Source organism: Sparus aurata, chromosome 22 (assembly GCF_900880675.1).
Source record: "Sparus aurata chromosome 22, fSpaAur1.1, whole genome shotgun sequence".
Taxonomy (NCBI): Eukaryota; Metazoa; Chordata; class Actinopteri; order Spariformes; family Sparidae; genus Sparus; species Sparus aurata.
This window is the reverse complement of record NC_044208.1, coordinates 11,693,359-11,763,406: the sequence shown is the minus strand read 5'-3', so window position 1 is coordinate 11,763,406 and position 70,048 is coordinate 11,693,359. Positions and strand designations below refer to the sequence as shown.

The window sequence follows — 70,048 nt, the reverse complement described above, 5'->3', positions numbered from 1 at the left end:
GCCATTCTTGGAATGCAGAGTCAAGTAAAGGCAGCGGGAAGAGATGGTTTGAGAGTGTAGGTTAAAACCAAAGTGATTTCTGAACTTAGCCCACACTCTCAATGTGTGCCTGGTAACCGGGTTATTGACTTATTTAAGTGGTGGAAGTGGGAGTGGAGAGCCAAGCAGTGCTGGAATGTAGAGGTCCCGACCGGAACCCAACTCCATAGCAACCCATGATGGGCAGTCGACTTGATTTTGAAAGTGCGACCAGAGTGAAATGCAGCATATATTAGCTGCCCAGTAGTAAAAGCGATAATTAGGAAATGCCATGCCTCCGTCATTTTTAGATTTTTGAAGGTGAACTTTACTTAGCCGAGGTCACTAGCCCTTTCATATTTAGGAAGATATGACAGAGTCAAAAAAAGGCTTTGGGGATAAAGATTGGTATGGAGTAGGGATGGGTACCGATACCCGGTACCATAATGGCACCGGTGCTGACAGAAACGGTAGTAACCAGACCGAAAAGCAACGCAGATTTCGGTGCTTCATTTCGGTGCCACTGTACCTTTAATTACACCCCCCCCCCCCCCGCGCGCCGCTATTCCCGTTCCGGCGCTACACGTTACGTCAGTTCTGCGCCTGCTTTGAGTGAAGTGAATCTACAATGCCGAAGGCAAAACGTTCGCGAGTTTGGCTCTACTTCGCGTCAAAAGATGCAGACTCGGCTACCTGTAACAAGTGCTTGAGGACAGTTTTGTGCAAGGGAGGTAACACCTCGAATTTGACGAAGCATTTGACAACGCATAGCATCTTTCTAAAAGCCGAGCAATGCGCCGTCTTTCATCGCCTGCGAGATCCGGCACCGAGCACATCTGCTGCCGCCAACGGAGCTAGCATCCTTGCTGAAGAGAGTCCCAGCCCTGCCAATGTCGAGGACACCACAGTTGACAAGCACAGCAGCCTTTCTTCATGCGGTGAGTAACTCAATGTGTAATTTAAGTCAAGTTGGTAACACTAGAACGGCCAACACGGACATTTTGACCATTTTCAAATGTATATGTGCAATAACTTTGTTGAATGAAAAAATGCAATACTGCCGTTACATGACGTTTCCTAAAATAATCTGAATTTTAATTTGGAATAGTTTTTATATAAATTACACAAAAGACAAAGAAAATATGATATGTTTTACCTATTTCGGCCATAAGCAGTCATATTGACCACACGTAATTTCGCGGGGTTTCATTGTTGCATTTTTCGCGCGGTTTGCTACTTTCTTTGTCTCTCTTGTTGTCTCTAACTTTGTCATGACAGTTTTCTCATGCAGTAGTCTTCTTGTTGTTTGATGGCAGTGACTCCCTTCACCCTGGCCAAGAAGGTTCAATTGACCAAAGAAAAGGTGGAGGAAATTCACAGGGCAGTCACAAAATTTGTGGTGAAAGACCTCCATCCTTTTTCAACAGTGGAGTCACCATCATTCAGGTGAAAAAATGAGTGAAATCATTGCAATGAAGTAAAAATAGTATATGTTGTGTTGACTGTACTTACATGCTATCAAGACAAATTATATTTATTTTTTCAACACAGGGAGATGACCACTGCCCTTAATCCAAGATACCAACCCCCATCCAGGGATGAGCTATCTAATACATTTATACCTGCATGGTATTCTGTAGAGAGAAGCAATGTTATTAAGAAGTTGGCACAGGTTAACAAGGTTGCTATCACCTGTGACGGATGGACCAGTGTTGCACAGGACCACTTCCTCATGGTCACTGTCCACTACATCTACCAAGGCAAAATGGAGATGAATGTGCTGAGCACTGAAGTGGTATATGACTCACAGACAGGACCAGTTGTGGCCAAAGAAATAGCCAGCGTTGTGGATCAGTTTCACTTACGCGAGAAAATAATTGCTGCCACTGTGGACAACGCTAGGTTACAACCCTAGAGGTCATGTGTCTATTTGTCTGTTTTTAATATCCCTCTTTTACCTGTGAGTATGAGAGTGTGTGTGAGATTGGTTGCAGGTGTGTCTGGTTGTAGGTTGCCCCATGGAGCTGATTGGCTGCTTTCCTGGAGCCATGGGTTTAAAGGCCGGCTCCTCTCCAGTTCCTGTGGGCTCTCCTCTGCTGTTCCAGACTACCAGCATTTGTGTGATTGTGGAACAACTATGTTTGAATAAAAACTTTGTTAAAAACGTTTGCTGCTGGTGGTGCTGGGGAACAGGAAGAGGGGAGTCTCATTTTCTTGTTACGCCAGGGTTTCCCCTAGGCCCTGGCCGTAACAATTGGGGGCTCGTCCGGGATCTGAATGTCCATGAGGTGAGGTAGATGTGGTTTGGTTTGGTTTAGTTTGTTTGTGTAAGTGGCCTTTAGTTAAGTGTAGTGGTCATCTCTTTTGTTAAGTTGTTGCTGCATGTTGTGTTTCTGACTGAGCACCCTAACCAGATAGCTGCCGGGCATTTTCAAGGATTTGCCATGTTTGTTATTTTGCCTTTCTTATTTTTGGTGGTAATCCTGAGTGGGGGTACGCTTCAGTGATTCGCAGTTGACTAGATTCCTGGTCTTCGGTGATTCACTAAGTTCAGCGTTTAAAGACGCCTCGAGCTCGGCACGCCACTGAAGACTAGCTAGGTGAGTTAGCCACCTTTTGTAGGCAGGTAAAGTTGGGGTGTCTCTACAGTTTGTTTCCCTTCGTTTTATACTTTGCACAGCAACATGGTTTTGTGTGAGATGGCTGCTTTTGTGTTGGTCACGTTGTGATGTGTGGCCCTAATTAATACTTGTGTGCAGTAACTTTTTGTGACCTTTTGGTTGTGGAACTGGACTCCGCTTTTGTTGGATCACTTGTGGTTGCAGCTTAAGAGTAAGCTGGCAACATTTTTGTGTAGTGGTGACTACAGAGTGATGCCTTTTGTGTGTGGTTGTTGCAGTCCATTTTTGGTGTGGTCACAGGTGTTACTGATTTAGTGTATTAATTAGTGTGATTGGGATGGCGTCACTCAGTGGATCTTGAGTGGTGGATGTGGCTTTCCAGTTTGTCTGGTCACTTTTGTCTCTTTTTGTAACACTCCTTTTACAGTAACGTGTGGTTGGAGATCACAAGGTGTCCATTTTGGGTGTGGTGGCGGCAGTTCACTTTTGTTGGGTCACTTGTGGTTGCAGCTTAGGTGTAAGCTGGCAACATTTGTGTGTAGTGTTGACTATACAGTGATGCCTTTTGTGTGGTGGCTGTTGCACTCCACTGTGTTGGGCACCTGTTGTGGTTTTTGGTGTGTCTGTTACCACAGTTGGTGCATTTGCTTTTTGTGTTCTCTCCTCATGGTGGTGGCCATTTTGTTTGTGGGAGTGGCACCCACCAATAAGGTTTTGGGTCCTGTTTTTATGTAGATTGGTTTTAAGAGGGAACAGACTTGTGATTGCTCAACACCCGATTGCAATAACTTGAATGAACATTTCTTTATGGGAGAAATGTTCAGTTTTAAGGGGGGAGGTGTTACAACCCTAGAGGTCATGTGTCTATTTGTCTGTTTTTAATATCCCTCTTTTACCTGTGAGTATGAGAGTGTGTGTGAGATTGGTTGCAGGTGTGTCTGGTTGTAGGTTGCCCCATGGAGCTGATTGGCTGCTTTCCTGGAGCCATGGGTTTAAAGGCCGGCTCCTCTCCAGTTCCTGTGGGCTCTCCTCTGCTGTTCCAGACTACCAGCATTTGTGTGATTGTGGAACAACTATGTTTGAATAAAAACTTTGTTAAAAACGTTTGCTGCTGGTGGTGCTGGGGAACAGGAAGAGGGGAGTCTCATTTTCTTGTTACGCCAGGGTTTCCCCTAGGCCCTGGCCGTAACAGCCAGCAACATGGATGTTGCTTTGAGAAATTTGGATTTTTTAAAAGTAGGATGCTTTGCTCACACCCTCAACCTAGCAGCACAAAAGGTTCACAACATTCCTGCAGTTTCCAACTGGGGTGCCAAAATCTGTGCAGTTGTGTTGTAGCTGAAGCGCTCATCCTTGAGCAAAACTGTGCTCAGAGAGAAGCAGCGAGTCCTCAGTAAGTAACATATGCAGTTATATATCAAGAAGTATTGTTAATACTAACATTTTTTATTGTGATTCAAAATATATTTGTGTATATCTGTTTGTGCTTTAGATTTGCCACTGCATAATGTCATTCTTGATGTCAAGACGCGCTGGAACTCTCTTTTCCTGATGGTGGAGAGATTTATGGAGCAGTTTGATGCAATCCAGGCAGCTGCTCTGGATCAACGGCTGAGGAAGTCGATGGAGAAGGACAGGTGAATAACAAGATGGTCACTTGCTAAATTACAATGTCAAATTATCATTTATGCTTAACATTGATAATAATTTTCCACAGGCTAGAAAGGCTCACACAGACTGATTTGATGAAGACAGAGGAGTTCATTAAGTGCATGCAGGTCCTGTACACGTCAACCCTGTGTGTGTCAAGTGAGAAGTCTCCCACATGCAGCCAAATCATCCCCATCCTGACCAAGCTGGAGGCACACTACAGCAAATGTGATGGAGACACTGGTTTCACCTCCTCAATAAAAGAGAAGGTCTGGGGTAGTCTGCAGAACAGATACCAGGTATTTTCCATTTGCAGACAATACCTATGCTCAAAAAAAGGAGGGGAACCACAGCATTTTGAATATCAGGTATTATATTATATCTCGTTTTCCTTACAGGAGGAAAACCTTCAGAAGTTTCTGAAGGAGGCCACACTGATGGAGCCACGTTTTAAAGGCAAGCTAGATGTAGGTGAGGCTGCTGACGTCTGGCACAGGTTGGAGAAGGCAGCAGTGGCAAATGCCACAGCAGCAGTAGCACAGGTATTTCACTGCATGTGTAGATCTGTGTTCTTTTGCATCATGTTGTAGTTTCTGTGTTGAAGGAATGCTCCTCTACTACCTATGTGTCCACAGCCTCCTATAAAAGAGGGCCCTCAGGCAGACTGTGAGGTTGAGGAGGATGAGATGGACAAGCCAGAAAAACATGTAAGTTCAGAATTTTTGAATCAGAAGAACCATGTACCACTATATTCTAAAATTGATCTTTTTTTTCTCTTTTTTTTTTTAACAAGCCTTACACTTTTTTGTTTTCCAGCCAAGAAAGGACCAGAGGAAGTCGGCCTTGGAGCAGCTGTTTGAGGATGAGGACAGAGAGCTTCTCCAGGCAGCTTCTCAAACAGCCAGCAGTGCCCCCTCCATCACAGAGCAGGTGCAGAAGGAGCTGGCCATCTACAAAGGTCTGCCTGCAATTTCCTCTGGACAAGACCCTGTGGCCTGGTGGTGGGGTAAGAGGGATACTCTCCCCAATTTATCTGTCCTATCAGATACCTACTTGTGTGTCCTAGCCTCATCAACGCCCTCCGAAAGGGTTTTCTCTTGCGCTGGGCATGCCATCAGCCAAGAGCGATGCCGCATATCGCCAGAAAAGGCCAACATGGTCATCTTTTTGCAGAAAAACTGCTGAAAGTTTAAAGTTGTGATGTTTTTGCATGTTCTCTGTGTTCTGTATTTCTGCTCATTTTGATACTGCTGTTTTTATCGTGTTCTGTATATATGCTGGTTTCGATACACTGTTTTTATCGTGTTCTGTATATATGCTGGTTTCGATACACTGCTGTTTTTATCATGACATTTTGTTGTGAATTTTATTTTATATTGGTTAATTTATTTCTTAGTCTTAACTGTATTTAAATGTTATATATTTTTTTAATTTAAATTAATATTCTGTTCAACTTGCACTTCACAAATTGCCTTAAAAATAAAAAAGCACTGTTTTTGGACAAATTTTGTATGTTTTCCATACCAGAACGGTGACTTTAAAATTTGGCATCCAAAAAAAAAAAATTGGCATTGAAAACAAAACCAGTACTGAAAAAAGAAACATTGTCATTGAAACATTTGTATTGAAAACAGTTGTATTGGCATTGAAACAAGTATTGGCACTGAAAAGAGAAAGTAATTTAGATCATTTAAATCCAAATTTGATCTCCTTATAACACATCGAATCGAACGTCAGCTTTTAATTTTGGATTGCTCTTCATGAGCCCTTTTTTTTCATATTCTCTGTGTAAGACATGATTTGTCCCCTGAGATAAGCCTTCAAAGCAACCCAGACAATCAGGCTCGAACTTTCGGGAGAGCTATTTGTATGAAAAAACAAGGTTATTTGCTCCTCCATAAATTTCACAAAATCCTAATCTGACAGTAAAACCGAATTGAAGCACCAGTGTCTTTTAACTCGAGGGAAGCCAGGGAGGGTCATATATAGCACAACAGGGGAGTGGTCTGAGATCACTGTGCTCTTATAGTCACACGAGCAGACAGACGGGATCAGTTGATTATCTATCAATCAAATTTTATTTGTATAGCCCTTTACAATATCCAGACGGTACCCAAAGTGCTTTACATCAAAGCAATAAAATAATACATAAAAACAACACATAAAACACAAGAAAGTGCTACAGTGCTGCAAGAAAACACAAGAAAGTGCTGCTAGTGCTGCAGGGTGTTAAAGGCAAAACAGGCAAAATAAGTACACCTAAAAGCAGGACTACCCTAGTCAGAGTTAAATGCCAATCTAAAAAAGTGTGTCTTCAGCTTTGATTTAAAAAAGGCTGAGGTCAGTAGTGGTGCGAATGTCAGGGGGCAGTCTGTTCCACAGCCTGGGAGCTGTGACAGCAAAAGAACGATCGCCCCACTGTTTAAGTCTTGACCTTGGGACCTCTAACAGGAGCTGGCTGGAAGAACGGAGGGCCCTGCCATGATCACAGACAGTTAAAATCTCTGACAGGTAGGAGGGAGCCAGGCCATTAATGGCATAAAAAGCAAACAATAAAAGTTTAAAATCAATTCTAAAACGAACTGGAAGCCAGTGGAGTGACGACAGCACAGGGGTAATGTGTTCACGCCTGGACGTGCCTGTTAAAAATCGGGCAGCAACGTTCTGGACAAGTTGGAGACGCGAAATTAAAGACTGGCTGAGGCCGACATAAAGTGCATTACAATAGTCCAGTCTTGAACTTATGAAGGCATGGATCGCCTTCTCGAGGTCCTGCCGACTTAAAAAAGGCTTCACTTTGGCCAGGAGACGCAGCTGAAAAAAACTTGTGCTGACAACAGACCTAATCTGTTAATTACTTTCAATAAGAAAGTAATCAATCCTAGGTATGATGGACATGTGAGAAGAAGGAGTCCAGCACAGGATCCAACCAGCAGTTAAAATCCCCACCAAGCATTATAGAGTATGAGCTCAGATCAGGCAGGGATGAGAAAAAGTGCTTGAAAAACCTCATATCATCTGCATTCAGGGCGTATACATTAGCAAGCGCTGACATTGTATTATAGAATTTTCCCGAGACAATAATATAGTGTCCGTTTGTATCCAACACAACACTGTGTTGTTCGAAGAGAATGTTTTGGTTGATGAGAATCGAGACCCCTCTGGCTTTGGCCTGGAAGGTAGAGTGAAAGTGCTGCCCCGCCCACCGTGCCTTAAGGCAATTATCATCAGAGCCCGAATATGTGTTTCTTGTAAAAAGGCAATCACTGTTTTGAATTGTTTGATATGCGAGAACACTTTTCTTCTTTTAATTGAGTGGTTTAGGCCCTTGACATTCCAGCTTAAGAAGCTTAAGACACTATCCATACTCCTTAGTTAAGAATGTAGGAAGATGCAGCAGGCAAGAAGCATAAAGTCGATAAGAGAATAACCTTATATGACTTGGGTTTACATAGGCTCCGAAGACAGTGCCAGCATTGAAGAAACCCACCCACACAACAAGACAGCTACCAAGGAACATAGCAGCAAGCTCTTCACAACACCCATAATGCCAAAAATAACAATCTTCCAGAGCACATCTTCAGCTCCATTAATATTGTTAATTGAAAAACACTCAACACTCCTATATTAGCGTTTAACTTTGTTAAGAACACAACCATATAAAGTGGGGGAAAAATTACTCCTCACAATACTTCTCATGTGGCACCAGAAAGTACAATGGGGGGGAAAATATATAAGCTGTCATATTAAAGAGAAGTAGGATCTGCCAAAAGTCACATCTTTAAAGGTAAATAGTTAAGGCAGAGACAGGTGGCTGCTCACAGGAGTGCTGCCTGAGTAAGCAGCCCCGATAACCGTGAAAGTGAGGGCCAGTCCACGCCACCCAGCAGGTACGGGGTGGGCGACAAATAGGGGTGGGCGATATATATTGTTTGCGATAATATCATCATTGTTGTTTTGACGAGGTGCACATTTCCATTATCGAGTATTTAAATTACTTCGCCAAAAATATTGAAACGCACCCGGAAACTCCTCACATCCACTTAATACACGGTGCAGCATCGCTTTCTGCAGCATGGCAGGATTCAGTCACACACTACTGGGCCTACGTGCTCACATGACTTCTCGCTAGCATCCTCCTTGCAACAGTTTAGCAGCGCGTCATGATGGCAGAGAGAAAATGCAGGCGCCTCCAGTCCCTGAAGCTACCGGTACTTCAGATGATTGTTGTGTCCGCTTGTTAGCTAGCGCCAAGCTAGGAACTGTCGCTACTTTCAAATTAAAAGCCCCCCGCTAAGAACCCAGTTCTAAACTCCGATGGGGCAGCAATGTAACGCTCTTATTTTGAAGACAAAATCTTTGGCTTTTGGAAAAGGAGGAATATTTTAGAATGACAGGCTGGCACATTGCTGCCCTAACCTTGGAGCAAATGTGCCGCCTTTTCTATCTAAATAGGGCTGTGGACAGACTGGTGTTTTTGGCTCATAATCTGAAGTAGCCTAATCAGTGAACCGTTAGCCTAGAATGTTATTTGTTCAAAGTTCTGCAAAGTTTCTGGCATCTGTCCATAGCTGTAATAATACTGGGTATTTTTCCTATCTGAGAATTATGGATTTTTTTTCAACATTAATGTCATTTGTTTACAAATCTCTATATTTTTGTTGTTGTTGTACAATCCTGGATGGAGCTTGAAGTTAGTCATTTGTTTAATAGGGCCATAAGATAGACTTGATGATGCGCAATAATTCTCAAAATATGCATAGAGCACTTTGTTACAAATGCTACTGTTTTTATTTTATCATATGCTCTTGTTTGTCTGCACTGCAGCACAATTTACCTGACAGCTGAATGTTTACAGAATTCAATATTCCTACATTGTAGTTCAATTATTGAGTTCAAAAGTACAAAAATGGAGAGTCTTTCTTTTATTTGTACTTGAATGCTAATGTTTAAAGAAAATAAATAAGTGTTTTCCTTCAAGTTGAAATCTGTTCAACTTTTCACACCGCTGGGCACTCGGAAAAAGAGTTTTTGAGAGCCCTCAGCGCTAAAAACGTGTTTGGTTGACAAAAGCCCTAACTCAGACAATTTCAATCACATTTTAAAGGATATCGACTGATTATCGTTATCGCCAAAATCCCCCAAAAAATCGAGATATTTTTTTCCCATATGGCCCACCCCTAGCGACAAAGAAATCAAAAGTAGGGTATAAAATACCTGGTCAGCCACACAGTCATTAAGCAGCTATGTAGATGCAGCGGGGAGGCCGTCAATGTATGTCCGTGCTTCATCAGCCGAGCGTAGCCACTTCTTTTCCCCGCCGGAGAGTGTGATGCGGAGCCTGGCAGGGTACAGCAAGGATGGACTGAGTCCATGGTTGTATAGCTCCCTCATTACTTCCCTGTACCCGGAGCACTGGCTCAAGACCTTGGGGCAGTAATCCTCCACGATACGAATCTGTTGGCCACAGTAGTCCAGCTTCCCCCTCCACCTAGCCTCCCGGATCAGAAGATTTTTTATCTTGTAGTGGTGCAGATGGATGATGACCGGGCGTGGTCTCTGTCCTGGGGCTGGTTTTGCTGCCAGGGAGCGATGGGCTCGATCAATCTCCGGCGGGGAGGCGAGCGTGCCCTCTCCAAAAACCTTGCACAGCAGAGCGGAGAAGAAGTCTGCAGGGCACCCGCCTTCAACCAATTCCGCGAGACCCAGGATGCACAGGTTTTGCCACCTGCTCCGACCTTCCAAGTCCGTGACTTTAGACATTAGCTTGGAGTTGTTTCGGAGTTGTTTCATCAATGTTGTGGACCGGACTTTGCCAAATTTGGTTTCCAGTATGCTAAACGAGGTTCTGAAGTCAGCCGCTAGCTGTTATGCTAGCCGTCGAGTCGTCTTTTCACCCAGATTTACCACTCTATGATGCCATTTTACGATGAAAATAGTTAAGGGATAAGGTGGATGCACCGTGTATCGCATTGGTTGTTGAGTTAAACGGTCAAGGGGAGAAGGAACTGAAAAGTTAGCTGGAATGCAAATTGCCAACCGGAAGTCCTATCCAAGGCCCTTCTTGTTGACTGCCTGTGCGTTTTCAGACCACTCCAGTTTATTGTCCAGCACAACACCCAGGTATTTGTATGAATCCACAATGTCAGCATCTGCCTTACCAATGCAGACCGGAGAGGGCAGGGGCTTGTTCCTCCTATAGTTCATCACCATTTCTTTCATTTTTGCCACGATCAGCTGCAGGTGGTCCTCCCCACACCACTTAACAAGATTGCCGATTAGGTCCCTGCACTCATCCTCCCAGGGACCTGATCGGCAAGTTTGTTAAGTGGTGTGGGGTTGATGTTTGACCTTTTAGTTCTTGTATTTTTGTTTAATTTTTGTATATTTGCAATACCAGTTGTATATTTGCTAAATCTGTTGACAAAAGAAAAAAGATGACTGTCTCTCACACACAAAAAGTAGGAACTACAAAATGGCCGAAATTGGGACCACTCAAGTTAAGTGTGAGTACTTCAAAAAATTATTTAAGTACTGTCAGAGTATTCTTTTATTTGAGAGAAGACAAACTACGACGTTACTTATACTATCTATTTAGAATTGTATCATTAAGTAAAGCTTGATCGATAGAGGACTTTCTCTGTTTAACAATTTCTCTCTGTGTGTTGGAACTGTGTACATTTATATTTACAGTAGTATTTTTGGGCCTGTAGAGGGCGCAGTACATTCATTTATGTGTTTTTTGTGTCAGCTAATAGTCACAGGAAGTGATGTAGGCTACCCGGATGTTGTTTTTTTACCTGCTCCGTAGCAAGAGATGTTCTTCCTCCTCACGTTTGTCTGTAGCCCTTTGTAGAGGCAATATGAGTAAGTAAATCATTATTTACCATTATTATATTGCAAACTCTTCTGTAGTCTATCCGTGTGTAATTTGTTAATGAAACAAGCGAGATGCTATCGCGGACTCTGCCCGTAGATCTGTGACTGTTAGATCCGCTACCTCCGTTAGTAGGCTACATATAAACTTGTATGATTTATCTTGTGGTAATTGATCCTTTCTGTATTTCTTTCAGTTTCACAATTTCTGGCATTAAATTCGATCCAGCCACAACTTTGCCTATTCCTTGGATGAAAATGTCAGAGAGTTTACCTGGCTGTGAATTCCAGTCTAAGACACTATAGTCACACTGGGTGAAATAGTACACTCTGCAATGTATTTTATATTTTCAGTTACAGAAGATGTAGGCTGTAATTTCTCTATGGTTAAAGCAGATAGATAAGGTGAATAACTTTGTATTGGTTAAACAGGTGGGGTGAAGCCGTGGTTTAGACTTAGCCCTCCCATTGTGGTCGTACGGGCTGGTTCCAGCCCCTTGGCAACATGATCCCTTCACTCCATGGAGACTGCGCCCTGTTGAGAAAAAAAACTCCCTTTCTTGTCTTCCTGCTCATCTGCTCTTGTTTAAGTTTCTCGGCTGACTCCCTAAGTCTCACCTCAATGCTGCTGGGCGTTTAGTGTTATCTTTAACCTTGGCCTGTCCACCATAAATGCAGCTGTGCTCTCTCTCATACCCTGGCTTTTCTCTCCAATGTACTGTAGTGAATGACCCGGTGGGTCGAGAGGATTGAGGGAGTGATTGCGCGGAGATAATTGAGATGAGTGACTGCACCTGTGTTTTAGAGGAACGGGAGTATTGAAAGGCAGAGAGTTTGCGACTGCTGGCGTCTCTGGGGAGTGGAGCTTGGTGAGCGTTACGGGGTGAAGCCCAGCCCAGCCGAGCATTCGTCGTTGCACTCGGGATCAGGGGGTGGCGGCCGTTCGCATGCCGTTTAGGGCTGCCGTCGGCGAAGATTGGGGTGGGAGGGGCAGCTTGAGATGATAGACAGTTTCCATAGTGCCCCAGCATGTGTGCCCTTATCATGTGTTAGTGGAGAATAGGTTTCGTTGCAGTGTAATCCTAATGAGACTGCTAGGGAGTTTGGGAATGCTTTGAGGAGGTTGGCCACTAGAGCATACCCCACAGCTGATGAGTGCACCCGTGATATGTTTCCTCCGAAATGGAGTTGCTTAGAAACCTGGAGCAGACTCAGGTGATTCCAGAGGCCAAAGTGATGGGCGTGTCGGTGGCAAAGTCTAGCAGTGATGAGCAGATAGGGTTGTTGGTGGGGGTGGTTGAGGAGTTGAGACAGGAGGTGCGGTCTCTTCAATACACAGTTAAAGCCATGCAGTCAGCTCCACAAGGACAAAATCTCCCCGGGCCCACTAAAAATCCAAAGGGGGGCCGCAGGGGTAGTGTGGCACCTAGCCGGGCAATTAACCGTGAGTCCAGAGGAGCAGGAGGGGGCTGTTGGGAATGTGGGTGTAGCAGGCACCTCCGACGTGATTGCCGATACTTGCAGAGGAAACTAGGCCTCTGCAAGTAACCATGGGGGTTTGGGGTATATCGCAGCAAAAGTAGGTGGGTTAGATTCCATCCTGTTAGTGGATAGTGGGGCAACATTGTCTGTCATTCCAAAAGGGGTTTGGTTAGCTATCACCAAGGGGGGGTCAGAGCTATTCGGCACCAGGGGAACGTTTCTGCTACAAATGGCGGGGGGATGGGGATCCTAGGAAAGTGGCACACTGTGTGTGAGTTTGGTTCTTTGGCATCATTACTGTTAGGGTAGAAAGCGTTATTGGGCCTGGTCGAGAGGGAATGCTTGAGCCTGCTGGATCAGTGTCTAACCATTGTAATGTCATAGTGGCACAAGTGGTCTGTAAGATGGAACAGGGCACCCTGCTGGTCCGGGTCATCAATGTAACTGATGATGCTCTCACCTTGAAGGAAGGAGTGAAAGTGGGTATGTGGCATACTGATATTGAAGTGGGGAGTAGGGCAGAACATCTGGGGGCGGTAGAGACAGGGGGTGTGTCGCGCTTACCCTGGACAGCTGATACGCTGTTAGTACACCTTGGGTTACACCAGAAAGCGTTAGAGACCCCTGATTTGGCAGCCATCTGGGATTTGCTGCACTGGAATTTATCAGTGTTCAGTTTGGGGGATAATGATTTGGGGAGGACTCATCTTACCTTGCACCAGATTGACACAGGGGGGGAAGACCAGTGAAGTTACCTCCCCGTCGCGTCCCCCTCCATTTGCAGCATGAAGTATCGGAGCATCTGAAGCAGATGTTTGAGAATGACATTGCTCAGCCCTCTCACAGCCCCTGGGCAGCGCCTGTGGTTTTGGTCCGCAAGCAAGACAGAAGTGTCCGCTTTTGTGTTGATTATCGTAAACTGAATGACCTGACTCGAAAAGATGCCTACCCTCTGCCCCGCATTGATGATGCCCTTGACAGTTTGAGCAATGCTTGTTGGTTCTCCACTCTCGAATTAGCCAGTGGTTACTGTCAGGTCGAGGTGGATCCCAAAGATAAACCTAAAACCGCATTCATTATGCGTCAGGGCCTCTTTGAGTTCAATGTACTGAGCTTCGGCCTGTGCAATAGCCCAAGTACCTTTCAGAGATTGATGGATCTGGTGTTGGAAGATCTGCAGTGGACAACATGTTTAGTGTACTTGGATGACATTATTGTTTTTGGCCGGACTTTTCATGAGCATTTGTCACGTTTGGATGAAGTGTTAATCAAATCACGTCAGGCTAATCTCAAAGTAAAACCATCTAAATGAAAACGTAGGAGTACTTTTGTCCGCTCTCGAGCTTGGTGGCGAGGCTCTGCTGCTGCTCGTGGAGACGCCTCACTGAGCTTTGGCGCTGGCCGGCTTCAGTCAGAGTCAGCAGTGTAGTCACAGTGCCGGGGTGGGAGGGGCAGCTTGGGATGATAGACAGTTTCCATAGTGTCCCAGCATGTGTGCCCTTATCACGTGTTTGTGGAGAATAGGTTTGGTTGCAGTGTAATCCTGTGTGCTGTGCCCTGTGGGGTGTCTATAGTGTTTTGCTGTGCAGTGTTTGCAGCGCCCTAAGGGGGTGTAATTCCAGTGTGGTGTGGTTTATGTTGACAGTGCCCCGACACCTGTTTTCGGCCCATGAGGGGCATAGAGGAGAGTAGGCTATCTGACTCAGGCTGTGTCCCATACCTGTGTGCGTGGCTAGGCACTGTATTTATGAATTTGTGTTAATAAAGATTATTACTTTCGGTACCTTTGGGTTTCCTCCTTCTTAATTGTGTGTGCAGTAGAAACATTCTGTGTACGGGTTCTCTACATCTCTTACGACAGAAACAAGGTTTATTACAGTATTAACCCCTCATAAGGATTAATGCTTGCAACCTATCTCATTTATCAACAGGATACGTACAGCTCTTTTATTAAACAGTATATTGGTGCATGGCAGTGATAGTCACCATGTCTTAGACTCACATGAGGCAGGTGCATAAATCAAACAGATGCATAAATCAGGCAGGTGAATGTAAGTGCACAGTAATTTAGGGTCAGGTGGTCATAGGTGCATAGTGATTCGTCACAGCAGTTAGGCAATACTCAGACAGCTAAAATTCAAATGCATAAATCTTAACAGTACAGAGCTTTAGTAAGTCTCCACACACTAGTACTTAAACAAATGTCAGAGTATTTTAAATTACTTGCAGACAATACTTCACATTTGAAGGACTTTTACTTCTTTCTATTTGAGTCTCGAGTCTTATGAAAAAGTGAAAACAACTATGCTTTAAGTACCACATTAGACAACCAGAAAAGATACATTTGTTAGGTTCATTTGGTAATGCAGCAGTGAATGAGAAGCACCAGGCTGAACGAGGTAAAACTGCACTTTATTTGTTTTGGTTTTTGGATAAAACCTCAAAGAACTGCTATTTCTACAAACTGCAGCAAAATAGATTTTAAAGCCACAGTGTGAATCTGTCCAGAGGAACATCAGGGGTTCAGTTGGAACAAGTCTACTTTCAACTCCTAGTTCCAACCCCTTCGATAGCTCAGTTGGTAGAGCGGAGGACTGTAGAGTGTTGAGCATCAGACATCCTTAGGTCGCTGGTTCAAATCCGGCTCGAAGGAGGACAATTTTCATTTGTTTTTATCCGTGAACACGACAAAATGCTAAGTGTGTTGCGGAGGTAGCTTAGCGGCGCTATTGTTAGCACACTAACGTTAGATAGCTTGGCCACTGTGATAATGCAAACTTAGCAGAGACACGTGTCGATTCCAGTGATAATTAGACATTGTTAACCGCCACATGGTGTCCATATTGAAAACAAATCATACTGTGGATTAACAGTCCCTGAAAAAAATAATTATACTATTTGTGTTTTTTTTCCATTACAAAAGGGAGAATGAACAGCAGGGGAATATACCATGTCCGGTATGAGAACAACCATGCTAAAAAGTACCACCACTGCCAGAAGAAAAGGAACTCCCCGTCGGGGAATCGAACCCCGGTCTTCCGCGTGACAGGCGGAGATACTGTCCACTATACTAACGAGGAATGACATGAATAGGCCTGAGACATCGCAAAGTAAATATTTGAGCTCTCTGTTATCCGTCCCTGTTTGGTGTTTCCGGAGTTTACCATTTAATTATCACTCGCCACCTTCAATAGTGGCCTGTTGATGTTTGATTATTTACTCAGTGGTAGCCCATTGTACTTCAGAAAGATTGTGAGGTACTTGTACTTTACCTGAGTCCTCACTCACAGAGTAGACCCTGCAGCAGTCAGACTTGTGTTTCTGACAGCAGTTTCTCTTCAGCTGTGCTGCACTGGTATATCTCAGTGATTACCTCGAGGGATAGAAATGCTGAAATGTACCCACACTCTGAAAACAATAGCATTCCCCAAAACTTGTTCAACTGTGCTAATGTTTCATTCATAGATATAAGAAAATGATCACAATGGAGCCAGTGAACATGTATAAATAGTGTGTTTGTCTCATTTTCCTTTGCTTACGGCCATACCACTCTGAACACGCCCGATCTCGTCCGATCTCGGAAGCTAAGCAGGGTCGGGCCTGGTTAGTACTTGGATGGGAGACCGCCTGGGAATACCAGGTGCTGTAAGCTTTTTACCTTCTCCGTTACAGACAGCAGAGGGCACTGATGCTCCTTCAGTGGAGACACGGCTTTGAACAACAGAGCAGCTTGTCTGAGAAACATGTTCAACCTTTTTATAGTATGCCTACCTACTTGTATTCTGCAATTTTTTATATATATTTGAATTAAAAATGTATATGTGTGCATGTATTATATAATCACATGTTATAACAAAAATATTTGAATAACTGACTGCATACCTTGCTTATGCAGAGCAGATGCTTTTAGTCCAAAAGCAACTTACAATAAGTACATTTGTCACAAGAAAGAACCCACACTATATTATCGTTAACCCTAACCCACCAACTGTTGGCACATTTTACTGTGTATTGATTGCTGATGAATTTTTGTTCGGATCTCATCTGGTTAACCGAGGTGAGGAAGGAGATTGAGAGGACGTGAAGCCTTACGTTGAAGTGTTTGATGAAGCTCACTAGTCTGGCTACAAAGGCTAACTTTAGTCACAAACTATTCTAAATGTACCTTTACAACTTGTACATTGATCAGTTTGTAGAAAATAGTAATTGAGGAGGGGTGGACACTTAGTGTTGGTGCCATTTAAGTCATGTGACCGTGATGTAGTCTGTTTATAACATTAGCTTTTTACGAATAGAAATTTAATTCAGGCTTCACAAATCTTATCAAATCAGTAAAAATTAGAGATGGTCTGAACCAAGTTAATTTGCCAGTAATACACTTAAACCAGCTTATGTTAATGCAAGTGTTAGCTAGCTACTATTCAGTAGTCAAGCTAACATAAGCCCTTAAATTAAAACCTTATCTGTAATATATGTTTCATTAAATGTGTGCAAGAGATGTGCTGTTGGACTTTATGTACCAGTCTCACACTACTTGTTTTCTCTTCATTTGATTTATGACTACATTTTAAGGCAGTTGATCATTACTTATAGCTATTTTTGACCCAGACCTATAATAAAATTAATTACTGAACCGAACATCATGAATTGAGTTCCTCTCGTTCCATCACAGAAGAATGTGAGTTATAGAAATCATTGGAACTCCAGACTGTCATCATGAACATGTTCTATTTATACAATAGTATACAAGTGTATATATACTGCATTTATAATACATACACACAAAACTGTATTATATAAATACATATAAACATATAAATACACATACAACATACACAATGTTTCCTTCGTGTCTCTAAAATAAATGATTGGAATACCTGATAAGACAAGTATTATTTGTTAAGACTATTTTGAACGTTTTCACATTAATGCTTAAGTTCAAATTCAGGAGACAACAAGACGTCCTGAGCGTGTCAGGCTGCCTGGAACTAGAAATGACACCTCAGAGTTGTAGCTACCACACCTTGTTCATATTTGCAAGAAGTAACACCCTGACGTATTGTTTGTTTGTGTTTTTGTTTTGTTTGTTTACCTTGTGTATATGGAACATTTTCCCACTAATGAACCACTGCAGTTATTGTCTTAAAAGCCTGCTGTCATTTCTGATACTTAATGTTTACTGAGCTTTGGCTCTTGTCTCTGCCTCATATCAAGGTATCAATTACGGAAGAAGCAGTCAGTCAATGAAGAGCTTTCTCTTCTGATTAAAAATATTACACCTTTAAAGATACTGTACCAGGAGCCATTGTACCCAGGCACGTGCACACATGAGGCCCAAAGGGTGCTTGAGCCCCTGCCCTTTTTGCCTCACATTAAAAAGTGCCCTTTTTGTGTGTTTTTTAAGAAATAAATAAATTCCTGTTGTGCATAGGGATATAAAAAAAAACGGCGGTATAAAAACGCCACGGTTATCTACCGTACGCATTTCATACGTAATAAAGTGTTGGGTGTGTGTTGAGCCTATAATGCCGCTTCTCTGTCCGCTGCAGATCCACTCTGTCTCTCACAGAGGAAGCGAGAGAGAGAGAGAGGAGCCGCTGTCTCATCTAGAACTCCACGAAGCCCATAGATGAGACGTGACAGTGGAGCGACTTTAACCTTTGTGAGTTATAAACCCATTAACATAACTTCCTTGTGGGGGCTAACAAGTCGCCTTCCACTTATTTAACGTTCTTAAATATGAGTCATATTTCAGAAAAGCGCCCATTTGTGCTTGTTAAACTAACTGTTTGTTAATGAGAGTTAAGAATAATCTAATCTGACGGCTGTCCGTGTCGGCAGTTTATCTTGCCACAAATCTTCAGCTTCCTCTAGATATTGAGTTTATTGTGACTTTACTGTTGTAAACATGCTGATCCTACTTACAGTAGCAGTCACAGTAGTCATTTCTTGGTTTTGTAACATTTTTAGCACTTGCCCTCCAATAAATAGCCAAATAATAATCCAGTGTTTTATTGCTTTTTAAGAATTGCAGCTGAACTGCATGTCTTCCAAACCTTAGTATTATGATAATGTGGATAAAATCATGTTGACAATAATTTGTTGACACAAAATAAATGGCAATTGCATATCACTCACAGCTACACAGGATACACAGCTAAGTAGTTAGCATTCTTTAAGTACTTTGTTTATCAATTTTACATTAATTAATCAACTCTAAAGCCCCTAATGAAGAAATTAACAACGAGGAAGTGTACGTCACCCGGATTGGCGTCACCGGGGCCCCAACCTGGAGCCAGGCCTGGGGTTGGGGCTCGCAGACGAGTGTCTGGTGGCCGGGTCTTTGCCCACGGGACCCGGCCGGGCGCAGTCCGAACGAGCGACGTGGGCCCGCCCTCCAGTAGGCTCAACCCCCGCAGGGGGGTTCAGAAGGGGCCAGTGCAGTGTGATTTGGGTCGCAGTCGTGGGCGGGGGCCCCGGCGACCCAATCCTCGGACGGTGACTCTAGCCATGGGGACGTGGAATGTTACCTCGCTGGGGGGGAAAGAGTCTGAGCTAGTGCGGGAGGCTGAGCGGTACCGGCTAGAGATAGTCGGGCTCACCTCCACGCACAGTCTGGGCTCTGGAACCCAACTCCTTGAGAGAGGCTGGACTCACTTCTATTCTGGAGTTGCCCGTGGTGAGAGGCGGCGAGCTGGTGTGGCTTGCTTATAGCTCCCCAGCTCAGCCGCCATGTGTTGGAGTTTACCCCGGTGAACGTGAGGGTTGCTTCTCGGGTCGGGGATAGGTCTCTCACTGTTGGAGGCCCTGGGAGGGGTACTGGAGAGTGCTCCAACCGGGGGACTCCATCGTTCTACTGGGGGACTTTTTTGGGGGACCGATTTGAACCCAAGTGGTGTTTTGTTACTGGACTTCTGTGCTAGTCACAGTTTGTCCATAACAAACACCATGTTCAAGCATAAGGGTGTCCATATGTGCACTTGGCACCAGGATGCCCTAGGCCGGAGGTCAATGATCGACTTTGTAGTCGTGTCATCTGACCTCCAGCCGTATGTCTTGGACACTCGGGTGAAGAGAGGGGCTGAGCTGTCAACTGATCACCACCTGGTGGTGAGTCGAATCCGCTGGCAGGGGAGAAAGCTGGACAGACCTGGCAGACCCAAACGTATTGTGAGGGTCTGCTGGGAACGTCTGGCGGAACCCTCTGTCAGGGAGCCATAAGGTCTCCGGTGCCTGTCGTGGCGGCAATCCCCGAACCCGGTGGTGGACTCCGGAAGTAAGGGATGCTGTCAAGCTGAAGAAGGAGTCCTATCGAGCCTGGTTGGCTCGGGGGACTCCTGAGGCAGCTGACGGGTACCGGCAGGCCAAGCGTGCGGCAGCACAGGTGGTCGCGGAGGCAAAAACTCGGGTCTGGGAAAAGTTAAGGGAGGGCATGGAGGAAGACTACCCATCGGCCTCGAAGAAATTCTGGCAAACCATCCGGCGCCTCAGGAGGGGGAAGCAGTCCTCCACCAACACTGTTTACAGTTGAGGTGGGGAGCTGTTGACCTCGACTGGGGACATTGTCGGGCGGTGGAAGGAATACTTCGAGGATCTCCTCAATCCCACTGACACGCCTTCCATGGAGGAAGCAGAGGCTGGGGGCTCAGAGGTTGACTCATTCATCACTCAAGCCGAAGTCACTGAGGTAGTTTGGGAGCTCCTCAGTGCCAAGGCACCGGGGGTGGATGAGATCCGCCCCTGAGTACCTCAAGTCTCTGGATGTTGTGGGGCTGTCTTTGCTGACACGCCTCTGCAGCATCGTGTGGCAGTCGGGGACAGTGCCTCTGGACTGGCAGACTGGGGTGGTGTTCCCCCTATTCAAAAAGGGGGGCTGGAGGGTGTGTTCCAACTATCGGGGGATCACACTCCTCAGCCTCCCTGGGAAAGTCTATTCCAGGGTACGGGAGAGGAGAATTCAGCCAATAGTCGAACCTCAGATTCAGGGGGAACAATGCAGTTTTCTTCCAGGTTGTGGAACACTAGACCAACTCTATACCCTCCCCAGAGTGCTCGAGGGTTCATGGGAGTGTCCCCAACCAGTCCACATGTGTTTTGTGGACTTGGAGAAGGCATTCGACCGTGTCCCTCGTGGCATTATGTGGGAGGTGCTCCGGGAGTACGGGGTCGGAGGCCCTCTATTAAGGGCTGTGCGGTCCCTGTATGGTCCCTGTATGACCGGAGCAGGAGCCTGGTTCGCATTGCCGGCAGTAAGTCAGACCTGTTCCCAGTGCATGATGGACTCCGGCAGGGCTGCCCTTTGTCACCGGTTCTGTTAATTATTTTTATGGACAGAATTTCTAGGCGCAGCCACGGGCCAGAGGGGATCTGGTTCGGGAGCCGCTGGATCTCATCTCTGCTTTTCACAGATGATGTGGTCTTGTTGGCTCCTTCGAGCCAGGACCTCCAGCATGTCCTGGGGTGGTTTGCAGCCGAGTGTGAAGCGGCTGGGATGAGAATCAGCACCTCCAAGTCCGAGGCCATGGTTCTCGACCGGAAAAAGGTGGCTTGCTCCCTCGGATTGGGGGAGAGCTCCTGCCTCAAGCGGAGGAGTTTAAGTATCTTGGGGTCTTGTTCACGAGTGAGGGAAGGATGGAACGTGAGATTAATAGGCGGATCGGTGCAGCAACCGAAGTAATGCGGTCGTTGTATCGGTCTGTCGTGGTGAAGAGAGAGCTGAGCCGAAAGGCAAAGCTCTCGATTTACCGGTCAATCTACGTTCCTACCCTCACCTATGGCCATGAACTTTTGGTCAGACCAAAATAATAAGATCCCGGATACAAGCGGCCGAAATGAGTTTCCTCTGCAGGGTGGCATGGCGCTCCCGTAGAGATGAGGTGAGGAGCTCTGTCACCCGGGAGGAGCTCGGATTAGAGCCGCTGCTCCTCCACATCGAGAGGAGCCAGCTGAGGTGGCTCGGGCATCTGTTTAGGATGCCCCCGGGACGCCTTCCTCGGAAGGTGTTCCTGGCATGTCCCGCCGGGAGGAGACCCCGAGGAAGACCCAGGACACGCTGGAGTGACTATGTCACTCGGCTGGCCTGGGAACGCCTTGGGATCCTCCCGGAGGAGCTGGAGGAAGCGTCCGGGGAGAGGGAAGTCTGGGTGTCCCTGCTCAGGCAGCTGCCCCCGCAACCTGGCCCCTGATAACACGGAAGAAGATGGATGGATGGATGAATAATCTACATACTGCGTCATTAAGGCCTGAAAAAAGTTTGGCACGCGCTGTACGCGTGTACGTACTGCCCTTTTCTGACTTTGAGCCCCTGCCCCTCTATAATCATGTGCACATCCCTGATTGTACCTCAGTCTTATTGTTCACTGTAGGGAAGTTGTTTTGCTCCATGTTGAACTATTTGTACTAAACACCTTAACAAGTACATTTTATTTTGTTTGTAAAAACAATGTAGTTTAACAACCAAATGTCTTCTAGTTTTCATCACATGTCAGTCCTGACCTTTAGGAGCTCTTCTGCTCTCCCTCTTCCTCTTCTTGCCCTACACAAAAACAAACACGTCTTTACACTTTCCATCTGACATCAGCCAAAGAAAACTGTTTGCAGTGACTCCTGTCCAGTGATGGTGATGTAAACATGTGTGAGTAGTGTGTGAGCAATGTGTACAGACAACACACTGTTCGTTAACACACACACACAAATATGCACACAGCTCCTCATTAATGCTGTCAATCTTTGTAGAGATGTAATGATTTAGACTGTAGAAAACATTTTTCCAAACATTCCACGCTGTGGAAACGTTGATGATGATGATGATAAGCAGGAAAATACAAGACGTGTGTAAAATGTAACCTTGTCTGTGCTGCAATGTACATCTGAATCCATTTAAAGACACTGATAGTCAGAAATGTACAGATAAATAACAGTCATCTGAAATCAAACAACAGCTGATTGAAGTAAATATAAAAAGACTGATCATGAGAAAGTCAAAAAGGGGGGGAAAAGTACATTTTGATCAAAAGTGTCCACAGCAAACGCTGGAAGAGTGAACACTGGCTCTCCATTGCTACACAGGTAACAAGTCAGCTTACAACTACCCTATTACTCATAAAGGGGACAGAAAAATAGGAGCATTTTAACTGACATACAAGCAGGAAAACACAGCCAACAGGTTTAAATAACACCTGAACAGGCCTATGGTTAACTGTCCAAACGTCCCTGATGAATTTAAGGTGGAGTAACAGGACCTTTGAACTGGAACTGCAGGACAAAGTCAGATTTTACTTGTGTAACTGTTCCTGCACAGATATCCTTCTCCTACAGCACTAAACCTGCTGTCTGCTGCAACAGTGGAGATGTTCAGAGTCAGTGCATTTACATGACACAAGAAAACCAAATTACTGGGTTAGTCCGACTATGATCGGATCTTTAAGATGCATGTATACACATTAGTCTGACTACAATCGGACCGGATCGGATTTCTCATAGTCGAATTAAAGCACCCAGATTATTCGATTGACAGTCGCATTACTCCTGCATGTATACGTTCAATCAGATCGGATCGGATTTTGCGTTCTGCGCAGGCGCGAGATTTTTTCCCCGGGGCCGTGAGCTGGAAGTAGACGGATGGTGGTGGCGGCAGCGGCTTCTTTCCTCCGAAATCACCGCAAGAAAGAGCGCCATTGTGCACCTAGTTTGTGTTATTATCATGTACACCATATACGAATTGTACAAAGATGTAGCTTCGTCTCGCTCTTCGTACACCATCTTTCTTGAATGCCGAGGCAGCTGGTGACGTAAAGAGGTCAGCCGGAGGTGGCTCTGTTACCACTAGTTGAAATGGGTACAGCGCCACCTAGCATACCAGGGTATGACATGCTCCGGCCCAATAATCCGATTTTCTCACCGGCATGTATACTCGGATCATTGCAGTTGTCTGGTTGAGTAGCATAGTCAAACTATGGCTGTAATCCGGCTAAGTTGTGCATGTAAACGCACTGAGTGTGTGTGGTAAACCAGGGTCTTACTGTGTGTACAGGAGGAGCAGCAGGGTGACTGACAGGTATCAGGACGCTGCTCACGGGCCACTGAAAGGGGCGGTACTGTAGAAAGAGAGAGACATTTAATAAAGCCATAAAACCCTCCATACATGAACCCACACTCAGCGTTCAGACACTTTACATGTGTTGTGCATCGTTACATTCAGGAAAAAACAAAGTCATCATTTCACACAGAGCATCCACCTCTGACAAACATCTGTATCATACAGACCCTGATCTAATGATTTATCTTGGCCTAACCAATGCTTAGTGTCTGATCTGTACCTGGCTATAAGCGCCTGGCTGACAGTGCAGGTGACCTGGCTGCATGGTGCCTACATGACCCTGTCCACTGTACATGGAGGGAGCAGTCAACACAGAAGGAGCTGCACTCTGCAGGGGACACCGATAGTCAGCAGAGTTTTCTAGTCTTTGAAATCTTGCAGAGAGAAAGACATAGTCTTAATTCTCTCTGGGATTACTGGACTGCTGTCACACACATTGAAAACCAGCTGCTTTTGAGACACTTTTACCTGAAATAAAATATATTCTATTGATTTAGGGATAAATTGTACTTCACTACATTTATATGACTGCAGATATAGACAAAAAATAAAGAAAAAGGTGATTATTTGTTACTTCAAATCAACTACTTAACAAAGTTGTTATAATTATCTTCACATGGACCATATACAACATTACAAATCTGCTTACATGCTAATGCATCAATACCAATACTCCAGACTTAAGGGGCGTTCAGACCAAATGCGATAGACGCGAATACAATCGCTTGAGACGCTTGTATCGCGCCGCTTGATCATTCTGGACTATTCGCGTCTGGACGCTTGTCGCGCTTGATGCTCAGGGGAGGAAAATGACGACGCACTTGACCGCTCATTTTTGAACCAGTATTTCTCAACCCGCTCTCTTTCCACATCGATCATGGCTGATATCACCACCGTTGCTGCACTGTACCTGCTGTACAAGTCCCAGAAATGCTGGAAAACCAACCGCTGTCGTGTCTGGGCTCATTAAGTCCTCTGGAGACGCACGGAGCTGGGGGAATTTCACTGTCTCCTCCAGGAGCTCCGTCTGGATGATGACCAGTTCCAGCAGTACCTCAGGCTGACCGGAGCCCAGTTTAAGGACCTGTTTGCTCGGGTCGGTGCCCACACACAGCTACAATTAGCTTCTCCTCCTTACTGGTCTGAGTGTAAACAACCTTACGTGAGTGACGTTGTTGGCTTGAACTCGTCGCTGATTGGTTGTTGCGGCGCGATGCCGCCTGAAAAGTTCGATATTTACAACTTAATTCGCGTCGCTTCAGACGCTCCATTCGCGCCGCCTGAATCGCGTGTCATTGCGCCATTTACATTGATTTTCAATGTAGAGTTGCCGCTAACTTCGCGTCTAACGTGTTCGGTCTGAACGCCACATTATACTTTTATACAGTATGACACTCTGAGAGGCCGATCTGTATGATGACTACTTTTACATGTAACTCTACACTGTAAAATCTGACAAAGTGTGCGAACCTTGGCTAAAACGTGCGCAGTTAACAACAGCATTTAATTCAAAATGAGCACACAATTCTTCTCTGCAGGGTAAACTAATAAAGCCAATGTGATGTTTATTAGTTGTAAATCATGCGGTGTGGAGGAGACGGCGGTGAGGACGCAGGATGGCACTCTCATTTCTCCACAACGTTTTCAGTCCCAACACGTCAAGAACAAACTGTGCTGAATGAACACATCAGTGACAAGTCCTTCGTCAATATGATTACCTCTGAGCTTGAACTCTGCTGGACATGTCCAGTTACATTTTAAGTTCAGTGTCAACAATTGCAGCAGCAAACTGAACTACACACAGAGAAACGGGCCCTGGTGTGTTCACACCTGCACGTTCTATCTGCTCACGTTCCATCGTCTCCATGGCGCACGAGACACAAATGTTTTTTATTTTCGCACTTTTCAGATAACGGTCCAGTCGCCATCTTTCCCCCTGAATTCTGGATATTAAATATCTAAAAATGGACGCCCTCAAACAATAACAGTATTTTAAAATCGCTACTCGACCGTGAACACACCCCTCAGCTGTCGCGGGACTTTCAGCACATTCTTATCATTTAAGAATCATTTTACACCGTGAAAACGTCGAGTGTCACCCAAAACTGACCTTTTTCAGGACAACCAAAGTTCTATCCTCTCTATAAATTCAACAGTTCACCACTGAAACCCATTTCTACGCCTTTAAGAATAAGAATAAATACATGCGGTGTGATAATAAAATATGTCTTAGCCTACCTGCAGAGTAATCCACTGCGGTCACGCCAGCCGTCTTTCGTTTTCACGTAGTCAAGCCAGCCGCTCCAACATTTTAAGTGCGTCCTTATTACAGACTTTATGGCAAACGCACAGAAGCAAGTGGAAAAGGCAGCGCTAACTTACAAGAGCGTCTGGAAACTTCCGCTTTTCAAAATAAAACGTCGGTGTTATATGTATTAAGATTTTATTTTGTGAAATATGAGAACTACATTAAAAATTCACAAGAATTATAAGGGCAAGTAAAATGCAATAAAGCAGGTGCGCATCATAAAGCAAGCCCAAATCTACTGTCCTGTGTTGACTTTGAGCCAATAGGTAACATGACCTGGCAGTTATTGAGCTATAATGGTCATATTTAGCTTTCATTATGAAAGGCATTAAAAATTCATAAAAAAAAACAAAAACAGATGTGTTCAAATGCAATAAAAAGAGGTATGTGTCATAGAGCAAGCTTAGATCTACTGTCCTACACTGATTCTGAGCCAATAAGGTCACATGACCTGGGAGTTATTGAGCTCTAATGCTCATATTTACAGTATAAAATACATTAAAAATATTAAATGTGTTCAAATGCAATAAAAGGTGTGTGTCATAGCTCCACTGTCCTATTCTGATTTTGAGCCAATGCTCACATGGCATGTTAGTTGAGCTATTTAGCTTCATTTTGATATAGGCCTACATTAAAAATTCATTAAAAAAATATGAAAGGTAGGGTTAGAATCAGAATCAGTGTAAGACAGTAGATCTAAGCCTGTTGACCTATTGCACCCCCACCACCACCACCTCTCCCATTCCCATCTGCAGTCAAGATGGCCGACAAGGGCGCCGCCATATACAATAGGCGCGTTCAAGTTGACCTCCTGCTGCCTGACTGCATCAGCGCGATCTGCTGGCGACAGCAGGGGCGGGGCTACAAACGCTGCTATGAAGTAGGACACTCTCTCTTCCCGTAGACGTGACGTGACTTGGCTGAGCTTGCGGTGTTTGCCTTCTTCGTCGGCGAAGAAGTGGAGGAAATTGAAATTCCATTAATGTTTGATTACAATCAACAACGACTGCGATCAGTTTTCTTACCTGATGCTATGGGAACTTTGCTGGCCTTTTTCTCATATTAATCTCCTTTGGAAATTATTCAATCAGAGATGTTCAAAGTAGTAGCTAACTAAAACATTTGAGCTGAGGGAATAGAGCAGTGGAACTGCTACCGTGTTGCATGCAGACGACCGGGGATCAAGACCTGTGTCAAGCCTGTCTTTTTGCAGAGGATGTATTTATCTGATTATGTGTATGACAGACAGTTCATATTTAGAGACAACAGAATGTGACAGCTTTGTCACAATAACAACTTCAAATTTGGATACTTTGTAATTGCTTCACTTCAAACGATCACACAGTGGCTCATCAAGAGTAGATGAAGAGCCTAAATGTTGTCTTACTGTAAATGATCATGTTCTGTTTTCCTTGTAATGTCACCATTAAATACATTTGAACTTTGTCTATCTGGTATATTATAGTAAGTCTTGCCTAATAACAATACAGTACAATTACAACAGTTATTATTATGATGACAACTTTGCTTATGTGCATGATTATATCACAGCTGAGGGGAATTTGCTGACTACATTTAACAAATAAGCATAACATAAGATGAAGCATTTTCTCATAGCAACATTTTTCACAATGAATGAAATACATTTCAGTGAATGAATGAAATACAATAATCAAAACAAATGACTGAATCAGATGCCTTGACCCACTGCGCCATCTCATCACACACAGAATAGCTCAGGATAATTCTTTGTATTGTTAATGTGACGGGAACAGAAAGGGTTAATTAATAAGAGTGGATAGAACAGATAACACTGGACACAGCAGTTAACCACTTCTCCATCATCACCCTAAGCTGACGACATCTTTCAGGCTTGTTGCGTTACATGAAGGATTTTATAGGTTTATTCATGTTGACTATCCCACAGGTGCAGCCACACGGCTGCTACTTATCTGAAAGTATTTGATATTTGAGTAGAAAAGAGGCAGAGGCCTTATGGATATGGAAATTCATCGGAACATACGTCATATATGTCAGCGTAGATGAGAGCCAATTAGGGCAAAGTCCTGACGTCATGAAGGTGGGTCTGGGGTCGCGCAGTACCTGGAGAGCAACTGCGCGAATGCTCTGCAGCAGCCTCGCTCCCGCGATAACTTAAGGTCATGTGACATCAGATGCGGAGCAGAAACCACTCCCATCCAGGTCATCGTGGACACATTTTAACCAGCATGCATCACGATTTATGCAGCGCTGGAGAAGGGTCTAGCTGCAGCCGCAGCCAAGCCAGAGCCGCTACAAACCACGCCCATTACAAAACACGCCCCCTACAAAACACGCCCATACAACACTACGGTGGCTGTGGAGGCCCAGAGCACTTAGAAAGCAAACACAAAGGAAACAAAGCAATAACCAGATAATTTTTAACAACTTTAACGGTTGATTCACAACATTAAATGCTTTTCAATGCAAACAATGTGCTTGAAACAATAAATATATACAAAAATAGAAAGTTAAGTAATAAAAAAATAAAAGATTGGGATAAAAGATTATATAGGACTGCTAAATCTGGTGCATGCATCTTTTCATTTTTTATATAAGTGACTAATGTATGTGCACAAGGTTATTTTAAACTCAATAAAATAAAATATTTTACAATAATAATAATAATAATAATTAGTAGTAGTCATTTCAATTAAAATAGGTTGTTTCCACCAGCTGTTTTTCTAAGATGCCACACTGTCACAGAGCTTGGCCTACTACATCAGATGCCATAATTATCACTCTAAGGTGATGATTTCTTATGGGTTAACAGAAAAGATTGCTCGCCCTTTGACACAAATAAAATGTATTTATGTATTTATAAATATGACCATACACAGCTCTTTAAAATATGTACCTCAAAACACAAAAGTTGAGACAAATGAATTAGCCAGCAACAACTTTTATTGGCAATAAAATAAAACATTATCATTTCACAGACTATTTTTTAATTCATCCTACATACATACTAAAGCGTCTTCAAAAACTCCTCAGAGTCCAGAGCTCTTCTGAGTTTTTCAGCATATTTTTCTAGTTGCTGTAGAGCCTCCTTTCTCATGTTGTTTGTCATGTAATCAGCCAACAGCCGTTTTTCACTGATGAGACAAAATGGAAGAAAATAGCAATTAGTAAAAGGAAATTCACACGGAGAGGCTGTCATAAACAATGTAAAAAACAATACTTATAGGTTGAGGCACTCTCCTTATGTATGTAGCATACCTCAAGTCATACTGCAGTCCACATTTATACACTTCTGTGGCTCTGTCAATGGAACATGCATGGACAGCTGAAAGGGCGTGGACTGTTGCCTGTGTCATGAGGTGAACAAAAGGACATCTTTCATTTAGACATTTAAGTTGTCTGTCATGTTGCAGTTAACAAGATATTAACCATAAGTTAAAGACTGACAATAATAACAATTATACAAAATGTTATTATAATAAATAAAAAAGTTTCATAGTTTACCTCTGGCAGAAGCACATCCATAACAAATGCCATGTGATTGTGACACCTGGTTGTCTGTGCTTTAACCAGGCTTGTCAAGAAGCCCAGCACTCTGTCCAGCTGCTCATCCTCCACAAAGATGATCACCCTGCACTTTGATGTTGCCCAGGAGGATGCAACTTTTCATGCGATGACCGCCTGTAAATATATATATTTCTTAGGAGAATGCTCAAAATAAATGTACGAACACTAGGCTAACAGAAAATGTTTCACTTAAATCATTCATTTAACATATTTTGACCAAAATTAGTTACACTATTTGACTTAAATTCCATTTTCAAACTCACTTCAAGATGTTGCAGTAGACCGTTATCCTGAGTGATGAACGTTACATGAAGGTCACTAGTGACTCTTCTATGGTGTTCAGCTTGCTGAGCCCTTTCCTAAAATTTGATCAAACAGCATTCAGATGTTAAACGTAATTATTCTGGTTAAGTATATCAAATAAGATTTGTTGTTTGTTGATCCTTTGCATGTCCTCACCACAAGCCTGTGGAAAGATGCGTCTTCACTCAGGATCCCAACGTCTCTGGTTGTGGTGACCACATCATGTTAGTCCATGCTGTCATTATAGTCCTTAATCAAGACACACAAAGTCATGACTTAGTGCACAGCTGTAAACACTGGATATGTTGTTCTCTTGGGTTAATCTTCACTCACATTAACATGCTCTCTGGGTGGAAAGCTGTAGGGCCTCTTGCTGTACATGTGGTCGGTGTCCTGTGGACTCTGAAGAAAGCAAACCATAATTGTGTCAGTTTGTTTTATGGGGATCCAGGTAAGATTGACATTTGCACTTAAAATTATCGCACCCCATTGCAAATTAGGTTTATTAACAAAATGTACAAACTTTCTGCTTTTTACAATAAACAAATCAAACATGAACAATTTAAATGGATTCAAGAATACATCTGTCATTTTTGCAATAAATGTATTTGTATGTCACTTTCTGACATGCACTTAAACGTCAACGTTAACAAATCTCTGGCCAGTAGTTATTTGAAGTGATATAAAACGTGACCCTATTTCTTAATGTTTTTGTGTGTCAAAATAACACATTGATATGTTGAGTTAAATGACAATATTCTGCGTCTACGTGCAGTGTTCCCTCAATACTTCTGTTATCATCCCTTGCTCAGTCATTAATCTGATTTTCATAACGTAAAAGACGACACAAAATGGGTTTGCTTACGCACATTTTCAGTGTATCGGTTTGACGAAATGTGTTCTTTTTTTACAAATAGTCCGGTGTCTTTGAAAAACAGTCATTAATGCTCTTTCTGCCTGGCAAAAGACGTCTCAAACATTAAATTAAACGTCAACATCTTCCCAAAATGTAAACGACCTAACCTAAACCGGCATCTCCATCTTGTCTGCCTACAGGCGCTGCTGACAACTGCGGTTGGCGAACGTACGGTTAAAATGACATTAAGTGTTCAATGTTTACACCTTCCAACCGGGAACTTAAAAATAATATAAATGCGTCTCACCTGAACTGGCATTGCCGTCTTATCTTCGCTGCATTTGCCTTCTTCTTCTTCTTTGACTGCTTGCATTTGCTGCTGGCGTGGTTTGTAGTGGCTTCGGGGGTCGCAGTGGCTGCAGTTGGGTATTATTGACTGCGACCCCCAAAGCCACTACAAACCACGCCCCATACAAACCACGCCCCTACAAACTACGCCTACGTGTTGCTACGGTGGCCGGGAAGGACGATTAAACTCACAGCAGCAAATGCAAGCAGTCAAAGAAGAAGAAGAAGAAGAAGAAGGCAAATGCAGCCACGCATTTATATTATTTTTAAGTTCCTGGTTAGGAGGTGTAAACATTGAACACTTAATGTCATTTTAACCGTACGTTCGCCAACCGCAGTTGTCAGCAGCGCCTGTAGGCAGACAAGATGGAGATGCCGTTTCAGGTTAGGTCGTTTACATTTTGGGAAGATGTTGACGTTTAATTTAATGTTTGAGATTTCTTTTGCCAGGCAGAAAGAGCATTAATGACCGTTTTTCAAAGACACCGGACTATTTGTAAAAAAAAAAAAAAAAAAAAAAAAAAAAAAACACATTTCGTCAAACCGATACACTGAAAATGTGCGTTAGCAAACCCATTTTGTGTCGTCTTTTACGTTCTGAAAATCAGTCAGTCATTTAACTCAACATATCAATGTGTTATTTTGACACACAAAAACATTAAAAAAATAGGGTCATGTGTTATATCACTTCAAATAACTGTACTGACTAGAGATTTGTAAACGGTGACGTTTAAGTGCATGTCAGAAAGTGACATACAAATACATTTATTGCAAAAATGACAGATGTATTCTTGAATCCATTTAAATTGTTCATGTTTGATTTGTTTATAGTAAAAAGCAGAAAGTTTGTACATTTTGTCAATAAACCTAATTTGCAATGGGGGTGCGATAATTTTAAGTGCAAATGTCAATCCTCCCTGGATCCCCATAAAACAAACTGACACAATTATGGTTTGCTTTCTTCAAAGTCCACAGGCACCGACCACATGTACTGTAAGAGGCCTTACAGCTTTCCACCCAGAGAGCATGTTAATGTGAGTGAAGATTAACCCAAGAGAACAACATATCCAGTGTTTACAGCTGTGCACTAAGTCATGACTTTGTGTGTCTTGATTAAGGACTATAATGACAGCATGGACTAACATTGTCAAGTGGCCCACACTCTTATGAGGTTTAAACTGCAGCTTTCCCCACTTGAAAAGGCAGCTTGATTCAGAAGATTCCACTGGAAATCACTCAATGACCACGATTCAGCTTTCTTTCTTTTCTTTCTTTTTTATTTGAAAAGTTGCCAAGGCCAATACCAGGTGAAAAAACCTTAAACACAAACACAGATAGAAAGTCAGGAAAAATATAACCCAAGAAACCATAATCAATCAACATACCCCAAAATCAGATACTTAATTTGTACAGTACTATAAATTAATCTTGAAAATAAGTGAAAAATACCCATATTTAGAAACCCAAAATTAATTAACTACATTTTAAAGCAGTATCTGAGAATGATTTTAACCTTACAAATTTTGTCAGCTTTTAGCTTCCATAAATACACACATTATTTATCAAATTACTTTTAGCTTGAATATTCTTTTTTAAAAATACACCACATCATTGAATGTGTTTTCAACCAACTTGACATTAAATAACATTTAACTTTAATCACATAACTTATTCACCACTTTAGTGGACATAATTAGTCCACAGTGCAGGCAGCATAGACACATAGCTGAAAGCTCACCGGCTCCTTCTTCCTTTGAACCAAGCCTTAGTCCTGCAGTCTCCTTTTCCAAAGTCCAAACCCTGCAACCATTCCTCTCACACTGCTCACACACTGCTCCCCCATTGTCCTGTGAGCGAGTGCCTTCAAACCTCCTGATTAGCAGATCATCTCCACCTGGTGCCCTCAATCAGCTGCCTCCAGGCTTAGAGGCGTACTCCAACATGATGCACTCAGGCAGAGATTGGGTTGGCCTGCTGTTTACCTCAACAAACATGATGTGGTCACCACAACCAGAGACGTTGGGATCCTGAGTGAAGACGTATCTTTCGACAGGCTTGTGGTAAGGACATGCAAAGGATCAACAAACAACAAATCTTATTTGATATACTTAACCAGAATAATTACGTTTAACATCTGAATGCTGTTTGATCAAATTTTAGGAAAGGGCTCAGCAAGCTGAACACCATAGAAAAGTCACTAGTGACCTTCATGTAATGTTCATCACTCAGGATAACGGTCTACTGCAACATCTTGAAGTGAGTTTGAAAATGGAATTTAAGTCACATAGTGTAACTAATTTTGGTCAAAATATGTTAAATGAATGATTTAAGTGAAACATTTTCTGTTAGCCTAGTGTTCGTACATTTATTTTGAGCATTCTCCTAAGAAATATATATATTTACAGGCGGTCATCGCATGAAAAGTTACATCCTCATGGGCAACATCAAAGGGCAGGGTGATCATTTTCTTTGTGGAGGATGAGCAGCTGGACAGAGTGCTGGGCTTCTTGACAAGCCTGGTTGAAGCACAGACAACCAGATGTCACAATCACGTGGCATTTGTTATGGATGTGCTTCTGCCAGAGGTAAATTATGAAACTTTTTTATTTATTATATTAACATATTTTGTATAATTGTTATTATTGTCAGTCTTTAACTTATGGTTAATATCTTGTTAACTGCAACATGACAGACAACTTAAATGTCTAAATGAAAGATGTCCTTTTGTTCACCTCATGACACAGGCAACAGTCCACGCCCTTTCAGCTGTCCATGCATTTTCCATTGACAGAGCGACAGAAGTGTATAAATGTGGACTGCAGTATGACTTGAGGTATGCTACATCCATAAGGAGAGTGCTAATACCTATAAGTATTGTTTTTTACATTGTTTATGACAGCCTCTCCGTGTGAATTTCCTTTTACTAATCGCTATTTTCTTCCATTTTGTCTCATCAGTGAATTACATGACAAACAACATGAGCAAGGAGGCTCTACAGCAACTACAAAAATATGCTGAAAAACTCAGAAGAGCTCTGGAATCTGAGGAGTTTTTGAAGACACTTTAGTATGTATGTAGGATGAATTAGAAAATAGTCTGTGAAATGATAATGTTTTATTTTATTGCCAATAAAAGTTGTTGCTGGCTAATTCATTTGTCTCAACTTTTGTGTTTTGAGGTACATATTTTAAAGAGCTGTGTATGGTCATATTTATAAATACATAAATACATTTTATTTGTGTCAAAGGGCGAGCAATCTTCTCTGTTAACCCATAAGAAATCATCACCTTAGAGTGATAATTATGGCATCTGATGTAGTAGGCCAAGCTCTGTGACAGTGTGGCTCTTAGAAAAACGGCTGGAGGAAACAACCTATTTTAATCGAAATGACTACTACTAATTATTATTATTATTGTATATATTTTTTATTTTATTGAGTTTAAAATAACCTTGTGCTCATACATTAGTCACTTATATAAAAAATGAAAAGATGCATGCACCAGATTTAGCAGGCCTATCTAATCTTTTATCAGATTAATCTTTTATCCCAATCTTTTATTTTTTTTATTACTTTACTTTCTATTGTTGTATATATTTATTGTTTCAAGCACATTGTTTGCATTGAAAAGCATTTAATGTTGTGAATCAACCGTTAAAGTTGTTAAAAATTATCTGGTTATTGCTTTGTTTCCTTTGTGTTTGCTTTCTAAGTGCTCAGGGCCTCCACAGCAACCGTAGTGTTGTATGGGCGTGTTTTGTAGGGGGCGTGTTTTGTAATGGGCGTGGTTTGGAGCAGCTCTGGCTTGGCTGCGGCTGCAGCTAGACCCTTCTCGCCGGAAGTTGGTTAATCACCAAAATAAAACCAAAATAAAAGCCGCCATTTATCCAATCCATACCGGAAGTCTCAAGCGGAAGTTAGTTAATCACCAAAATAAAAGCTTAAAAAACACGTACGTTTAACCATAGACTGTAAGGTTAACACATAACATAATTCTATGCATTTTGTGCATTTACATCTTTATCGTAGGTATAATTGTTTAGTTAATTGTCTCGCCACAACTTTACTCACAAGTTAGTATGAAGCCTATAATAATCACTAACTTATAATGTTAACCTTTCATTGATTTAGCTTCAATATCAACTTTATGAATAAAAATGTTAATATTATGTTTGTGTGGTGATGGTACGGGGCACACACACACACACACAAACAATAGGACTGAAGAATAACTAAGAATAAATAAACTGAATTCTCAGATTAAATAGAGAATTGATAAAACGGTCACAACAAATGTCATACTTACCATCAAATTAGTACATGGTAAATGTTAATTTATGTTAATGTTTCATTCATATTGATTGTAAATATTAATATTACGGTTATTAAACACAAATACAATGTTTGTGTGTGTGTGAATATATATGTGTATGTGGGGGGCTGCTCACACATATCATTCACGCTAGAACTGAAAAATAAGGCCAACACTGTAATTTAATAGTTGCACATAAAAATGAACACATCTCCAGACCCAGGAACTCCCCGTTCTGTTGCATCACACGTCTGTGGCCACTGTGTTGCTCATGATGCCTGAAGATCCCTGGTGGGTGAGGAAACGACAAGCTAGACTGATGTCTTTTAGCTTAGTTTCTTTATTATGCTTTTGAGCAAACAATGTGTGGGTAGTCTGTACTGTGCTTGATGAAAGCATCCTCTGGTGAACAGGCTTGGCCATATACAGGAAAGATGGGGAGAGCATGCCAGCTTCCTGCAAACAAGATCCTATATAATATATGGGCAATACAGTCCTTACACTGTATACCACCAATGATTTACAGCAGGGGTCCCCAAACATTTTCCGGTGGGAGCCACATCAACTTTCTTTTCTGTGGTGGGGAGCCGGTGTCAGTCTATAACAGGAAATGATATTGGCCAACTACAACTGTTCAGCTATTAAACACCAAGTCCTTAACACCATTACCCATTAATCTCAATGTCCCAATTCAAAATGTTGCACCATAACTGCATATGAAAAACAATACAAAGGGATTTACCATGTTAAATAAATTTTTAATTTAATTTAAATAAACATTTAATTTATTTTCATTAATTGTATATATTGGGAATTGAGGAAAACATCAACACTTATAGAGAAAATACAACACTGAAAAAATGCAATACTGCTGTTACATGACTTTTCCTAAAAGTGTCTGTATTTTAACTGTTGGGAATCGTTATTGATTATTAATTATTAATTAATATGCTGTTATTAATTAATCACATTTATTATAGTTGATTAATGAAACCTGGGTTACTATGAGTCATTAATGAACACGGGGCACCACCCTGAAATCAGGGATCAATAATCAAATGATTTACCTTTGAGTCTCATAGCCTGAAAAATAGTCAACTTGTCAATATTATGGAATTATCAATAATTAGACAAGAGGGAAGGCGTGAATCCGAGCACTGGCCATCTCAACCAGCAGTTATTACAATATGGGATTGTGCAAAATAATCACAGATGCTGCTCAGTTAAAGTCAACAGTGTTTATTAAAGCTTTCTCCACAGAACAAACCACTTACTTTAACAAACAACAATTTCCTTCACAAAGCTAACAACATCGAAGCATACGCAAGCCAAACAGGTACCTGGGTGGAGGCGTGTATGTGTATGTGTGTGTGTGTGTGTGTGTGTGTGTGTGTGTATGTGTGTGTGTGTGTGTGTATGTGTATCAGGAAGTCCCCAATAAAGACTACAAAGATGGCCGAACGTGGCTTGGAAAGTCACGTTCGCCGGACTACAAATTGGTGGGCGTGACTTGGGAAGTCTCGTCTGAGAGACTACAGGGAAACACCGGACGTGACTTGGTGTCACGCGAGAGCGCGAATTCCGAGATGATGAATTCAGATTCACTGATTCATATACCTGGAACTCAAAAATGGCGGCTGTAACTGTATCGACCAAAGGTGATCACTACACGTGCGCGCGAGGTTTGAACAAAGTCAGCGGTTGCGCCGTCTTTGATCTCGTGTGCGGTTTGGTCACACAAGGGGTGAATCTACAAGGATGATACCCACTGTCCCAAAAAGGTAGCCGTGCTACCGGGGTAGTCCGTCTTTTCAGTCAATAAAGGGGATATGCTGGACATACGTCTTATGTTATAGCGGGGTTGTTAACTATGAGTTCACAACAGATCGCCAAAGAGTGCGTGTATCTCGGTGTGTGTGTGTGCGTGTGTGTGTGTGTGTGTGTGTGTGTTAGTAAAAGAGGGAAGAAGCTAAGCAGGGCTTAGCAGACGACAAAGAAACAAACACAAACAACCATGTGGCGCACAGCGGTCGTCTCTCCCTCGAACAGTGGCCGGCAAGCGAATCGAGGTTCGTTTGTCGTCCGCTGATCGAGCCGGAGTACGACGTCTTGTGGTCACACACGGCGGCAAGACCGTACAGGCTGGATTAGCCTGAATGAGCTCCTAGCGAGCGTAGCAAACACAGTTAGCACACAGTGCGGGTAACCATAAATCGGACTCGGCGGCCCTTTCACAACAGAATACAAGCACAACAAAGAAAAACACGCTATGTACTATCTGTTTCTGTCCAAACAAAAGCCTCTTACTTTGGATGCCGCTTGTTGCGGTAGCGTGGGGTCCGTCTGACCCGAAGCTCCAACTCGTTCGGGAGCGCGGGCGCGGAATCAGCGTTAGCGTCCTAGCGACTGATGGCAGGCTGTCCACAGCGATAGGTCGACTCGTAAAGGGGACAGTTTTGTCCCCTCTGAAGATTCTTTCTTCCTTCTGCAGGTAATGAGGAGACGGCTGGGTGCCGCGTTCCTGGATCCAACGATTATGACGAACGTCCGAACAAAAATGAAAGTGAAACAAAAACAGTCTCTGTCTCGTCCAGCGAGGAGGGAACTGAAATTAGCTCAAGCAAAAAGGGGAAATGAAAAACGTTTCTCGGAGTTGTACCCTTATGGCAGCAGTTGCGTGAAACCGAAGTCTCTTCACAACGGACGCTGCCGAGTAGAAAGAGCAGGAGGGGTGCGTGACCTTTTAACGTGGGGGTGACGTCATTGTGATCCTGGCGGAGCTTCCAGGCTCACAGCCAATAGGGACCGGGTGACGTCTTGGGGCAGGTCAATCTGGTCACGTTTTTCACACCTGGTCGGTCTTTTTCCCTGTTCTTTGTTTGGTAATTCCTCGTGTGAGGCCCTAGTAGTTAGGCTTCTGGTTTCAACTACAGGCCTCTCTTGGTCTCTTTGTTTGAGACATGTACATGAGGGCATGAGGCCCAACATAACTTTGAATAGTTTTTATATAGCTAAATTACACAAAATATGATATGTTAACCTACTTCGGTCAAACTGACCGCACATCACTTCGCGGGGTTTCATTGTTCCATTTTTCGTGTGGTTTGCTGCTTTCATTGTCTCTCTTGTCTCTAACTGTGTTAGCGGTCTCCAGCTGTGCCTCTTTGTGAATTTACTTGTGAGTTAATAATTATATAGTTGTTTTAAGTAGCTTGTTTGGCACCATGGGCAAACAAAAACGGGAGTTCCTCCCTCCATGAAACAGCGAGCGGAACTGTACACAACACGAAGTGCTGAAATGATGCGACTCTGACTGTGTACCAGCCGAGGAAGACTGTCTGCATCCTGAGCACCTGCACACAGGTGTGGGCACCTTTAGTGGGGCAAAGGCAACACCAGAGTCTGTAATGTACAACAACAACACCAAGTACGGCGTGGACGTCCTGGACCAGATGGCGAGGCCGTACTCTGTCAAAGGCGGAAAGATAGCCAGTGTCGGTCTTCTATAACATCCTCGACCTGGCTGGGATCAATGCCCGCATCTCATTCAAAGAGCACCAGCAGCAGGAGAGGCCGGAGGAAAGTCCTGCAGCAGCTGGCAGAGGAGCTGAGGGCAGAATGCATGGAGGGGAAAGCGGCCGCGGCAGTCGGCACAAGCTGGGCAGCAGCGGAAGCAACCACCGCAGCAGTGGCGGTTCTAGACCAGTTTTAATAGGGGGGCCAGGTTGGGGCCGGCTTTTTTGTAAGGGGGCACATACAACCCGGAAAAAAGGATAAATCCCTCATTTAGACAAAACAGTGTTTACAATTTCAGCAATTTTGATTGGGTAGTAAACTGCTGAGACACTTTATTTCTGCCTCTCCCTTCAGAACAAAATCATTGCAAGAAATCTGTCATTGTATTATTAATGCAGACTCCCTGTCAGGGGGGCCACAGGGGGGTCCAGACTCAGAGTTAGGGGGCACTGGCCCCTGTTGGCCCCCCCCCCCCAGAACCGCCCCTGCACCGCAGCAGCAGCAGACATGGACACGGAGGCAGTGCCGGTCCGAAAGAGCTGCAAACGGAACCAAACGTCGGACACTTGAAATGCCACAAGCACGTGTGTGGTACTGTGAGGAGAGCGGAGGTAATCTGCAGACTGTGACCAGTGATCACAACAGCTCTTCTTTTGTTTGAGATCAGCTCGTTTCCAGCTTTTTCGATTATTATATTTTTTCAACTTATATATTATTATAAAATCATTCATAATCAAATAAGTTACTTTTAATTGTTCTAACTTTTCTCTATTAAATTCTTGTGTAAATATGCAAAAATAACGGTTTACTATGTTATTAATAAATGTATAATTAAACTTGTTAAAATGTACATTTTGGTGTAATTAAAGAAAAATATATCATGACATAATGAATGCATTCATCACTCAATCGGGTATTTACATGAGAGATTATAGAGTTTTAAATCTAGCGGTCCAAATGACGGCCGTTTAAGTAGTTGTGGATTTCCGGCCTTCTAAAGTCCAGCTGACACTTTGGTTGAATCAGAAACATAATCTGACCGGATCTAACTCTTGGGTCGTGTAAAGCGCACTGTTATGCCTTAACCAAGATATAGATCATTAAGATTAATTGGATCAGATCTGACTGGAATGAATCCGTCACAGTTGCTTGTAAACTGATTCAATTCACCCACCAGGCGCCAGCACACAAATTCCCCCACATTTGGCGGATGGAGGGTGCTAATTTCAATCCCTGCAGTGTAATGAAGACATACATTCATTCTTTCCTCGTTACATAGTTAGATATGATTATCGAGAGCTCTCTCTCTCACTCGCTCTTGCTCTGGCGTCTTGCAACGAGGATGGCGCCCAACACTGCGGCACGTTTTCAAGCTCTATAGGAAGTGCAAATTTAAAAAATAGGCACATTTAGAGAGATTGTTTGGGCTTTTATTTTGGTGATTAACTAACTTTCGCTTGAGACTTCTGGTATGGATTGGATAAATGGCGGCTTTTATTTTGGTGATTAACCAACTTCCGGTATGGATTGGATATATGGCGGCGCCCTTGTCGGTAGAGATGCACCGATCGCTCTGCAACCAATCGCAATCGGCCAATAATGCCCGGTTATCGGTTTTGATCGGAGTTCTCAAAATAGATCACATCAGGCCGATCAGATGACGTTTAAGTATAAAGACAGTGCATTAACTGCATGCAGGGAGGGAATTTCATGGCCGCCGTTGCCCCGCACTTTGGCCTTGATGCCCCGTGAAAAAAAACTCATCATAAGGCCACAGTGGCCTCTGTGCCCCTGGCCCGGTCAGCGTAGCGAGCTTGCCTTTAATTACAGCCACCTGAGTGCACAGTAGTCACTCACAGTAACTTCAGTGAGTCCGCGGTTCGCGCAGGTGGAGTCTCATCATCACGATGATCTCACGTGAAAGCCTCTCAAACAGCAGCAGCGTTACGCTGTTACATTTTTGGTGTGTAAACGTTCATGTGAGGTCTGATTGATGCTTAAATAATTAATTGCATTAATAATGCCATGATGAAAAGTCACAACATATGCACAAGGCACTATCCCACATATTGCGTGTAATATGATTGACATGGGGTGGTGCATTGTGCACAATTTGAGGGACTGGGAGACTTGTGGACATGTTCGTGGTTGTTAAGTGCTTAATTTGATCACTGGTCAGTTGTAGATACTGCTGTGTATGCTGACACTGCTAACTGTGATGCAGTAAAATTAATAAAACACTTGACCTGAAAATTCCTGTGTCCATCAGTCCTGGTTGGGGGCTTTAGCTGTTCCTACAAAAAGAGAAAGTGAACAAAGCAGAACATGATTTCTTTTAAAGTCTGATGAAGGATGAGTAAATCCCTTTTATTAATTAATTCTTGAAAGACTGATTCAGACACGGTTGCAGTAATCATTTGTGTATGTTACTGGTCTAACTCTAGGCAACAAACAATCTAGTAGAATTTCATGCAAGGCTGGCTGCTGGTCTCCGTAGTTTCGACTCTCTCTGATCAGTCTGATTTTGTATTTAAATTTACAAGATTACAAGAGTGGATTAAAAAGTAAATGTTATCATTACATGTTGCTCACTACCTTCATCACAACTCTGAAGCCAAAGTACTCTTACACAGTCAGATGAAACGTATGGCTATCACAGTATGTGCACCCTTTGGAATTGTGTGGTTTTCTGCACTGATTGGTTATAAAAATGTGGATATCTGATTGTCACCAGGAGCACTGGCTTGAGGGTTTTCAATGAAGACAATTTAAGCGGGACATTTTTTTCTTGCGCTAATAACATCTCACACTGTATGAGCAGTCATGCATAAAACATCTGCACCATCATACCATGCAGAAATCCACACTATTCCAGAAGGTTCACTCTTTTTCTTCCAACTGTGTAAAATAATGATAAGGATAAGGATGTACTGAAACTATGAAAATCAAGGCTAAACTTAATGTTAAAGTTAGTGTTAGCTTACGCCAGTTGTTAGCTGCTAGCTGGGTAGCAGCTAAGTTATCTTTGCTAAATTCGCATATACAAATCTCTTACCGAATCAATTTGAGCCAGCGATTCTTCACATCTGAAGGGATCCGAAAGAAACAACAGCCGTGCCTGCTCGAATGAGGACTGGTACAAAACACACCAGCATCTTGAAATACAGGAACCTTGCTTAGCCACTTGACAGCGGAGGGAAAAGTTGATGACGTGACGTCACATACGCGACATGTAGTCTTTCTCATCATTTTTTCTCTACAGCCTTTAACTGAACAATTGCACAATAGACTGTCAAACTCTTGACATGAAAAAATATCATTTAAACCCACAAACAACATGTGTGTAATCCAAGGCATATAACGACTGGGACCAGAAAATAATTACTTTCTGTCCATTCAATCCCATGTATATTTTACGATCCCAGAGGTCCCATGGGGTCCACCGGAAGGGGCGGGACTTCGCCACTCTATATCTGCCAGGTCATGTGACCTATTGGCTCCGAATCAGTGTAGGACAGTTGATTTGGGCTTGCTGTATGATGCGCACCTGCTCTATTGCATTTTACTTGCCCTTATAATTCTTATGAATTTTTAATGTAGTTCTCATATTTTACTAAATAAAATCTTAATACATTTAACACTGACTGAATTTGAAAACCGGAAGTTCCAACGCTCTTGTAAGTTAGCGCTGACTTTTCCACTTGCTTCTGTGCGTTTGCCATAAAGTCTGTAATAAGGGCGCACTAAAATGTTGGCGCGGCTGGCTTGACTGTGAAAACGAGAGACGGCTGGCGTGACCGCAGTGAGATACTGGACAGCAGCTGCCTCGTCACAGAGGGTCCAGCAGAAAGCACTTATGCAGCAGGTAAAGGTGGTCCACTCTCTGCACTAGATGTCCTCGAGGTCAGTAATACAACAGCTTTGTGTGACAAAAGTCTTCAGCTCGTCATCATTTCGGAAACTAAGCAGGGTCGGTCCTGGTTAGTACTTGTATGGGAGAAGCCTGGGAATACCAGGTGCTGTAAGCTTTTTACCTTCCTTACAATCTTTCTGAGGTACAGTGGGTTACCGTGAGGAATAATACGGTATTTTAAACCTTTACAGGTCAAACAAATTCCACAGTTTTAATTTACACATGATTTATATTTGAGCACAGACAGAGATACTTTTTTATATATTCAACAGTAAAGTCGCGAAGAAAACACTGGACAGCGCCCGTGGTTTGATCCCGGGGAGGGATGGAGACCGCGTAATCTTTCAGGAAGATATGAGGAGGGAAGTAACCACTGAGCTAAACCAGTGCGCAGGAACAACCGGGAAATAAACATTATAAAGCTGCTCTTCTCTGCGCTAAAGGACCCACTGAGAATCGTGCGTTACATAACGACTGTCGGCGCTTCATATATAACACATCAACGTAAATGTTTCCTAATCTGTGGCGCAGTCTGGAATCAAAGCGAGAGAAAACAGTAGACAGCGCCCAGCAGTTCAATTGCCAAATGTTCATTTCAGTGTCGCACATGCCTACTGCTCTGGCTCAGTGGTTACTTCTCTCCTCATATCTCTGTGACTAGCCTACGTGATCAGTCTCTATTTTCTCAAGGTAGCTCACTGAATAACTTTGAGACACTTGAGCTTAATGTTTCCCCATTTACACTTTCGTCGTGGCTCTCTACAATGGTTGTTGCCCAGTTGATACTTCGACTTTAAAGTCTAGCGCAGAAAAGACCGTTCACTATCCCTTCCCGGGGTCAACCCTCGGACACTGTCTAGTGTATGGTGACGCTCCGATTTGAAGGTGCGCCACAAAAGTCGGAATCCCTATAACTGATATATGTATCGTATGCACAACATGGCATGGAACAGCATTATAGCATTATGCTAGTGAGGTTAGCTTTACGGCTTAGCATGGGGGATTAGCTCAAATGGTAGAGCGCTCGCTTAGCATGCGAGAGGTAGCGGGATCGATGCCCGCATCCTCCACATTTTCCCTCTTCCATCGACACCTTTCTGTTTGTTTTTGTCAAACAAACTCTTTGATTTGAATTAACAAACTGACCAATATGGCGGACCCTGCCACCTTTCTAGCTTCAAACAGGGTCCTGGGACCTTATTTTCCTCTAAGAACAGCTTGTTAATTCAGTTATGGAAAAAATACATGTTTCTGCCTTTACCTCTTTGATATTGTAAGTATATATATGTATACAAAATAACGAACTCTACAGACTTTATGACACCAACGTCGCCTTTGAAAAGACGTCCTCTTTCGCGATGTATTATGGGGGATTAGCTCAAATGGTAGAGCGCTCGCTTAGCATGCGAGAGGTAGCGGGATCGATGCCCGCATCCTCCAGCTTCTTCATTTTTCGTCCTTCATGACAACACGACAACCATTAAAATTAGAAGAAGCACAAACCAGAAGCACAAACCAGTCACGCTGGCGTGAACTGAATAGGTATTTGTTATTTACACGCAACTTAACGAGCAATATGAGTTTCACAGAGGGGGAACACTAACTAATTGTCACATTTTCAGCTGTCAGGGAGCATTACCCCTGCAGCAGTACACACATTTAGGCATAGCTAAACTTACCAGGTTTACAGTATCACACAAGTGTTGTATTGACAATAAATAGAAAGGTGTGTCATCCAAAATTTTACTTAGAAAATATCCTGTTAAGCATGCTTTGGTTCGTGTAACTGAATACGAATGATTCTTGTGATTTATGTTTATAAAAAAAAAGTACTAAAATAGAATTATAGGTTCTTCACTCTAGCAGCAACAACAGTGTAATGCTGTTTACACATTGATGCTTCAATATTAATAATCTTATTATATCAAATATTATCATAACCCCGAATTTTATGACATCAACATTTGCATTGTGACATGGGAGATTAGCTCAAATGGTAGAGTGCTCGCTTAGCATGCGAGAGGTAGCGGAATCGATGCCTGCATCCTCCAGTGTGTTTTCTTCCAGAGCTCTTTATGACTATTAGACTACCAGTGATTATTTAAATTGGACTGAGGATTTATTTTATTTTTATCATTATTATGAGTTGGACATTGAGGTGAATATTTTTAAATGTAGGAGAGAGTTTCACGGAGAAGATAAATCAAGGGACAAAAATGGTTTTAATTCCAAATGTCAGCACATGTAGTCATAATAATAACAAAGCTACATTTTAGATACCGAGGACAGACAAATGTCAAGACATGGCAATATCCCTTTCCCCCTTAAAACAGCCCATGATCAGATCCTTTATAATATCTACAACACCTAGATTTACTGCTATAGATACGGTATGTAGAATATTTGCTGCCACAATTTTCTGAATAGCTGATTTATCGTCATAAAACATTGTCTTGGTAGTATGATTCTGATTCGAAACATTAGAGAAAAGAAACATACACCTTGGCAATTGAAGTAAACTAACTAAATTACAGACATTACCTAAAAATTGAGTGTATTAACATGAATATATTTTTTTTCATTGTACATGCAAAGCACCTCATGAAACTGGCTTGTAACACCCTTAGAACCATAGCACGCTAAGAACACTTTCTCTACAAAAGGAGAGTCAGGGAGTCATTGTCAAACAAACAGATGTGTCTGTCTCTTTTGAGAAATAACAGCGTCGGCATCTTAGACCTGCAGATTCTCTTAGGATATCCAGGATGGTAGATGTGTTGGTAGCCCTATACGGCAAAAAAAACTAAGAAAAAAAAGAAATTGAATTGTATTTAAAATATTTGAAAACTAACACAACCTTACCTTGAGTTTTATTTTCAAACCTGAACAGTTTATATTCTAAATGTGCAGAATTTTAAAGGAATTGAATCTACAGAATAATGGACAGAGTAGATGTGTCAAAAAAGAACCGATACGACTTTCCCTGTTGACAGAATACAGACATCTGCAGGTCTAAATCGATGCTGCTGCTACATTTCTCATCTGTTGGTGTTGCAGTTTAAACTGGTACTGCAGATCCAATACTGAAGAGGTGGAAGTACCGGTCCAGTTTGACAAAAAACAAACAAACAAACAAACAAACAAACAAACAAACTCAAGGTCGATGTTGAATCAACTGTGAGAGATGTGTGTAAAAGTTCTGGTAAAAAAATTGTAAAAAATAAAAAACCCTTCAGTTTAGATGTATTTTTTGTCTAAACTACAGTTTCAAGGGTCAACAATTTTAATAACCTATAAATCATTAAGCAAATCCATTTAGCAAAATGCTAAACATTTGATGGTTTCCTTTTTTTTTTTTTATTTGAGGAATTTCTGCTTTATGGTGTTTTACCATTGTAAACTTATAATTTCTCTGGGTTCTTGATAAATAGGGAAAATACACAATTTTAAATTGTAATCTTAGCTTTTAGGAAATGTGATTTTAGCTAAACGGCCTTAGTTTGTGCATATGAAATATAAAAAATACAGGACTTCAGTTGCTCCACACACTATGGTTGTTCAGTTGGGTACAGGGCTTTGCTAAAGAATATAAGGGCTTGACAAAATGTAACTTGTAAATATAACTGTGGTTTTAATTCTAACACTGAATTGCACTCGATAAAATCAGACATGCAGAGAAATGGCAACATGAAGAGTGTTAGCAGATAGGTGTGCAGGGTTCATTCACCACCCATGCAACAGTTTTATCATACATCAGTATCTGTCGACATGGAAGTCAAAACCCAATCAACACAGTTTTGCTTTAAAGTGTTTTCTCCCCCAAATGAATCCTCAGCGTTCTCGTACTCCCGTGTTCCTTCTACAGTGTCCCTTGATGAAGAGGCCAGCCAGCCAGGGTTGGTTTGGTTTGGAAGCAGCGTCTCGAACCAATGACCATGTGGGTTAAGTCCCGGCGCTGTCCGTCATTGGCTTGCTTTCTGCTCCAAGTGTCCAAAAGCAAAAAAGGTATCCATTTGTTTTTGTTTTTCCTTAATGTCTTTGCAGAGTTACAGCAAGCAAAAGCAGCAGGGGAGCATCCTCACAGCAGATCTGATTGGAGGAAGAGGATTTTGTGTGCTTGCTGCCTTGTGGTCACCTCTCACATGAAGTCGTCCGAATCATAACCGTCCTGAAAAGGACATGCAGTGAAGCACGAGTTAATGAAGTCGACATTACAAGAGGTATTAAAAAGTTAAGCTAGAACTGGTTTCTTTTCTCCTTCATTCAGGCTGTGGCTGTAATAAATAATGAGTGTTATGTCCCTTTATTATTTGACACTGATGCCGTCAGATAACATAAAGTAGGACAATAGCCTACATCATGGCACGTCTCTGGTGAGTGACTTCTCATGAATACTCCTGATGCTTAAAGTTATTCTGCGAACTCCTGTGAACAAAATATTGATGTCTAGACATGTCCTCACCTCATTAGTCTTCATATTTTCAGACTTCATCAGTGACGTATAGTTCCTGGAGAGAGAACCCAAAACATAACAAATTGATGAAGGAAAAAAATGATTTAAGTAAAGATTTAAATGATTGGTTTTAGCAAAAGAAAGGTCAGGATGTTCAGTTTCCTTCCATAATTTGAAGTGGTTGTTATTGTTATAATGCATTGAAATTTAGGATCTTAATCAATCATCCTTAACTCGAGCAAATTTTACACCAAATTTTTTAATGTTAAGCAGCTGAATGTGAAACCTGCTCTGATTAAAGTATGATGTTTTCAGTCAAGAATTAAAAGCTAGAATTCCCCCAAATATACAGTATAGTCTGATAAATTGTTGATCTTTTTGAGTTCAAACAAACTTTACTAAAACAATGTCAAGGAAAAAAAAAAAAGATATATATTCCGTAAACCACCAAAATTGAGGACCAAAACTGCCAAAAATCTAAAATAAACACGGAACTTACTCAATTACTCAAAATAAATGAATACTGAGCATGGCCACTGGTTTGAGATCAAAGCATCTATCATCGGTCAACAAAAACACGGGGAGTTGACCCTGTGACACACATTAATTTAATGAAACATTTATTTTTGATTTGGCAGCTTTAGTCCTCCATACTAAACAGTTAAAAAACATTTTATGTACTTGAGGTCCTCCATCTCTTTTTTCCTCTTTATCTCTTCCTTCTCTTTCTTCTTCTGCTCTTGAAGCTGAGCTTTCTTCTCGTTCCTCTCCTCTCTGTCTCTCGACTCTTTCTCCGCCGCAAGGTCAGGGTAGCGTTCGTCTTTTGTTTTCTCCAGGCGGTTCACGATCTCGTTGATCTTCTTCTCCACCGCCACGATCTTCACCTGAGACACAGTGCAGCGATAAAACACCCGACGTGGTCCGTCAGTGATACTGCCATTCATTTGTGTAAAACAATTTGTGAGATAATACAAAACTTTGAGCTAAGAGGGTTTTCTGTTCATTTCTACTGACGTCTCTTTGTCGATGGAAGCCGATCTGGCCGACATCCATGTCTCCCGTTTTCTTTAGGTTGGCCCACGGTGTATAAACCACGTTGATGTTGTTCATCTTACAGCCTGACATCATACAACACGTTTAGCTTTAATATGCACTGAACATTAGGTACTATTGAATGTGTCGCATGCAAACAGCATAAAGAGGCTTCCACAAGATATCACAGGGTCACTGTCAGCAGGCAGGTTTAAGGATGGCCTTGGCTCTGGTTAAACAAAACCAGAAACCACTAGGCTCATTCCGACACTCCATTCGATATCTGATCATTTTACAAATCACAAGAAATGATCAGGAAACAGATCTTTACCTTGAATGCTGTTGTTTTTCACCAGCTGCGCGCAGTCTATCAGCACCTCTGGCGGGATATCAGTTATCGTATGACCCTAGAAAAGACATGCACAGTGCAATCAACAACTCTGTCCCCCCATACAATTCCCCAGCAAAATTGGTGGGCTGTGTCCAACAAATTTCCACAGCTCTTTGTCATTCTTTACAAACTATTTCCGTCACTTTTTCATGTGTATCACACACCTATTATGAGGACTTTTCCCAACAACTGATGTGTTGCACAGAGAGTTTAGAGCTATTGCTAATTTTTAACTTTTATACCTTGTTGGGCTTTTACACGCAAGACATCAAATATACAGCTTTCACTGGTCAGTATCTTAAAATCACAAAACATCAACACAGATATAACATACATTAAAGTACAATAAGCTTAAAATGGGTACGGCTTTGGTTTGCTTGTAGCCAGCACGTCAACTTTGTTGTAAAAAATGTCATATCTGAATTTAGTTTGAATACAGTTGGTAATGTGTTGCAGATTTGAAAGTCTTATGGAGAAAGCTGATTGTCCAAATTTAGATCTACGATGGGATAATTTTTACAGCTGTCATTCACCATGCTCCTTGTTAAGCCTGGTTTATGCTTCTGCGTCGCGTCGACAGCGTAGCTACGTCGTCGACCCTACGCCGTCATTGAGCATTCGTAGTTCTGCGTCGAGGGAACGCGTTGTTCCGCCAAGCGGCTAGGGGGGTGTGGCTGTGTCTTTGTTTGGTATCGGGGGGTTCATATCGGATTCCTTGGTTTTCTTCCGGTCAGACAGTAAACAATGGTAACTGAGATGGCGCGGGTGTTTTTGGAGATAGAGCTTGTGGATATTGAACAACAAATGCGGTGGCGGTGTTGTTATACTGTTGACCGGAAAAGTAACTGCCAGAAATCACGTTCTGAGCGGACCAATCACAGTCCTTGCCGTTCGCGTCTCGACGCGTCAACGTGACGCGTAGTCAGGATTTTTTGGAGGCGCACATAAGGCTACGGCGTAGGGTCCGCGTTGACGACGTAGCTACGCCGTCGCCGCGACGCAGAAGCATAAATCAGGCTTTACTCTGGTGCTGTTTTTCCTTGGACACATCTGGAAAGAGGCTCTGGAGCTAGACTGTTGATACACTTTAAAATTAATCTGACAAAGCTATTACGTCTGAAATTAAACTTCTGTTTCAGAGACGGGGAAGTGTATACTTGTGCTCATCAATATCTTCAAGGTCACAGTGCAGCAGCACATCCTGAGGGTAGTTCTGGGGAATGTAACTGACCAAAGACAAAGACAATTTATGTCTGCAGAAAGTAACATCAAGCCCAAGTTATTTGGCCTGATGATAAAGTTGTCTAACAGCCTAACTTTAATCAGGACTCAAGCCGTGATTTTGTGCTTAAATTTCAGTATTTCAGGTTCATTGTGCTGACTTCATACCTTCGGCAGTCTCAGATACACATGAGCCGAAGACAGCTTGTCCACATGAAACCTGAACATGGACAAAAAAAGCACAAATTATTCAATTCAACAACAAGAATTCATTAACTAATAATCGGGTATAAAATCTAATATCCATGGATGTTAATTGTGCTTAGGATAGCAAAGTACAAGATAGAAAACAATGTCTGTTTATGTGTAGAACAACCACTTTTCCAGGGAGTAAGATGAGGCAAAAACAAACAGAAATCTCACCAGATGTCTTCAGGCCATCCATACTTTATTAGATCCTCATCTGCAAAAAACAATTACTGCAAGTTGGAGGTGATGCGACACCATTTAGGATACATGAAATGTATCCGTTTAACAGAGTCATGCAATAATCAGAGACAGCACGAGACAAATGTTAGACTTACAGCAGTGAAGAAGTGTGTGTGTGTGTGTGTGTGTGTCTGTGGCAGAATGATTACGAACTTACTTTCGTATTTGTCTTTTCCCATGTAGATTGTGTAGGGAGGGTTCACCACTGAGAGAGACACAACAAAACTATAGTTACCGGATGAAACGAGAATATAAGACAACGCGAAACACAATGAGGTCAAATAAAAAAAGTGAGAAATAAAAGCCTACAGCTCTAAAGTGTATTTGCTAACCAGGCTAAAAGCTAGCATTGCTGTTAGCTCGAGGCTTCACTCACCGGCACTTGTGAAGTAAAACACCATTGTAAGTGTATTAAAAGTCGCCGATAAAAAGATGAGCAGTAAGTGTATACTGTTTGAAAGCTCACACACTGATTATGACCACAGAGAGAAATGTAAATGTCTGTCTGCCAACTGAACGTTGCCACTGTCACTTTTCGCATGTACAAGTTGACCCGGGAAGTTGTTAGCTATCTGTGTCAAGCTGCCGAGAGTAAGCTTCTAGCGGACAGGAAGTACCCACGTTTTTGTTTCAAAAATAAAAGCTTGACGTTCCATAAATTTGACAACGTCACTATCTGGAAGTTTAGAATTTGGGAATTTCTCTGTATGGTTTTGATAGATGTTTACCCAGTTGGAAATTTGATGAATGAATGCCCACTTTTTAATAAAAGGATTCTTTGTTTATCACACACACACACACTAATTATAAATATTGCGTTGCTTTTAATGGTGCATGGTAAAAATGTGTACCATTGAATTGTGCCATGAATCAAGCATACAATGTATGTCAATTAAAAAAGATTTTCCAAGTCTGAAAGACTCATTTTTGATGTACGTTTAGATGTAGATGACCTTCATCGTCCCGCTCAACATGTGTCACCAACACCAACATGGACATTTTACTACCTACTAATGCAACTGTTTGCTGTGTGGTCTTTACAATTACATATTTTCAGTCTTAGATTTCATTACTTTTAAGAAAAAATGTGTCTTTTTCAAGTTGAAAAATGAGTCATACTGTTGTAATTCATGGCACAATTCAAAACAGGACCAAAAAATAATTAGTCTCTCTCTATTCACTATCATACAAGGTTTTTCAGAAATAAGGTCCCATGGGGTTCACTGGAGGGGCCGTGACTTGATAATGTATCTCAAATACCTTGTGTTGATTACAACCTCAGCTCAGTAAAGAAACTAGAACATGTTCACATTTAAGAAGCTGAACTCTGGATTTTAACTTTTTGTTCTTAAAAATGTACTCAATTAGACTATTCCAGTATCAAAACATTATACGAATAATTTGATAGTTTACGGCAAGTGTTGCAGCTCTACTATAAAGGTCCGAAATGGCTGAAATAAAAAACGTTTGACGTGTAGAATTGAACCTACCTCATATACACGTAACTTCCGTGAACTGACTGTACAATTTCCTGAAGATTAATCTTTACTTTGAAAGCAGGAGCCAGAAGTCGCTCCATGCTTTTACGATGGTACCTTGACTAATAAAATGCAATGTTTCCGCTTCCGGTCCGATGTTGCAGTCTGGCGCGCGCTGTTCAAAACACCGAAAAGAAACGCGGGCAGAAGGAGCAGGAGAACCGCCAGGAACTTCAACTTTACAACAGCAGTTATCGTTTTGTGCAGCACGACAGGAACGTTTTCGGTAAGATACATACAGCCACACATCTGTCTTGTTGTGGTGTTTGAATACTTTGCTTGTTTCACTCCGAAATGGCGTATTTACTTCATGTGACGCAGATTAATTCAGAGACGCGTTTAGCCATAAGACGGACCTCCCTGGTGTTTCGATGTATTTATTAGCTATAAAACATAGACAAACATGGAAACAAATGGCTTAATCCTTCGGCTTGTGTTGATTAGGGAACCAGTGATGTGTCTGTATCGAGGCAGTCACTTTTGTATAAGCTAATCATCCCGCCAATTATCCATTCATCTCGACTTTCGCCCCTAAATAAGCGCTTCATTAGCTGACACGTAACGCTAAGCTAACGTTGGCTAAAGTTCGGGTCGAGATAATCAAAATGTGCACTGACTAAATAATATTTGGTGTCATTTCAGGCGTGAACCGTTAAGTCTAATTGATAGCGCTGATCAACAAACGCCCCTACTTGCAGTCTGTGTAGTTCAGCCTAAGTACGCTTCATGCAATGCGGCGTTGAGACACTGACGCCAAACTTAATTTGAAAATCTGTCATTTTTACCATTAAACGCACAAAAATGGACGAGTGATCCATTACGGGCAATCACGCCTCTTTCACTAATATTAAGGTTTGTGGCACTGAGTACAGCAGCTGTGAATGTTACAGAAGCAGTAGGGTTTATATCAGACAATGACATTGTGCACTTCTTTACTAAGCTCTGTAAGCCCTTGTTGCATTTTTTTAAACCGAGATACCATGGCAATTAGTAATCATTTAATCCTGATTTAGTTTTTAGCTACCTAACAACGTATCACTTCATTTTTGAGTCTAATAAATAACTTGGCTTGGAGAATTTCAGTTTTTGTAAATCCAGTATTTCAGTAAATTGTGAAATTACCAATGTGTTAAAGGTAAATCCTTCCTCATGTCTTTTGGGTTCTGGGGTATTTAAAAATGTGAGCTGTCCTTGCACAGACGAGAAACATTTTGAACGTGAAAAGTTGTAATATTTTAAATGTTAGCCCAGAATACCTACCAATGTTTCTCTGTTTTTGTAGGGGAAATTTGTGAAAAATGATGTCGACTACTACCAGGAAGAGAAAGCTCCCCTCTCTGGACTCTGACAGGTGAGTTGGGAACGCACTGGATTTGAGCAGTTTCAAATAAGATGACTGTTTCCACATGAGAATTTATTCAAATCTAAAGTGAAGTTTTCATCTTTTGAATCCTAATGAAAACTGCATTTGATCTGTGGCACATCTGTGACGGGCATTCTGTGTCTTTAACTCCAGTCAAGCGACCATGAAGGAAGTGTGTGAGGAGATGTCCCCCGTGAAGAGGAGATCCCCCAGGAAGAAGCGAGTCGGGCGTCTTGACAGCAAAAACTGCCCCTCGCCACAAAAATCTCCACGTAGGCTGACAGGTAGGGGGGGATGCATTAAATTATTAGTGTTCAAAAAAGCTCTATGCTTCTTTATATCACATACTTTCGCTCATGTGTGTATCATTTGTATCCGTTTATCCACATTTTTTACCTAGGCTCACCAGCCAAATCACCGCGTAAATCTCCATACAAACATACCGTTGTAACAAGCTCCTTCTATGGCAAGAAGAAGCCCATCTATCTCACTCCACTAGAGAGGAAGGCCATCAAGGAGTCTCTGCCTTCTCCTCCTCCTCCTCCTCTTCCTTCCCCTCCTTCCCAGGAGAAAAAGAAGAATAAGAAGAATGTTAAAGGAGGCAGCAAGCTGAGAAAGGTGGCTGCAAAATCTAAAACTATGGGAAAGATGGCGATCCAAAGCTATACGACATCTACAAAGGCCATCAAGCTGCCTAAACTCAACAACAGGTTTGTTTCCATATCAGTTGGACCAATCATAGATGCCTCTGTGTTCTTGTTTCTTGACATGTAGTTTTTAGTCATCAATTACCTCAAACATTTTTTGCAATTGTTGCACCATTTAATCGAACAGTGTCAGCTCTAAACCGGCGCCCACCTCTACAACCACGGCTCCCACCAGCAGCACCAAGCCAGAGTACAAGAAATCGATCACCATCTCTTTCAGTAGCCTGAAGCCCAAACCGAAGATCTTTGTAGGAGCTGCTTTCTTCGGCACAGGGAAGAAACCCACGTCCATGTACAAGAAATCTGTACCAAAATCCTCAAACAGGCCCGCTTCAGCCCCAGCGAAGAGCAAAGCTGCCCTGCCACCGACGAAGAGTGAGAAACCAAAGCAGCAGCCGACCGCTCTGCTGATGAACCAACAGCAGAAACCTCCTGCAAAGGTTAGTGGAGCCTTGGTGTTGGTTTCAAGTCTGCAGGCCAAAGACTAAGCATTTCATTTTTTTCAGGAGCAAATGTTGTCATTATAATGTAAAGTTGATGTGATCCCGTCCTTGTTGCAGACCGCTGTCCAGCCGGTGGAGACAAAAGAGCAGCAGCCGAGCACCAAGCAGAGAGCGAAGTTTGATCCGACAGACTGGCTGGACATGGTTGATGAACAGCCTGAAACTCCACAGGCATTAAGGTGCAAAGATAAAATATTTAATTTGGCATGTAAATAATGTTTAATGGTCACAATTTTAAAAACAAACAACTTCCTACAGTTCTCCTAAGATGTTAACCAAGAAATATGGGCTCACCAAGGAGCTGTTGATTGTGTTGACAAGGACCCCAACACCAAGTCCTGCATCCACAGCCTCACACCTCAGTACTCAGGTACAGCAGCATACACACACGTTCACATTATTATCATGATTATTGTATAGGGTTTCTTCTAGTTTCTCATATGTTTAAAACCTAGATCATCTAACTTCAGTTTACCAAAGCCTGATTTTAGCTGCCATTCGTGATCATTGCTAGAAATCAGTGGTTAAATAATAATGGTGTTGACCTTGAATTACTCAGCAATTCTCACAATGTTGAACTTTTTCAGGATGTTTCTCTGGCAGACCTGAGTGACATAAGTCCCACCAGTGCTGCTACCAGTCCACCTAAAGGTACACAGACCCGCACAGTGTTCACGTATAAATGCATCCCTTGCTGATTCAGATGGAAATACAGCTACTGTCTGTCACACATCAAACCCTGGAGACTTCAGAAGCTTCATCCAGTTCACTGTTTGCTGTTGGAACATTGCTTTAAAATATCACTCTTGTACCATGAAAGCTTTATTTTAAATAATTGTGTTTCTTCCTCAGAATCGGCAGCGTTGTATCCCATCTTTGGCTCTGCCTCCAAGAGGTGAGACAGTCTAATTGTCAACATTTCAGCAGTTAACGTGGCAGTATGAGGGATATCTGGAAAACAGGAAGCTGAGAATGCTTTTAGATAGGGCTGCACAATATTGGAAAAAACTGACATTGCGATTTTTCATCCTGCGATATATATTGCAGTAGGAAAAAATACAGGAATTTTCATCAGATAACCTGAATAGCACTTTATGTTAAGCTGCATTTCAAAATAAGCATTTATATTTCATATGAGCTCATTCATGCGTGCTTGCACCCTCCCAGAACTTCCATTCCCCACGCTGGCTTACTTTCATTTTTAAAAATTACGTCCATCTAATTTTCCTTCGGGCGGGTCGGGCGTCTGTAACAATTTATAGCGGTTCGGCTCGGGTGCGAAATGTAATTACTGCTACTGTAGGAAAACGGGTCGGATGCAGTTTTAAGTATGGCGTGTACGGGTGGGTTTTCAAAATAAGACCTGTGCAGGACTCTGCTGTGTGATACCGACGTAAATGGTCAAACAAATCAGCTGTGTTACCTCTCGTTGTGGCAACAGATGCAAGGCACAGTTGACACAGAACATGTTTGGTCAATATCACCCTTCTTGTACCCGTATAACTGACGTTGCTTTTCTTTTTAGCACCAAGTCTTCGTATTCGCGATTTTCTGTTGTTCGTTGCTCATTTTTCAATGTTACCAGCGACTCTCTCCATGTGCAGGAGCTTGGTCTGCTTCGGCACACTGATTAAGAACTAACGTGATTGGTGGTTCGCTGTGCATGCAGAGTCTGCATGAACAGTGTGTCAGGTTCCCTTGAAATTAGATGAGTTAATTTGCGTCCTACATCGCAGGCTCTGCGATGTGACTATTGCACACACGTACATCGCGATGGCGATGCTCAAACGATATATCGTGCAGCCCTACTTTTAGATTCTTGCAAGAGAAGATGGAAACATTTCTTCCAGCATGTTTTATTCTCTTCAGTAAATCAGGATGATGGTTAGCAAGAGGATGAGCAATGAAAAGTTTAACATTTCTCTACTTTTGACAAAGCCTTTTGCATTAACGCAGAACGTCACTAAAGTATGTTCTGTTATCTGCGTACTTGTAGGTCAAGGAAAGCTTTGCAGCCACCAGTGTCCAGCAGCACCCCCTCTGGCCCAATAACATCACTGCAGACTCCTTCCTCAGTCAAAGAGCGACCTGCTCGCAGGAGGAAAGAGAAACGGGATGACGATCAGCTCATCATTGTACGTTAATGTTGATATTCTTGGAGCCCTGAGAGTTTGGGACTAGCATGTATCTGAAAGCCCAGAGTATACTTTTCAAGGCTGCTGCAGATATTTTAGATTGTAGATTCATTTTGTGTGCCAAAAGTTCAAAAATCTTACTATGATTTTAATACCAACTACAGATTAGGTAAAAAGAAGGTTGGTAGGAGGGAAATTGGGTTTGTGTCAACTCCCCTTCGTTTATTGGACTTTTTGGACATATTTGTCTTCCTCTGTGTGTGTTGACTGTATTTTCCTCTGTATTTTGCTCATCAGGACGCAGGCCAGAAGCAGTTTGGAGCAACAACCTGTAGCTCATGTGGGATGGTGTACAGTGCAGACAACCCAGAGGACAATTTCCAACACACTCAGTTCCACCAGCGCTTCCTCGACTCCATTAAATTTGTGGTAAAACCTCCTTTCTTTAATCTCTCTTAACTCAGCAGTATGGAGACTTAAAGTTCAAGACATTCAAGCTATAAAACCATATAAAGCGTGTGCATTTAAAAAATGTTTTACAACTAAATATGTACCTGTCACCGCTTCTTTTGTTTTTGACTGTGCAGAGACATTAAAATCCCCCTGAGTTTTCATTTTGTGTTAAAAGTTGCTGTTTACCATGTAGAAATTACATTTGTCAAAGTCGGAGTGAACAGAATTGTCTGCGATCCTGATTGAACTGCACTATCGTCTCTGAAAATGGTGCAGGTCTTACCTGTAGTGCTAGCTGTCCCATTAATCTCTCTCTTCTTTGTCACCGAGTTGATTATGTGACTTGTTTTTATTTTTGAGTAGTTTTTATATTTTGCAGAGATCTGCTGTCAGGAGTTTGTTTCATGGGGAGTTTAGTTTGATCTCAAGTTTGTTGGATTGCAACTGCAGCTTCTCTTATGATTTCAGGGCTGGAAGAAGGAGCGGGTGGTGGCCGAGTTCTGGGATGGAAAGATTCTCCTGGTCATGCCAGATGATCCCAAATATGCCATCAAAAAGGTGTGGGGTTTGCACTTGAGCTTATTGTGTGTCACAAAATACTTCACCACTTAAGTCTGTAAAAATGACAGTTCAGTTTTCCCATCAGTCAAATGTGTGTCATATCTGATGTGGTTTGAAAGACTTACTGGGAGAACATGTTTGTCCTGCACAGGTGTTCAAAGTTGTTTATCCACGTTGGCCTTCTCCTCACAATGTGATTGTTTTTCAGGCTGAGGATGTGCGGCGCGTAGCAGACAGTGAGTTGGGTTTCCAGCAGGTGACTCTGAGCAGACCCACGCAGGCCAAGACATACCTCTTCATCAACACAGAGCGCATGGTGGTGGGATGTCTCGTCGCTGAGCCGATACGTCAGGTAGGGCTGGAGATGTGTGTGTGTGTGTGGTAGATTTTCTTTTTCACAGCTGTTCCCAACCACTTACAACAAGCAATGTCTACTTGTGATCCTGCATCACACTGGTGTCATGTCCTCAGGTTGTGAGCAGTTTAACCAAAAGGTTAAATTTTCCCTGTGAAGAGCATCGGAGAGAAGCATGTCCAATAATTAACGAGATTATGTATTATCATATGTAGAAAACAAGAGCTGCAACAGTTGGACAATCAAAAAGAAAATAATGGCTAATTATTATTTTGTTGGTTGATTGATTTAACATTTCTGAGGTTTTTAAAGCATAGATGTCAGGAATTGTGATTGTGAGAGCATTTTTTCCAGTGGCAGCCAAGATTAAAAACATTAGTGGTAGTGTAAATATAATATGAACAGGATGTTGAGAGGGTCAATTGGTTTTTTTTCCCCTCTACTTTACATTGTCTGCAAAAACATCACACAAAATTATTAGACTATTATGAAATGTTTTAAGCTTCAAGAAAAGCGGTGGGAAAGTTGATGCAATTATATAGAAATTATACATACACGCTCAACAGTAAATTGCAGGTCGTCAGTGCCTCGCTGATGTTGATTGGATCCTGACAGACAGTTTCACTTTTTGTCCCTTCAGGCTTACAGAGTCCTGGAGCAGCCAGACCGACAAAAAGACATGACAAAGGACGACTTCATGGAGCGACATCGAGCCTGGTGCTGCTCCACCTTCCCAGAACAAGCTCTGTGTGGCGTCAGTCGGATCTGGGTCTTCAGTCTGGCCAGACGACAGAGCATCGCTACCCGTATGTTAGACACAGTCAGGTATGATGTCACACCCAACAAAAACCTTATCATCTCATCTTTCCTGTACAAATGTAATGATACTTCAATCTTCAAACGATTCCCCAAACTGTGAAACCACTACAGCCATTATCATTCCTCTCAATAATCATAATTACATGTTATTTTAGGAGCAGCTTCATGTACGGCAGCCATCTAACCAAGGAAGAAATCGCCTTCTCTGACCCGACACCTGACGGCAAACAGTTTGCAACCAAGTATTGCAACACACCAACCTTCCTCGTTTACAACTTCATTGCATGAAGTGTGTAAAGAATAAAAGGAAATTAAAAGGTGCATTACTGTTTTAACTGACAAATTGTAATTACTACAGAAACAGATCCTCAGGCAGATGTGAAATTGTCTTTTATATGCAGAGCAATAACTGTTCAGGTTTTTAATTGTTGACTAGGACAGGCTTCAGTTTGTGTTGAATACTGTCTGATAAGCTTCGGTTGTATAATTATAATACATTCATGTTCAGGATTAAGTAGGTCTAGAGTTTTTAAAGGTACGCCTGTTCTCATCAGTATTTATACTCAGTACTGCTTTATTTGCTGCTGAATGTTTATGTCAGCAGTGTTTCCAGATGTTTATATTCTGCAGTGACTGAAAAATTCAGTGACTTTTGGAATTTGTTCATTTTTGTCTTTTTGCATCTCAGAAAACTGATGCATTCATTTCATTGTTCAGATAGCTGGAGGTATTCTGGACGTCTGTGGAAGGAAAATATATTGATAGACCTGTTGAAGGGTGGGTGCCGTTATTGTTTAAGGGGCATTCTACTTTTGTAAATGCACTTAATAAACATATTGCTTTTTGTTTTATGACCCTAATTGTGTTTGATTGCGTACTAACTAGTGGTAGACCAATTATTGGGGCCGATCTTCAGCGTTTTCTGATCATCAAATTGGTGATTTTTCTGTCACACTGATATAAACTAATTTAAAAATGTGCTAACTTAGCTCTGAAGCAGCATCCCCTTACTCATAGTAAATCTGAAGAAAAAACTGCAAACAGCTGGCCTGGCCCTATCAGAGGGCAGAAAAAATAGTCAATCAGCACTTCTAAAGCTCACTAATCAACGTGAGATGTTTTCATCTTTAACAAAAAAAAAGTTGTGGATTTACAATGACTTGTGTACAATTAGGTTGCTAGTAGGTGGATTTGTTGCACTTAAGCAGAAGCACATTGTTTCGCCTCTTTCCCAGCCTTCATGCTAAGCCTAGACAACCTGCAGCGTGCTGTAGAGTTGTATTGATCTTCTGTATAGTTATACACAAAGCATTTCTATTTGTCTTTTTTCTGGGGTGTGTTTTTACACTAGAAAATGTGTCGGGGACACAAAAGCAGATAGTATTGCTGTTTATCAAAGCTGCAACACGATCTACTACTAAACCTACAATTACATGTTGGCCACTGATACATCAGCAGAATTATATGCGAGATATTGAAAAGGTAAAATAAAAACAGTTCAAGAGTTTGATCAAGAAGTAAAGTTTACAGAAGTTGAGAAACAAACATACAGACTCTTCGAGAAGAATTCAGGAGAAGAAATTAAAAACATTGAAACAATAAAAAGTCACCATACATGGGGGGAAAAAAAGATAACATACAAATATTTGACAAGACGAATGTCCTCATGATTGTGTCAACAGAAAATGATGTACAGTATAGAGATTACACTATGCTTTTGTAGCTCATGTCTAGGCTGGATCCTCAACATTTAAGTTTCTTGGCGGTTTCTACTTCCGGTTTAACACAATAAACTAGTAAATAGGATAAACTGACTTGGATTTAGGTTGTGTTTATATACCCCGCAATCTTTAATATAAATCCCTGACAAAACTCCTTAAACCCGTCATTACATAGTAGTCTGGATCTTAATCACCGACAACATTCCTGACCTGTAGCTCTGAGATCAAAATGCAGAATTAGTTGTGTAAATCAGTCGATAACGATGACCTCACTGGGAGTTTTATCCAGCAGGCCGTTGCTCTCTAAAGCCTGGACAATCTGGCTGGCCGAAGGTCTCTTCTTGGGGTCTTCCTCTGTGCAGAGGTAGAAGAGCTCCACCATCCTGCGGTACGAGCTGCCCAGAGCCTCGGCATCCAGCGCTGGCCTCGTCCCCAACTTCTCGTAGTAGGAGTCCTCATCAAAACTGTCATCGATGGAGTCGTCTGAAATACGGATGAAGGATTTTTAACATGTTATAAAATCTAAACAGGTGATAGTAAAGTTATTAATATTAATTATAATTAAATAAATTATTAATATTAATTATAATATTTTTTTATTTATTTTTTTTTTACAATTTTTTGATTAAATATACAAATTTAAGCTAAAATTAAAGAGATGTAAAAGGAAAAATAATGACCCCTTCACACATTGCATACAAATGTAAAGAGTAGAGCTGCACGATATATCGTTTGAGCATCGCCATCGCAATGCACGTGTGTGCAATAGTCACATTGCAGAGCCTGCGATGTAGGAGGCAAATGAACTCATCTGATTTCAAGGGAACCTGACACACTGCGTATGCAGAGTCTGCATGCGCGATCCAACAATCACATTAGTTCTTAATCAGTGTGCCGAAGCAGACCAAGCCCCTGCACCTGGAGTGAGTAGCTGATAACAACATTGAAAAATGAGCAACGAACAAGAGAAAATCGTTGGAAACGAAGACTTGGTGCCATAAAGGAAAGCAACGTCTGTTATCTGTAATTATTTTTTGCTAGAACAAGGATGATATTTACCAACACATGGTCTGTGTCGACAGTGCCTTACGTCTGTTGCCACAACGAGAGGTAACACAACTTATTTCTTTGACCACTTATGTTAGTACCACACAGCTCAGTACGACAAAAACAGGTAAGATCAGTGCAGATTAATTGTCCACAAGATAGCAGCAGTGCAGCATAACAAAGTGCTATTCAGGTCATCTGATGAAAATTCCTGTATTTTTTCATATCGCAATATATATCGCAGGATGAAAAATCGCAATGTCAGTTTTTTCCAATATCGTGCAGCCCTAGTAAAGAGTGTAAATATCAGTGCTTCCAGAGGTCACAAAGCATCTCACCATCATCCTCTTCGTCATCGTCGTCCAGCATCTCCAAATGAGGCATGGCCAGAGTCATCATCTCCCAGAGAGTCAGACCGAAGGCATACATGTCAGCCTTGTCAGTGATCTCTCCTCCTTCCTCATCCAGCGCTTCCTTTGGTTTCCACGGCTCTGTGCCAATGTACACCGCCTTTGGATTGGACACTAAGGACAGAGAGAAGAGAAACGTTGTGAATTTAACTATTATCACAAAAATAAGAAGACCAGTAATCGGTCTGTGGTTGTACAATGGTATAACTTTTAAACACAAAGCACATGTTCAAAGCAAGATCCAGAAGACAGCAGTTAGTTTAAATCAAATTCAAAATGGAGGAGACCCCCACTGTCTGATGACAGGAAAGCACAAGAAGAGACTGAAGGATTAATGTTTCTGTCAGGGCACAGAAACAAAGCTAATCCACTGTCTTAAACAATCATTTCCACCCACATCTTCTTGCCAGTTCTGTGCTTGGTTCCATGATCACTCCCATTTATACACACTCTTACAAACACCATCCAAACTGCTCTATACGTTTTAAAAAAATATATCTTCATATTATTAAATCCTTGCAGTTGAACTCCCTTCATTTGCACATGCTCTATCATTCTGACATCTCTGCAGTAGTTCTGATGGCCAGACTCACTCCATTACTATGTTTTTACTCCTGTTAAACACTCCTGTGTGTATTGGTGTTTTGGAAATGTTATACAAGCTATTGGAAGCCTGATTTCCCTTGGGATCAATTAGCGTATTATCTAACTATTCTATCTACCTACCTACCTATCATCACAAACACAGACACGCAAATGCACTCTTGTTTCAATTATGTTTGATGAAAATCGTGCTGCTGAAAGAAGCCTATTCAAGAATGTTTATTTTTTTCATTTGGAACCAGTGGACTCGGTTGAGTGCCAAAGTCAGTGTTGGGCAACTGGAAAGTACTGAGATTTTTGTTTTTGGTCTTTCATGGAATTTTGTTGACATTAATGTCAGCTTTATCTTCATCAAAATAAATATTGGTCCAAAGTCAACACTGAAAAATATCCGTCACACTCAGTACTAGGGCTGGGCGATATATTGATATAAAACATATATCGATATATTTTTGAAATGTGATATGGAATTAGACCCTATCGCGTATATCGATATAGTTCAAATTTGCGCTGTGATCCTTGCTCCGGGCAAACCGCTGACCCGGAGCTCTCTGCACTGCTCCCCCCGCCCCTCCTCCTTCATGCACAGAGAGGGGAGGGGCTGGAACAGACACTCCGGCACTCTTCAACAAACTATTGTTGGCCCGCACTTTGGCCTTCATGCCCCATGAAAAAAACTCATCGTACGGCCACAGTGGCCTCTGTGCCCCTGGCCCGGTCAGCGTAGCGAGCTTGCCTTTAATTACAGCCACCTGAGTGCACAGTAGTCACTCACAGTAACTTCAGTGAGTTCGCGGTTCGCGCAGGTGGAGTCTCATCATCACGATGATCTCACGTGAAAGCCTCTCAAACAGCAGCAGCGTCTCAAAACAGAAGAACGAAACTAACAGCACAGCGAGCGAGCGCAGCCGGTTTTGACATGATACGTAACTGACTTATGTGGTAGGATTTAGTCCGGTAAAGTTGGAAATATATTCACAGATTCGAACTTCCCGGATCAATAACTCATAAGGGAAACCTTGTTAAAAAACACAACTGACGGCTCTTTCCTACAGTAGTAAGGAAGACAACGAGCTACAACCGTATTTTCATCAAAACGAGCGTCTGGACATTAACTCTGGTCTGTATGGTGGCCAGCTGTGAGACGAGGGCGCAGGGACCGTCTACAAAGTGCAACACCGAAAAGAGAAACTACAAAAAAAATTCAATAACTTCACCATTATTCAGAGTGTAGTGCCACCAAAATCACTCCACACATCAGTGGTCTCCTGCTGGTTATTCTACATTTTTTTTGTTTGGGAAAAAATGTGCTTTGCCATAATTTAGGGGAATTTCTATTGGGAGAAATATTCAATAACATTAATATTCAGTATAGTGTCACAAAACTCACCTCACCCTAATCCTACTTAAAAAACAAACTGTTTTCTAATGTGACATCAACTTGATATTGGTATTTAAAAAACGTTTTGATACATAATCCATGTGTTATTATAAATTAGGATGTTATGGTATCAGTCTGAAAGGTAAATCAACAAATTTTACTTAGTGGTCTTTGTGCCCTGTCATGTGGCCTTGGTGCCCCTGAAAAAAAAAAAGTGAAGGCCAAATGGACTTGCCCCTAAAATGAGGAATTTCCCACCCACATGTCATATTTGGCTGTGACTTTGACTGAACATTTGCTCTCAATTTGCAATAAAAATATTGGGATATATATCGTATATCGATATTCAGCCAAAATATATCGGGATATGACTATTGGTCCATATCGCCCAGCCCTACTCAGTACCATATCTGCTCAGTTGAAACCTTTTGGTTGATTGTTTTGGGTCTGAACAAAATCTCAACTGAGTGCCATATTTTTCCCTGCTCACCCATATCCAAAGTGACAGGGTCTCTAACTAAAGATTAAACATTTACATACTTTTGGCAAATACAGATGTCTGTATTATCTCTGAACAGTTAGCACTTTTGGGAAATCAGAGCTACTTGGATGACATTTATCTTGAATTCCATGAACACGATCATTACCTTTCATGTTCTCGTCCAGCTGCAGAGACACACCTACATCGCAGATCTTGACGGTCTCAAAGTCTCCCTTGATGACAACATTGCATGACTTCATGTCCCCGTGCAGCAGCTTCTTCTCATTGTGAAGATACTGTAGAGACAAACAACGCATTCCCTGATACTTGTGACATAACGCTTTCCTTCTGTGTTTATTTTGTTTCTGTTAAACAATCATGCTTTCTAAAAACAAATTAAAAGATGGATCAGGGAAATCTAATCGGGAAAAGAATGAAACAGTGATGTTTTGAGCGGGTTTTTGTTTGATTTCCCACAGATACTTAATCTAAAAACAATGTCTTCACTTAGTCTTCTTGACTTGTAACTCAAAAAATAGCAAGACATAAATAAAGGGCTGGAAAATGACTTTAATTCAGAGTTTGTACTGAAACCCCCTCTCCCCCACTTTACTCTTCACTTTAGTAAAAGAATAACTTTTCAGGTTATTGGAGGATGATTAGGATGAACAGGAGGTGAGATTAGCTTTAATTTTTTTTAAAGAAAGAAATGGAAGAGCAGCAGATCATGTCACATGAGTTTGCTACACATGTGTGACGTTAATCCATCTAATTGTATCCAATCCAGATAAGACGCTTGGTTTACACTAGTAAGAAGACAGTCCACGACTTACCTGAAGGCCACGAGCAACATGCAACGCTACTTTTTCTATGTTGGCAGCAGGGAAAGCTTTGAGGCCATCCTCTTTTCTCTTCTCTATCAGGTCGTTGAGGGACTGCTCTCCTCCGTACTCCATGGCCAGACACTTTGATCCATCTTTGGCCGTGGTAAAGGCACGAAATCCTGGAAATAAACCAATACATTTATTATGACGGAACAAAACAAAGCCTAAGTTTCAGCATTTGCTGCCACATTCATCCACACAACAAATGACTAGCAAGATAGTTGTTCCCTGCATGTTTCAGAATTTAGAAAATTTAGGAAATATAGAATCCTGTGGTCATTGTAGAGGGAAAGTGCTGTCGCTGTTCCGTCGGCGTATGTGTTGGGAGGCCTCTATCAATTTTATGATCAACTGTGATCATAAGTGTGAAATGTCCCTTAAGGCTTTCCTGTACACAAATAAGAAAAACTATACAAGTGAATTCAGGGACGCAATAATTCTTCCATGTATTCGCCTCTGAAGAACCGACACTGTTTCTTTTAAGGTTGCCACAAGTTTCGATAATAGATGTACAATCAGATTTTCTGTCCAAGGCTGCAGAAATATTTACACTATTCCAAAAGTTGTTTTTTTTTCCCTGCACCAGCACAGTGTGCAGGTTATTCAAAAAAACAACACAACAACAAAATAACCTCTATTTTTTCCTCACAGGAAGTTCTTCTTTTTTAAATAATATAAAATATTAGATAAAAACAGAATTATATTTCATAATACAAAGGCAAATATTTGTGCAGGAGAGGAAAAGAAGCCCAAAGGGCTTACATGAAATCCTCCCCCTCAATACAAAATCACTAAAACAGATTAACTAATAGAAAAAGAAAAGAGAAAAAAAAAGAAAAAAAGGGAAAGAAACAAAGAAAAGACACAATAAACAAATAAACACAGTGAAAAATATCCATAAAATTACAAATTCATTTCAGTTATACTAGACATGAGTATTATTTTGCCTGGATAGAAGATACCTCACCAGACTAGTCCTAAATATTTTGTAGGATGATATAAGCTTAAGAGACCTATCTAAAGAGTTCCAGAGTCGGGGGCCATGGAATTTGATAAAAGATTTATGACTGGATGTACGACAAAGAGGTAAATGAAAATTCTTCAGACCTCTCACTGAATAAGAGTCAATATCTGATGATAACAAAAAAAACTTATGAAAAGTGCCTGGAATGTCTTGTTTGTAATGAATGAATTTAGACATAAACAGACATGTTTGAAACATATTAATCGAAAAAATTGATAAAAGTTTAAATTTGCTAATTAAGGGTGCAGATGGTGCTTGATTAGTGGAATTTTAAATCATTCTCAAGAATCTTTTTTGAATTGAGAATAGCTGATTAAGGTATGAGGAATATGAAGCACCCCAAACAATGTTACAGTATGTCAAATATGGATAAATTAAACTGTGATATAACAGGACTGATTAACTAAGGAAGAGACTCTTCTGATAATGCCATAGGACTTCATAATTCTTTTGCATACATGCTCAATATGGTTTCCCCAGGACAATCTTTCATCAACTAATATACCAAGAAATTTTGCACACGATACTTGTTTGATTTCAATGTTATTAATTTTTAGCTTTGAGTCCTGCTTAGGAAAAGTTTTATTTTTGTTTCTAAAAAGTATATAATTTGATTTGTTTACATTCAAGGAAAGCTTGTTCATTTGAAACCATCTTGAGGCGTATTCCAGCATGGTATTGGCATTTCTGATTAGACATCCAAGGTCAGGGTGAGACATGGCAAAGTTAGGATCATCTGCAAATAAAATGAGCAGAGAAGACTCAGACATTACAGCGAAATCATTAATAAAAATCAAAAACAGAAGGGGCCCAAGAATTGACCCTTGAGGCACACCATAGTATAATTTTATAATGGTAAGCTAGAAATCAGTCTATAATTGTTAAAAACACTGGGTTTGCCTTCTTTAAAAAGAGGTAAGACCTTTGCCACCTTAAGATCACTAGGGACTACCCCAGTCTTTAGTGACACAGCAAAGACATGTGTTAAAGGTTTGCTAATAAAGGGAGCTACTTCCTTTAGGAGCTTAGCCTTGATTTCGTCGTGACCCCCTACTGAATTATTAAGATTTACAATGATGTTGATCACTTCATTAACTGTAGGTGGTTCGAAGTTTTGCAGGACAGGGAAGACACCAGTAATATTCAGAGATTTTCTTGGCAAAGGTGCTACCAACATTTACAAAGAAATTATTAAATTCATTTGCTATGTCAGAGAGATTGTAGAATGTGGACTTGCCATCAGTAAATTGGGATGGAAATTTTGCAGGTGCCTTTTTCTTGTTTAATAGTTCACTAATAATTTTTTATTTATTTTTTATGTTGTTAGTAGATTCTTTGAATTTATCAGAATAGTATTTCTTCTTTGCCATACGAAGTAAATAAGTGAACTTGTTTCTATATTTTTTATGTGTTAGAGTTCTGTGGAGTTGGATTAGAAATAAACCTTTTATATAATCTGTTTTTCTTCCTTGAGGATTTTAAGAATCCAGTAGTGAACCAGGGTTTATTAAAACCATGTCTTTTATTGATTTTGAGGCTTACAAGTGGAAAGCACTCATTAAATACGGTCTTCTACTTGCTGATGCAATGAAAGAGGTATCAAGTATCAGCTTTTAGCATTGCCATTGTATCGAAGTGTAAAATTCTGGTATCCTGACAAACTTATGTGTCTGTTTCACTGGTAAATTGATCAACACATCACAGTGACTGTACCACAAGTCTGTTTGTGTCTTACCAACAATATTTGGATGATTGATCCCTTTCAGGACCTTTGCCTCCGCATTCAGGCGCTTCTGGTAAACCGCCATCTGTTTGGTTGCACACCTGCTGTTGATCTTCTTGACGGCCCAGGGAGACGCATTCAGCTTTCCCATTCTAAGATCAATTTGATCAACAGCAAACACATTACAGAGTGACTTGTTTTCATATTATTTTAACACAGACATGAAAGTGTTCCTATGCAGTATTTTGGCAAACATCACCACTAATAAGGACTTGCTTGTTATAAGCACATTATTCATCATGTTAACTTAATAATCTTTAACAAAGGTTTAGGCTCTCCTCAGCTATCCGGTATGTATCCAAAATACACGTATCTGTTCTTTTTTCAATAAAATGTACATTTCAGAAGGTGTCCTCTTATCCGAGAAGTATTCTTTATGAACTAATCATGACAAAACTGCAACAGGCCCTGTCAGATATTTCAAATACAATGCCTGGCATGTACATTTACCTTTACCTATGAACAAAACCAGTCAAAACTGCCAGGAGTACAGTACATAAGTGTTGGATCTAGAGAACAAATGAGGAGATAGATGGTAAGTGACGTGTAAGTCTGTGTAACTACAGACCTGTTCATGAGGTAAACGTTGACTCCAGTGCCACAGCCCAACTTCTTCATGAAAGGTGAAGCAGGGATGGTGACGGGGGTCCCTCCGTTGCTTCCAGCGCTCTTAACTCTGACAGCTTTAGGGGTCTTGAATGCGCCCTCACTGGCGACAGGGGAGGCCATTCTGTCCAGGGAAAACAAATAACAGTAACGTTAGTTAACATGGGAAAACACTTAAAAAGGTTAATGTTTTATAGAAGCAAGCGCTGTTTCGTGTATGTGATACAAGCTGAATTCGAATCTGAGGTATCTCATGTTACCCACATAGTATGAATGAAGTGAATTTTGTCCATGAGTAAGAAAATGACAAAAAACGCCACATTTTGAATGGAGTCTGGCTTAATGGACCCTCATTCTTAATGGCGTCGTGAACGTCAGTCTGCTCAAAATGCTACAATAAATAGAGACATCTTAGACAGCTGCAAATTAGCGTTAAGTTGAATTAAAAGCGACACAAACTGTTAGATAGCTTGTTTGTCAACGATATCTTAATATTTAGTTAACATTTAGCCAGCAGTGACAAACTTAGCGTAAACGGCAGCTAAAATTAACGTCAACCGCTAAATCACTTGACAAGTTCCCGGTGTTAAGATAGCACAATTAGAGTTGTCATTATTGTGTTTTGAGTCAGCTAACTTAATCATTTAGCCCATAAATGTAACATTACCTGCGTTTCCTTTCTCTGTCACAACAAAACTGCTGCACTTAACGTTAAACGCGCCGAACATTCAAAATCCGCTCTGTCGCTGTACGGATGCCGCGTAGTAACAAACAGAGCGAGTGTTGTTCGCGTTTAAAAATGACAACAGCAGCGACTAAATTAAATATAGGTCAGTTGTTTTTAAACACTGTTGATGAGTGTTGATGATGAACTGTGAATATATAATAGCCACAGCGTTACCCTTAAACTATTTCAACATTGTTTTGAATAAAGTTACAGTTGTAATAAAGATGTTCGCCAGCAGAGGTCAGTAACGTTGTGGAATTATAGCAGTAGGTTGCAAGACTATAAATGTCCTAAATTGTTTGCACCAATGACTATATATGAAACATTTTGAGCTTCAATAAGTCATGATTAATTAGCAGGATAAAGACTTCAAATCAAAAATGGAAAACTGTGTAGCCTGTAAGCAACAAAAATAACATAAAATAACAAAAAACATAGATAATAATGAACTAAAATGTAATCTGGACTACCTCTAAAAAAATATGACAAGATCAA

At 41.7% G+C, this 70,048-nt stretch overlaps 3 protein-coding genes, 4 long non-coding RNA genes and 5 other non-coding genes across 15 annotated transcripts; 7 read left to right on the top strand and 5 right to left on the bottom strand.

Annotated features, from left to right (window-relative positions):
• The first annotated feature begins 15,210 nt into the window (after nt 1-15,210).
• trnay-gua (transfer RNA tyrosine (anticodon GUA)) lies at nt 15,211-15,300 on the top strand. The gene is given in 2 exon segments: nt 15,211-15,247; nt 15,265-15,300. It is a non-coding gene; the product is annotated as a tRNA-Tyr (tRNA).
• A 355-nt stretch (nt 15,301-15,655) lies between these two features.
• trnad-guc (transfer RNA aspartic acid (anticodon GUC)) lies at nt 15,656-15,727 on the bottom strand. Its single transcript has one exon. It is a non-coding gene; the product is annotated as a tRNA-Asp (tRNA).
• Nucleotides 15,728-16,180: 453 nt separating this feature from the next.
• Nucleotides 16,181-16,299, top strand: LOC115574698 (5S ribosomal RNA). Its single transcript, XR_003982554.1, has one exon. It is a non-coding gene; the product is annotated as a 5S ribosomal RNA (ribosomal RNA).
• A 5,493-nt stretch (nt 16,300-21,792) lies between these two features.
• Nucleotides 21,793-26,084, bottom strand: LOC115574570 (uncharacterized). Of its 2 annotated transcripts, XR_003982512.1 has the most exons (4): nt 25,984-26,064; nt 23,966-24,119; nt 23,669-23,743; nt 21,793-22,182 (listed from the first exon to the last, which is right to left on the bottom strand). It is a non-coding gene; the product is annotated as an uncharacterized LOC115574570 (long non-coding RNA). The 2 variants fall into 2 exon arrangements; XR_003982513.1 differs by lacking the exon at nt 23,966-24,119 and having other exon boundaries at nt 25,984-26,084.
• A 2,890-nt stretch (nt 26,085-28,974) lies between these two features.
• On the bottom strand, nt 28,975-31,559 carry LOC115573724 (uncharacterized). The gene is made up of 7 exons (XR_003982340.1): nt 31,087-31,559; nt 30,257-30,325; nt 30,080-30,172; nt 29,884-29,979; nt 29,558-29,734; nt 29,312-29,400; nt 28,975-29,187 (listed from the first exon to the last, which is right to left on the bottom strand). It is a non-coding gene; the product is annotated as an uncharacterized LOC115573724 (long non-coding RNA).
• A 1,563-nt stretch (nt 31,560-33,122) lies between these two features.
• Nucleotides 33,123-34,058, top strand: LOC115573725 (uncharacterized). The gene is made up of 4 exons (XR_003982341.1): nt 33,123-33,187; nt 33,288-33,383; nt 33,533-33,712; nt 33,872-34,058. It is a non-coding gene; the product is annotated as an uncharacterized LOC115573725 (long non-coding RNA).
• An 8,628-nt stretch (nt 34,059-42,686) lies between these two features.
• Nucleotides 42,687-47,780, top strand: LOC115574267 (uncharacterized). Of its 2 annotated transcripts, none has more exons than XR_003982454.1 (2): nt 42,687-42,818; nt 46,732-47,780. It is a non-coding gene; the product is annotated as an uncharacterized LOC115574267 (long non-coding RNA). The 2 variants fall into 2 exon arrangements; XR_003982455.1 differs by lacking the exon at nt 42,687-42,818 and adding an exon at nt 42,826-42,969.
• On the top strand, nt 43,864-43,936 carry trnaa-agc (transfer RNA alanine (anticodon AGC)). Its single transcript has one exon. It is a non-coding gene; the product is annotated as a tRNA-Ala (tRNA).
• On the top strand, nt 44,234-44,306 carry trnaa-agc (transfer RNA alanine (anticodon AGC)). The gene has a single exon. It is a non-coding gene; the product is annotated as a tRNA-Ala (tRNA).
• Nucleotides 45,070-51,043, bottom strand: ccdc25 (coiled-coil domain containing 25). Its single transcript, XM_030405690.1, has 9 exons — nt 50,829-51,043; nt 50,610-50,657; nt 50,387-50,426; nt 50,132-50,183; nt 48,683-48,758; nt 48,334-48,437; nt 48,001-48,203; nt 47,329-47,374; nt 45,070-47,034 (listed from the first exon to the last, which is right to left on the bottom strand). The coding sequence occupies exons 1-9, from the start codon at nt 50,851-50,853 to the stop codon at nt 47,005-47,007; spliced, it is 624 nt and encodes a 207-aa protein (XP_030261550.1). The 5' UTR covers nt 50,854-51,043; the 3' UTR covers nt 45,070-47,004.
• Nucleotides 51,044-52,059: 1,016 nt separating this feature from the next.
• Nucleotides 52,060-59,741, top strand: esco2 (establishment of sister chromatid cohesion N-acetyltransferase 2). Of its 2 annotated transcripts, none has more exons than XM_030405688.1 (15): nt 52,060-52,216; nt 53,273-53,341; nt 53,507-53,637; nt 53,754-54,063; nt 54,188-54,500; nt 54,621-54,742; nt 54,822-54,933; nt 55,151-55,214; nt 55,416-55,458; nt 56,560-56,698; nt 56,996-57,127; nt 57,620-57,709; nt 57,921-58,064; nt 58,708-58,892; nt 59,042-59,741. In XM_030405688.1, the coding sequence occupies exons 2-15, from the start codon at nt 53,289-53,291 to the stop codon at nt 59,172-59,174; spliced, it is 1,971 nt and encodes a 656-aa protein (XP_030261548.1). In that variant the 5' UTR covers nt 52,060-52,216; nt 53,273-53,288; the 3' UTR covers nt 59,175-59,741. The 2 variants fall into 2 exon arrangements, with proteins under 2 accessions (XP_030261548.1, XP_030261549.1); XM_030405689.1 differs by lacking the exon at nt 52,060-52,216 and adding an exon at nt 53,034-53,125.
• Nucleotides 59,742-60,391: 650 nt separating this feature from the next.
• Nucleotides 60,392-69,627, bottom strand: pbk (PDZ binding kinase). The gene is made up of 7 exons (XM_030404417.1): nt 69,494-69,627; nt 68,789-68,950; nt 68,173-68,312; nt 65,363-65,532; nt 64,696-64,825; nt 61,993-62,178; nt 60,392-61,090 (listed from the first exon to the last, which is right to left on the bottom strand). The coding sequence occupies exons 2-7, from the start codon at nt 68,947-68,949 to the stop codon at nt 60,858-60,860; spliced, it is 1,020 nt and encodes a 339-aa protein (XP_030260277.1). The 5' UTR covers nt 68,950; nt 69,494-69,627; the 3' UTR covers nt 60,392-60,857.
• Nucleotides 69,628-70,048: the final 421 nt, after the last annotated feature.

What these genes read in the sequence shown, in the direction of transcription:
- ccdc25 (XM_030405690.1), bottom strand. Translation starts at nt 50,853, where the DNA reads ATGGTGTTTTACTTCACAAGTGCCG. An exon ending in GGATGGCCTGAAGACATCTG is followed by an intron (nt 50,184 to 50,386) that starts GTGAGATTTCTG and finishes GTCCATGTTCAG; the next exon opens with GTTTCATGTGGACAAGCTGT. An exon ending in AAAATATGAAGACTAATGAG is followed by an intron (nt 47,035 to 47,328) that starts GTGAGGACATGT and finishes TGTCCTTTTCAG; the next exon opens with GACGGTTATGATTCGGACGA.
- esco2 (XM_030405688.1), top strand. Translation starts at nt 53,289, where the DNA reads ATGATGTCGACTACTACCAGGAAGAGAAAGCTCCCCTCTCTGGACTCT. An exon ending in ATGACGATCAGCTCATCATT is followed by an intron (nt 56,699 to 56,995) that starts GTACGTTAATGT and finishes TTTGCTCATCAG; the next exon opens with GACGCAGGCCAGAAGCAGTT. An exon ending in TCGCTGAGCCGATACGTCAG is followed by an intron (nt 58,065 to 58,707) that starts GTAGGGCTGGAG and finishes TTGTCCCTTCAG; the next exon opens with GCTTACAGAGTCCTGGAGCA.
- pbk (XM_030404417.1), bottom strand. Translation starts at nt 68,949, where the DNA reads ATGGCCTCCCCTGTCGCCAGTGAGGGCGCATTCAAGACCCCTAAAGCT. An exon ending in CAATCATCCAAATATTGTTG is followed by an intron (nt 65,533 to 68,172) that starts GTAAGACACAAA and finishes GTTTATTTCCAG; the next exon opens with GATTTCGTGCCTTTACCACG. An exon ending in GCTGGACGAGAACATGAAAG is followed by an intron (nt 62,179 to 64,695) that starts GTAATGATCGTG and finishes CTCTGTCCTTAG; the next exon opens with TGTCCAATCCAAAGGCGGTG.